The 72,089-nt window shown below is 38.0% G+C and overlaps 3 protein-coding genes across 3 annotated transcripts in view; 2 read left to right on the forward strand and 1 right to left on the reverse strand.

Moving 5' to 3' along the window:
• Nucleotides 1–756: 756 nt before the first annotated feature.
• LOC100009866 (probable maltase-glucoamylase 2) lies at nucleotides 757–35,100 on the forward strand. Its single transcript, XM_007504466.2, has 15 exons — nucleotides 757–971; nucleotides 1,055–1,153; nucleotides 2,258–2,371; nucleotides 4,565–4,646; nucleotides 5,101–5,218; nucleotides 10,817–10,988; nucleotides 11,565–11,681; nucleotides 13,715–13,869; nucleotides 13,993–14,077; nucleotides 14,702–14,758; nucleotides 15,294–15,418; nucleotides 16,168–16,256; nucleotides 18,401–18,450; nucleotides 20,788–20,961; nucleotides 32,249–35,100. The coding sequence occupies exons 1-15, from the start codon at nucleotides 867–869 to the stop codon at nucleotides 33,311–33,313; spliced, it is 2,607 nt and encodes an 868-aa protein (XP_007504528.2). The 5' UTR covers nucleotides 757–866; the 3' UTR covers nucleotides 33,314–35,100.
• Nucleotides 35,101–48,185: 13,085 nt separating this feature from the next.
• LOC103102954 (putative DBH-like monooxygenase protein 2) lies at nucleotides 48,186–59,959 on the forward strand. The gene is made up of 13 exons (XM_007505273.2): nucleotides 48,186–48,473; nucleotides 48,885–49,031; nucleotides 49,818–49,979; nucleotides 50,318–50,401; nucleotides 50,679–50,846; nucleotides 51,390–51,492; nucleotides 53,147–53,313; nucleotides 55,216–55,307; nucleotides 55,567–55,663; nucleotides 57,042–57,101; nucleotides 57,923–58,053; nucleotides 58,373–58,487; nucleotides 59,482–59,959. The coding sequence occupies exons 1-13, from the start codon at nucleotides 48,186–48,188 to the stop codon at nucleotides 59,716–59,718; spliced, it is 1,851 nt and encodes a 616-aa protein (XP_007505335.1). The 3' UTR covers nucleotides 59,719–59,959.
• Nucleotides 59,960–68,264: 8,305 nt separating this feature from the next.
• The window catches only part of LOC100009955 (putative DBH-like monooxygenase protein 2), a 14,022-nt gene continuing 10,197 nt past the window's right edge, over nucleotides 68,265–72,089 (reverse strand). Inside the window, exons 9-13 of the mRNA XM_001362549.4 lie at nucleotides 71,931–72,027; nucleotides 71,706–71,765; nucleotides 70,407–70,537; nucleotides 69,102–69,216; nucleotides 68,265–68,722 (exon numbers count right to left, since the gene is read on the reverse strand). Of these exons, the coding sequence (XP_001362586.1) occupies nucleotides 68,492–68,722; nucleotides 69,102–69,216; nucleotides 70,407–70,537; nucleotides 71,706–71,765; nucleotides 71,931–72,027 (634 nt within the window). The 3' untranslated portion in view covers nucleotides 68,265–68,491. The remainder of the gene's footprint in view (nucleotides 68,723–69,101; nucleotides 69,217–70,406; nucleotides 70,538–71,705; nucleotides 71,766–71,930; nucleotides 72,028–72,089) is intronic.

A 72,089-nucleotide genomic window follows, 5' to 3' on the forward strand; every position in this document is an offset into this window, starting at 1 on the left:
GGGAAGGAGGTCAATGGATTTGTTCCCCCTTTTGGGAAGTGCAAACATACATCTGTGCCAAATTCTGAATGTAGGATCATCACCAACTCCCTTATTTTAAAGATGATGACACTACATCAGTGCAGTGAAATTATTTGCCTAGGGTCACAGTGACAGATGCAGAATTTGAATCTTTGCCTTTTGACTCCCTTTCAACTGGACCACACCACTTCTCTTCTAGTTCTCCATAACCCCAGAAAAAAAGCCAGATCAAAAGTTGGAAGAAAAAAAGTCTTCGTGAGGTGTGAGTATAATAGGAGACAAGTCTTAGTTTCTTTCAGGTTAATAAGCTACCAGGTATATAGGGAAAACCAAGTCCCTGTGGAAGCTTCTAAGTATTACTTTCTGTCAGTTAGCTATTTTGGGGTGGCAAAATATCATTCAGTCCCTTAGTCCTGCGTCTAAGCCACCTACCCCTTGGTACTAAGTGGGGAGCTAAAGGGTAGGCATTTGATGAAAATGCTCTGTATGCATGTAGCAAGACATAGAAGACAGGATGCCAGACTTAGAGTCAAGGCTCCAATACCATTCAAATTAGCCATGTGATCCTGGACAGCTCATTATGTTCTTAGTTTCCTCATGAATAAAATGGGAGCATTAGACTTGTCAACTTTCAAAAGTTGCTTCTAGCTCTAGTTCCATGACCCTTAAAGCCTGAGAGAGAACAATTGTTTATGGCCAACATCCTGGGAAAAGCAAGGCCATTAGATACTCTCTGTCTTTGGTGATACTGAGCTCAGTCAAAATGTTGCTTATTGGCTCAATAACATTGTTGATGAACTTGTGAGTGTGTTTTTCAGGACGTCCAGTACTCTGACATAGACTACATGGAGGAGAAGAAGGACTTTACTTATGACAAAGAACATTTTAAAGGCCTTGACCAGTTTGCTGAAGAGTTGCATAGCAAGGGGCAGAGATATATCATTATCCTGGTATGGACATATATTTTTTCCTGCCATCTATTCCAAAGCTTTGAAGGGTCTCCCAGGCATAATTGAATTTCTGTGTTCATTAGAATCCTGGCATCTCTAAAAACATGTCCTATGGTCCCTATGAGAATGGAAGCAGAAAGAGAATCTGGGTTTCAGGAGCCACTGGACCTGTCATTGGGAAGGTAACAAACTTGTACAAAATGAGTGAATTGTCATGATGCTGGCCTGGAGGACAGGTTTTAGAGGGAAAAGAAGGCAATTATATTCTAGTGGTTGTTCACAAAATCCTCTATTAGTAAATATTTTGATACTGTGAACATCCATGGTTCCATATGGGCTGGATTGGGTGTTGCTATGCTTCTAGGGAAATGGGAAAGAGGATCTCTCTCAGTTACTTGAGACCAATGGTTTCAAATTTTCTCTTCTTGAGAAGGAAATCATTCAGTAAGCAAAACAAAACAAACAACAAAAAAAAGTATGACCACATATATAACACAACCTGTCTGCACTTTCTCATCAAATGATAATCTTGTCCATGTAGGACCATGACTCCTCTGCAGATGATCTACCCAATGGAGCCTTCTAGTTTTATAAATATTTGGGGGATCACATTTGGGACTACTGTGCTCTTTTTGTGTTTCTCACTGATTGGCCTAGTCCTTTTCTGATCAAATATTTCCTTATTAACATATTTTGTCAACTCATCATTGGTAAAATGATAGAAACAGAAAAATAGAATAAAAATATCGACACATTTTTCAATGTAGTCTTGATTTTTTTTACCTTTACTGACCTAAAATAGTTAAGTTTTGCTAGATTTGAAAAGGTTGTATATTCCCAAAGAAGCAAGGAATCATATTATTGTTTTATGTATTTTTGAAAGGTCAAGAGGTTAATAAATTCATTGATTACTTTTTCTTCTTATGTCATTTGGTTCCCATTCCATTTTCTTTAACTGTTGATTGTCTAAAGTAGTTCTTAACCTTTTCTTTTTGTGTCATGGTACCCTTGGCAGTCTGATAAATTCTGTGGATTCTTTCTCAGAATGATATTCTTAAATGCATGAAATGAAATACATGACATTATGAAGGAAATATGTTATAATAAAATTGTTATAAAATATTTGGGGGGAAGCAATTTTGTGCACCTTAGATTAAGAATCTTTGTCCTAAAGTTAATGTTCCATGCTTGGATCTCTGTAAAAAAGGGACTCTTAGTTTATACTTGAAATAAATTATAGGCTAGCTGCCATATTGATGATAATTTCTTTCTTTCTTGTTTTCTAGGTGTGGCCAGGACCCTCTGTTTTCCCTGATTACACTAATCCAGAGGGCACTCAGTGGTGGATTGATGAGTTGGTGAAGTTTCATGAAGAACTGAATTTTGATGGAATCTGGATGGTGAGTCAATTTACCAAAATCTGAATTCTTTTAGGAATGGAATGATATTTTGAATTTTAAGAAGTACTTAGATTTCTTTTGGTGCCATGGCTCAATAGAAAGACTCATCAATCACTCTATTATGATGGGATCACTAAATAGAGTGATTGGTGAGTTATGTACTCGTGGTTCATTTACTTAAAAGATGAGTTCAGCTGGAGCCATTTTTTTAAAGAATGCTTCAAAAATTGAATTCAAATTCGATCTCTAGATTGATTATCTGGGTTATCTTGAGTGAGTTGTTAGGCCTCCATATCCTTACCTGGAAGTTAAGACTGGGTGGACTGAGATGATCTGAAATATTCCCTTCAGTTCTAGTAGTCTATGACTCACAGATTGTGGCTGTTGTTTGATTATTTCAATTGTGCCTAGGGTCTAACTCTTCATGACCCCATTTAAGGTTTTCTTGGCAGAGATATCGGAGTGATTTAACATTTCTTCTTCATCTAATTTTAAAGCTGAGGAAACTGATGCAAATAAAGTTAAGTGATTTGTTCAGAGTCACACAACTAGTAAATGGATCTCTGAAGCTTGGCTTTGAATTCAGGTCTTCTTGACTCCAGACACAGGCACTTTATACACTGTGTCACCTTGATGCCTCTATACTGGTACTTACTAGCACATATAATAACATCAAAAGTATCCTTTTAAAGTGACAAAACCTAGGAAAGATGACTTAGTGAAGATATGAAATATCTTTTCTAATGCTGTTCTACTTTCAAAAGAAATTGCAAAAAAAAGGATTTTTCCAAGTTATTTTGAGACCAATGGTGTATGATTTTCTCTTCCCAAGATAGGAAATCATTAAGAGAAAAAAAATTATATGAAACACTGGGATATTTGTCTCCTTGTCTCTTTTTAGGTTCTAAAAAATACTTTAGGTAAAACTAATACAGCTATAATGTGAACTTTAATATTTCTCAAAGTATATTATTTGTATTATAAGGAGGGTTAATTTGTAACAGAGGGGTTAAGACTTTCAGTATAGAGAGGGGGAAAGAGTGGAAAACCCCCCTTATCAAAAGGCGAGGTTCAGGGGAGACAGCTGATGTTTAAGGTTGGTTCAGAGAGAGGAGAGGGAGTTTGAAGATTTTCCCCCTTCTGCCTTCCCTCCTTAGCTAAAGCTACTCTTCCCAATTCACTCATGTCCCTCTTGTCCCCTCCCCCCACTACTTGAGACCAAAGGGTCTCCCCTTGATCTGTCCACTCACACTCCACTTGGGGAAAATTTTAATGTCAACTCAATCAAGGTAATACAAAGGAATAACTAGCATGGAAAGAATGGGAATGGGAAGCGGGGAAAAAGGGGTCCCTGTCTCTATCTAAACCCTTTCCCCTCTCTCCTTGAGTTTGGGGGAACTCAGGCCTTGGCAACCTAAGCCCCCTGAGAGAAAGTCAGGTTGACTCACCCCTGGGCAACAGGAACTGAAGTAAAGTCTGCTCAGGTTTATCTTCAGAAAGTCCCTTAAATTGGGAAATGTTGGGGGGAAGGATTTCCAGTCACCAGAAGGAAAAGTGGGTAACCCTCAGGAGAAAGTTTTTTTTTCTTTTACTCTCTCCCTTTGACTTCTCAAGACTGAGCAACTGAGAGAGCAACTCATCTAACAGCCAGAGTCTTCTCCTCCTCAAGATTCCAATCCCTTGGGACCCCTCCCCCATTGAGGATAATCAGTTTCACATACTTTTCAACTCGGCACTTTTTCTTTAGTGCCAGCCTCTGTCACATATTAAAAATTAACACATTAATAAAATAGGTTTAAAATAATAGATTGCCAAAGAGATATTAATGGTAGTCTAGCCTCATTTTTCCATTAGGCAGATGAGGAAACTGAGGCAAAAAGATATCAAATGACTTATCTAAGGCTAGGTATTTAGTTTGCTGTTGAACTAGGTTACTTCTCTTTGTTCAATAAGCCAGCATAGCCTAACCTAGAAAATTTTTTGTTTTGCTTTTTAAAATACACTTTGTAAACAAATTGCTCCTATGTTTCCCTTTTCAGGATCTTTTTGAGGAGGGACTACATGATTTTCGTAGTAACTTAAAAAAACCAAAGCCATGATGAAGTTTTTCAACTCTTAGGTTAATGATCATTCCACCACAGCACAGTGGTTTTCCATAAAAATCATCTTCTTTTCTGTTTTGTGTCCTTGAAGGATATGAATGAAGTAGCTGACTTTTTAAATAATGAATCACTGTGTGAACACAATGAATTGAACTACCCACGATTCGTCCCCAGTAAGTGCTACCATTATTTCTGTCAATGTGAAAAATACCAAAAGAAAAGAAAACATACTGACAATTTTAGTGTGATGGAATTTGAGTACAATGTTCCATGGATGACCAGGGCTTTCCTTGGGAGGGCTCTCCTTCCCTTCACTAGGTCTCTGCATATAATATATAAGTATATGAACAATTCAACATTTACTTTCATAACTGTCCTGTTTGTGATTCTTTTTTTTAACTTACTTTTGAATTTTGAATAGCGAATTCTATGCATAAAAATGCCCCTGATTCATATTTTTTTGTTTTGTTTCTTTGCATCATTTAATCCCACTATCACTGACACTTTGCTGACAACAAATTCAGGTCAAAAACAGGAAAAGTAGATATTAGACATTGTGTTGTGGAAGAGAATTGATGTAGGAAGATTATGTCTTGGAAGTTAAGTTATTGACATCTTCCCCTACAGAAATCCTGGATAGAAAACTGTTTGCACAGACTCTCTGCATGGATACAGAGCAGCACTGGGGTCTGCATTATGATGTCCACAGTTTATATGGCTACTCTATGGCAATTGCAACAGCAAAGTAAGTACTTTCTGTCCCTCTTGTCCCATCCTCCATCCTCACTTGAGGAAAGATACCTTTCTTTTCTTTTCTTTCTTTTTTTTTAATAATTTTTATCTTGAATTTAAAAAAGTTTTACTACAAATAGGACTTAAAGAATGACACATGAAACCACAATTCTCATTTCATATCAATTGCTTTTAAAAAAACAGTAAGAGGGGGCAGCTGAGTGACTTGGTGGATTGAGAGCCAGACCTGTGGATGGGAGGTCCTAATTTCAAATGTGGCCTCAGATAGCCCTTAGCTGTGTGACCCTGGGCAAGTCACTTAACCCCCATTGCCTAGTCTTTATGAGTCTTCTGCCTTGAAACTAATACACAGTATTGATTCTAAGGTGGAAGATAAGCATTAAAACATACACACACATACACAAAACAAATAAGAAAGTCACTGTTACTTTCAAAACTATCCAACTTTCTTTTGAAATTTCCCCCTTTTGCCAATACTATTATTACCTCCTGCTCCAAACTACCATCCCCTTCCATTTAAAAACAGAAAAAAAAGTCCCTATAATAAAAGTTCTCATGAATGAACATGGTAAAGCAGAAAAAAAAATTCCTACAGTGGCCAATTCTAAAAATGTATGTCTATCTCTGTATCTTCTTTCTTGTTAGAAAATAGTTAACAAGCTTCATCATAAGGTCTGATGTTGACAAAATTGTTTTACTTTATGATGTTGTTGTCCTCATATATATTGTTCTCCAGGTTCTGTTCACTTCTCTCGGTATCATTCTTACTACCTAGTATTCTCTGAAATCACCTTTTTCCTCATTTCTTATGGAGCAGTAACATTTTTTAAATTTTATTTTATTTTATTCCCAATTATATATACACATTTTTGAACATTTTGCAAAGAATATTGAGTCTTGAATTCTCTCCTTCCCCCACTCCTACATCAATGCATCCCCTTTTGAGATGGTAGGCAATCTCATATAGATTTTACATGTGCAATCATGGAAAACATTTCCCCACATTAATCCTTTTGTGGAAGGAAACTCGAATAAAAAAATTAAGAAAGTCGAAAAATTTAACTTTGGTTTATCAGTTCTTTTTCTCTGGAAGCAAATAGCATCTCTTATCACCAATCCTTTGAGAAAGTCTTGGAACATTGTGTTACTGAGAATAGCTAAGTGAATCACAGTTGTTGATTGTACAAAATTCGTGTCCTTTGTGTATAATGTTCTCCTGGTTGGAGCAGTAATATTTTGTAAATTTGTATCTCACAATTTGTTCGGTTAGTCCTCCATCTAGAAGTATTTCCTAAGTTTCCAGTGTTTTTCTTTTTCTTGGTATCTTTTACTCTCCTTCCAGTTCATGAAATTTCCTTTGCTTGCAACTATTCCTCTCCAGTAGTATCCTGCCTTAGTACCTCTTTCTCTATCCTCATCTATTTCCTTGTTAAATTTGACACATTTCTACAATAAACTCTTTGTGTATATATGGGCATGTGTTTGTATTCAATCCTTCTTATTTGTTTCAGATAAGAGTAAGACTAACCAAAAGTCCTCTCCTCCCCTACCACTTCCCCAAGGTTGTCTACTATTCTCTCAGTGCACTTAGCATAGTCCTCCTGCTTTCTATAATAGATAGTCCTTTGACAATCCCTTTTCTTTTCCTCTTAAAACCCTTAGAAAAGAATCAAGCTATTTCCATGTCTCTGTTTTTCTTTACAAACTTTTTTTAATAGCCTTGAAAGACATTAAATTTCTGAAGGAATATAGTTTCTTCTCCCTTCATCAGAATGTTAGCATTTCATCCTCATACAGTCCCTTCCAACTGGATAAATATATTTACTTATTTATCTGGGGTTTTTTTGTGTATTGTGTTTTTATTTTGAAATTCTTACTCTTTTGTGGTCTTTTTTACCTGGAATGCTTGAAAGGCCTTTCTTTCCTAAAGGGTTGATTTTTTCCCCTGTAGGATTTTACTCAGCTTGTCAAGGTAAATTATTCGTAGTTGTAAGCCTATATCTTTTGCCTTTTGGAATATTATATTTCAGAATATGCTCTAGTTTCTAGTAGAAACTGCCAGGTCTTGAGTCATCCTGCCTGAGATTACTTGGTACATAAACTTCTTATTTTTGGATGGCCTGGGTAATTTTTTCTTATACCTGAAAACCCTAGATTATGGTTATGATTTTTCTGAAGTTTTCCTTTTAAGGTTTCTTTCTCTTATTCTTTTCCTTTTGAGGTTTTTTCTCTTTCTCTTTTCCTTTTGAGGTTTTTTCTCTTTTTCTTTTCCTTTTGAAGTTTCTTTCTCTTTCTCTTTTCCTTTTGAGGTTTTTTCTCTTTTTCTTTTCCTTTTGAAGTTTCTTTCTCTTTCTCTTTTCCTTTTGAGGTTTTTTCTCTTTTTCTTCCTTTTGAGATTTCTTTCTCTTTTTCTTTTCCTTTTGAGGTTTCTCTTTTTCTTTTCCTTTTGAGGTTTCTTTCTCTTTTCATTTTGCCTTCTTGTTCTAACATGCCTGTTTTTTTTTTTAACTCTTACCTTTTCTAAGACAAAAAAGCAGCAAAAGCTAAGCAATTATTGATGAGTTTGGGTAATAATAATAATAATAGTATCTAAACTTTAGACTTTCAAAGTTGTTATTAAATAATTAAATAAAACACTTTATAAATCATAAAGACTTATGTAAACAAGTCTTATACCTAGAGAGGCAGAATGAGATAATGGATTGTGAGACTACCTTCTGATACATTCTAAGTTTGTGACACAAGGCAAATGACTTAACTTTTCAGGACTGTATAATTGCGGACTTACAATGTTAAAGGGATTTCCTTTTCTAGGTTGATAGTGTTGGGAAAAAAGGAGACATGGGAGAGAAAATCTAGGGCAGAGAAGAGACAAAAGAAATAATGAAATTAGAAAGATAGTAAGATTTCTCTGGGATCTAAGAAACAGGATTGAAATGGGCCACATCAGGGCTATCTGGGGTAAGTGGAAAAAAAATGAACTATGGATTGAAGTGTAAGGAGATGGGGAAAGAAGCTTTCAGAGCAATTTTTACCCCATCTATACCAAGTGGAGCCATGTGTTTGTTGTAGGGGGATTGTCTAATTAATTTACTTAAATTTACATAAATATGTTTGCATCCATTTGAAAACCTCATAAAAATAATAATAATAGTAAATATAATAGTAAAAATAGATTCCTATAGAAAGACTTGAAATGCATAAAGGATACCAGTTTCATCTAGTCTAACTCCTGCTCAAAGGGGAACCTCATCTAAAATATTCACCCATAAACAATTATAGATAACTCATTTTCTACCTTGGTGGCCCTTTTCCTTACTGGCCATCTCCACCTTTTGCTTCTATACATTTCCTATGTTTTTGCCCTAGTCTCCATTCTTGGGCCATGCAGTAAAAAGCCCAATGTGTTTCCATATAAGAGTCCTTCAGATAGCTAAAAACAGCACTCACATGTCCCTAAGCAGATGATTTCAATTTCTAGTCATTCTCCTTTGGATGCGTTCACTGACTTTCCTAAAATGCAATAGTCTGATGCCTCAGAAAAGTCTATTGCTAAGAGCCCCCAGCCTTTGGGTAATTTAAGAATTAAAATGGTTGAGGTCATAAATTGTAGTAATTAAAATAGTGGGTGAGTAAATGTGTGACTGCAAAGATATGTTTTCACTACAGTGTCTTGTTTTAAATCAAATATAAGGTGGTCGCCAGGGAAATATTCCCAATTATGAATATACCCAAGTCAACTGGGTTTTATAGAGAATTTAATTAATAATACAATGAGGAATTAAAGAAAGAGAGAAAGAGAGAAAAAGAGGGAATAATGAGAAAGGGATAGCCCTGGCCAGTCCTGGCTAACCCAGGCCTAAGCTCTTTGAGAAAAGATCAGTCAGTCCTTAATCACTCACCACAAGATCTGTCCAAGCAAGGATTCTAGTGACACCAGGCCAGCTCCATCTCAGCTGACTTCACCAGCTCAATGCCTTTCTGAAATGTCCCCGAGAGAGTCTCGAGAGAGACCCTTCAAGGCAGCCTTTCTCAGCTGACTGTTTTTGAGGGAGACCCAAGAGAGACAGTCTCCTCGGAGGAAGTTCCAGCCAGAGACTGTCCCAAGAGCTTGTTTCCAGAGCTCTCTCCCAACAACCTCCTTAGAGACTGTTTTTCTCAACAGCCTCCTTAGAGACTGTGTCTTCAGAGCCTCCTCCTTAGAGCACTCTCCTTCTAACAGCCTTCTTAGAGACTGTCTAGAGACTGTCTTTCAACAGACTGTCCTTTTCTTATATAGGAGGTTTTCTCCTATGTCACCTCCCCTAAGTTCTTACATCTACCAATCACAGTAGACGTTTTCCAAAGGACAGCCCATTCTGAATTCACACCTGAGTAAACTAATCCTTTTAGTAATCCACACCTGAGTAGGCTAGAATCTCTGTGTAAGTTTTTTCCTCTTTGCTCCTTGTAAGTTCACAAGTTGCCTGACCTTTATAGGTACTTAGCACCCTTTTGTATTAATTCTAAAAATAGGCATGGCTTAAGTATTAAGTATTGTTAAGCAAGGAGTTTTTTTCCCCTAAAGCAGGCTTAAGTACGGGGTGGGGTAGAGGTCTTCACATTTTTGATCTAAGTAGAGTTCTCACTATCCAAATGGGGAATGGTCCCAATAGGGAATTGTCCCAATGGAGAATTCCCCAATGGGGAATTTTTTAATATTCACAAGTCTGAGAAATTTCAAGATTCACAGTAAGAGTAGCAAAGGCTTGGGATTTGTTATATGGTCATAGAGGTATCAATCAATAAAAAAATTGCTCATTAAGTGTTTCTTGTTTACTAGGTACTATGGACACAAAGATAAAAAATAAGTTGTTCCTGTAACTACAGGGATTTATATTTTTGTGGGCAGATAACATATTCAATATAAGTACACACAAAATATACAAAATAAATGCAGGATAATTTATGAAGGGTAGATGAGTACATTAAAAAGAAAGAGTAGGAGCAACAGTGAGTCTGGAGAGAAATCTGGGTTTCTGAGCTTATGGGGTCTCTAGTTCAACCTGATTTATTCCAATAGACTGGTGCAGAAACATTACCATATTCATTTATTCAGGGGTTGTTAAGATAAACCACAGTGACCTCTTAATACTTAATCACTTCTCATTCTTTGTGACCCCATTTTGGATTTTCTTGGCAGATATTGTAGTAGTTTGCCATTTCCTTCTCTGGCTCATTTTAAACACGAGGAAACTGAGACAAACAGAGTTAAGTGACTTGTTCAGTCACAAAACTAGTAAATGTATGAAACTGGATTTGAACTCAAGTTTTTTTCTGACTCAAGGCTTGGTGCTCAGTTCCCACAATCCTCAGCTTCACTGCCCCTGATATTTACACTCAAATAAATGTAGACATATTTGCTCATATATTTGTTCTGGGGAAACATTTGGACATTCCTGCAACTTCTTCACACTCTTGGGTAACCTAGATCCAGCTTTCTTCAAACCAAGAGAGTATAAGATAGGTAGCCCTTTTGTTTCCTCCCACCCATAGTAAGAGAATTCTGGATTCATGACTCTTCATTTACCTAGATGCCTTTCTTTTCCAGAGCCATGGAGAACATCTTTCCTAAAAAGAGAAGCTTCATCTTGACTAGATCAACCTTTGCTGGGTCAGGCAAGTTTGCAGCTCATTGGCTAGGGGATAATGAAGCTTCTTGGAATGACCTCCAATGGTCCATCCCTGGCATTCTTGAGTTCAACCTTTTTGGTATCCCCATGGTAAGGCCTAATATCCTACTAGAAAATCATCCCAGAAGGGGATTCTCTCTGTTTCTTAACATCCATAATTGATAATTCTGGAAATATCTTATTCACAAAGAAATGACTCATCATAAATTTGGCCTGATGGAGAAAAAAAAATCATACCCTCCTGCTCAGCCATCTTTTAAAGCTAGGATGTTCTAGCACCCTAGAACTAGGATGCTATATTTGTAGTTCTAGGAAGGGAAAGAGACTGCTAGAGTAAGAAGTATTAATATTCAAAAATCTCCATCAGGAAGACCTTGGGAAGAGAAGAAAGGGTTAAGAAGGGAGAATTGAGATTTGAAGCTGAAAATGCATTTTTTTAAGGAAAGATGATCTCCATTTCATTATTATTCCTCTTCTCCCTGCATAGTAGTTCTTACTTTTGCTTATGTATTATTTCCTATATCATCACAACATGGAAGAGTGACTAGAAAACTAAAAGCTTTGAAAAAGAAAGGATGGTGTTCTTTTCTCACCAGGATCTTTCCTTGAAATTGTCCCCATAATGGGAACAGAAACAAAGACACTAGGCAATATGTCTTTTTCCAGGTGGGTGCAAATATTTGTGGATTTGCATTGAATACCTCAGAGGAGCTGTGTAGGAGGTGGATGCAGCTGGGAGCCTTTTATCCATTGTCCAGAAATCATAATGGCCCAGGTTTAATGGTAAGACTACCACATGGAAATGGCATCTTTGGCTCTCAAAGGAAGATTGTCAGGAAGTATTTTAATTGATGGAGTTTTGAATGACAGGGTCCTGACATTTGGTTCAACTTCCCAGTCCCTATAGGAAGAAAAGAAAGAAAGGGATATAACAAAGAGGTTTTAGATTGACTTACTTGACTTCTGGAAAGTCACCAACTAAAGTTTAAGGGCACTAATCATAGTGTCTCTAGTTCTGCTATTATAGGTGCCACCAGCTTAGACCCTAATTGATGGGTTAGCTTCTACAATCTCTTGCTTCTGGACAAAACAAAGGGGATCACTTCTAGGCATTAGACACTGATGATGGGAGTGGGGCATATAGCATAGAACAGTAAATCTTAGAAGATCTACCTGAAGGATATATTAAGGCTAGTGACATATCACAATTTCCTTATTTTCCATATTCTACCTGCCAATCCCTTCCACTACTTCTTCCCTCCTCCCTCCCTCCCTCCTTTCCTCCCTCCCTCTCTCCCTCCCTCCCTTCCTTCCTTCCTTCCTTCCTTCCTTCCTTCCTTCCTTCCTTCCTCCTTTCCTCCTTTCCTCCTTTCCTCCTTTCCTCCCTCCCTTCCTCCCTCCCTTCCTTCCTTCCTTCCTTCCTTCCTTCCTTCCTTCCTTCCTTCCTTCCTTCCTTCCTTCTTTCCTCCTTTCCTCTTTTCCTCCTTTCCTCCTTTCCTCCCTCCCTCCCTCCCTCCCTCCCTCCCTTCCTTCCTCCCTTCCTTCCTTCCTTCCTTCCTTCCTTCCTTCCTTCCTTCCTTCCTTCCTTCCTTCCTTCCTTCCTTCCTTCCTTCCTTTCTCCCTCCCCCTTTCCTTCTTTTCTTTCTTTCTTTCTCCAATCTGTGTCTTTTTTCACAGACCATCCCTGTACCTGTGATGCACACAGCCTTGACTTCTGCCTCTTAAAATCTTTGCTTTCCTTCAGCTCAACCTTTATCCTCTACATGGTGCCTATATGCATTATTTCTTACTTCCCCCTACTCCCAAGAGGTAATTTCTTCTCACCTAATAATTCTTGTTTTCATTTTGAAGAAGTACTTACAGAGCTACATTTTGTCTCCTCCATTAAAATGTACTAAAGTCCTCAAAGGCAGAGAATTTTTCATATTTGTTTTTCTATTCCCACTGCTTATAACAGTGCATGGCACTTAGTACTTAAAAATATTTCATTGATTAAATACTGGAAGATACAAAAATGAAAAATGGCACATTTCTTGCCCTCATAGAGTTTATGATTTCACTAAAGGGAAGAGGTGGTGATGGAAGAGATATTATTCATAAACAAATAACTATGATACAAAAAAAGAGGGGGAAAGGGCAGATCCAGGAAGACTCTAGGAATACAGGAAGAGGGAAAGATGACTTTTAGTGGATGGACTTTCTTTTTGGTATTTAACCATTAGCCCTCCTATGGTCAAGGTTGCCATGAAGGAGGGAAGTCTTTGGGAATGGAAAAGAGGGAGTAGGTCTTATGCTCTTTAATTTAATCCAAAGTAAAGGTGCAGGAGGGAAAAGTGAGAGTTAGCTCTCACAAGAAGAGTAATCAAAATAGTCATTCAGTCTCAATTAAGGCAAAACTAGCTCTCTAGAACCCAGGGCATTAGGGAATTTAGAATCTCTTTCTATAGAAGTATTACTATTCTTATATAAACAACAAATAAGTAAGCCTCGACTATTTCAGTGAGACGTACATATATATTTGATGTTCTTGAGATAGAAGAGAGTAAATAAAAGTGATTGCTACTATTGGGAAAGCTCACAATCTGAAAAGAAAGATAAATTCAATAAAGAATCAACAAAAATAAAAAAAAACTGCACATTCTACAGAAGAACACTGAGGAAAAAGTGGATGAACCAGGTATTTTGTTTTTAGGAAATAGAAAATGATAATGCTCTAATTCAGGAAGAATCTTTGAACTTGATTGGGCCTTAAATTATATTTTATTTGGTTTTGCAATCATTCTGTGTTTTTTCTCCTCCCACCTCCAATCCCCCAGGACCAAGATCCTGCTGCATTTGGAAGAAATTCTGTTCTTTTGAATTCTGCCATACACTACCTGAATATCCGCTACAATCTTCTGCCCTACCTCTACACCCTCTTTTTTAGAGCTCATTTCCGGGGGGACACAGTGGCCCGACCTCTTGTTCATGAGTAAGTTCTCTAGACTCTGATTATTGCCTTCCAAATCACAACTTTCACTTCTGATCTAACTAGAAGATGATCTGGGGTTGATTCCAATTGAAGGCCAAATCATATTTGTTTCCATAATTTCAGATTCTACCAAGATTCTGAAACATGGAAAATACATCAGCAGTTCCTCTGGGGGTCTGGCCTGCTCATCACACCTGTGCTGTATTCAGTAAGTTGATTTGCATGCTCTGTGACATCAAAGGTACAGAAAAGGTGCCATACTGGCCCACAGCCTGCTTACCCTGTCATGATGAATCTCAGTAGATAATGAGTACTATGGACATGATATTAGAGATTTTGAACACCACTATGGACTGATGATAATGGGATCCCCTGTGTGCATGGAGGACATGAAGAGTCCCTTGCTGTCTTCCAGCTCTAATCTCTGATAAATCTCTCATTCTAGGATACATGACTATGGTAAGAAGTGGTAGCAAAGAATGCTGAAAGTGGATGGTGCATAGTGAATGGAGAGACCAAATCTCATTATAAGATGCAAAAGCATGATTCCCCCCCTCCCCCCCATGCCTAATGGGGAGAGTAGGGATAGGAGTGGGTAAGGGTGGATGTAGAAATCCAGCCTATGATGAAAAGGGTCCTGCAGAAGATCCACATGCATATTTGGAATAAGTGTGGCAACTTACATAATGCCACACATCACTTTCAGTCACACTGAGATGCCAGTCAGCTGGCATCTTTGCCTGAGGACTCTTTCTTATAGCCCTGAGCCTAATATATCAGCCTGGAGTAAGCAATATGGATGTTAGATGTCATTTTTCTCCTCTTGTCCTAGGGTGTGGACAGAATAATGGCATACATTCCTGATGCCATCTGGTATGGCTATGAGACAGTAAGTATAGACAGCTCCTGACTGCTTCAGTATATTACCCTGCCATGTGGGCTGTGTCTAGGGAGGGAGGAAATGAGGATATACCTCTGTTATACATTACATTTACATTCCAGGATCTGAGGGGATTGGGAGAGTTTGAGATTATTGTTTTTTTCTTTAAAAAATGCTCATATATTTAATTACATTGATCATTATTATTCCTTTTTCAATTAGTTATTTCTTTTTTTGAATCTATTTTAACTTTATTTTGAAAATGATCTGGAAAGCAGAATCATTTTCATATAAATAGTTTTTATAACTAACCTTACTAAAATATCAGAGTCATGGAGGGGGGCCAGAGAGATGAATGAATTCTACAATCCATTTCAGATCTAATGTTTCATGATACTGTTTCTATAGTCTGTTATTTAAAACAAGAGAGATTCAATCAAACCAATTCTATAAGTCTGTGATTCTGAGAAGCTATTTACTACTAACTATTTGCTGGAATGGTATGATAGAATTTAAGTCCAACTGTTGTCTCCTTATTATTTAGAAGGTAGCTATCCCACAGAGAAAGCAATGGATGCAGATGCTACTTCCTGGAGACAAGATAGGACTTCACCTTCGAGGGGGTTACATCTTTCCGACACAGGTGCCAGCTGAGACCACAGAAGCCAGGTATTATCTGAAGCTTAAGAGCCCAATGTTGTGATTTGTTTTGTTTTCAGAGAACATTGGTCAGTTAAGATATCATAGAAAAGAGTTTGTAATTAAGGGTATGTGAAAACAGCAAAAGGAAGACCCACACTAATATTTCTGTTACTTAAAATTTTCATCTGAAATGTGTATCAACAAAACCAACCACATTCATTTTTCCAGGAAAAGTCAATTTATATGTGGCACAATAGTTCTTATTCAGAGGGGGCCAAATCTTTCTCCATCCCAAACTGTATTTTAGAATTCATTCATTTTCAGGTTTTGAAATTAGAATTTCACCACATATACCATGCTGAATGGTATATAGTGGAATTAGTACTGAATTAGGAATCAGAATATCTGGTCACTTAACACCCAGGTCTTGCTTGCATTTGGCATATAGAGGCTATGTGACCATGGGTAAGTTCTACCATTTTGTAGCCATGAGACTTGGTTTCCTGGTCCATTAAATTGTTTTCATCTAAAATGTATATCTACAAGGACAAGTAAAACCCAGTGGAATTGTGTGTCGGGGTAGGGGGAGGGGAGGGAGTGAAAGAATATGATTCTTGTAACCAAGGAATAATGCTCTAAATTGACTAAATAAAAATTTCTAAAATAAAATAAAATGGGTATCTATTGTGTTTTTAAAGGGACTCTCGAGTGTCTGCTTCTGGTGCCCTTATTCTGTATCTTTCTAAGTGTAAGCCTAATTATTTCTATTCTCATAGCCGTAAAAATCCCCTGGTTTTCATCATTGCCCTAGATGACAAGAAAGAAGCAAAGGGAGAGCTGTTTTGGGATGACGGTGAAACAAGAGGTACATTTATATCTAATGACTTAGATGTCATCCCCTACCATATTCCTTCATAATAATTTGGGCAGGAATGCTGCAGAAAACAGAAAACTGCTATAGAATATAATAACCTAATATAGGTTATTATATTTCATGGCACCATCCTTATTAATGACATTTTTAATAGCTTCCATGACTCTGTTTTCAAATTAACTTCATGGTATAGGGCCACATTAGCAAAATGTAGTGTTATAATTCATTAGGATAGAGACCAGTAGCTCACCTAGTTGTTACAAAAGCTTGACTAAATTTCTATCTATAAATTTTTTTTTACTTAGTAAATATAATGCCAGTCTAGTTACCAAGAGAGCAAGCTTTACTCTAATTTATTATTGGTAAAGATTGTCCTTTAGAGGCACAATGGATAGATAAATGGCTTTGGACACCTCTGACATCAGCTGGCTATGTGTCCCATGGCCAGTTGCTTACCCTTTCAGTGACCCAAACAACTTTCTAGGTTTATAAGTTGAAGAGAAGGTGATAACATTTTTTTTGGAGGGATCATACTCACCAGGAGTTCTCTGTTTTTAATGAAATCATAGGTCCCATATGGAAAAAAAAAAATCCATTTTAGTGCTACTCAGTGCCTTTTAGTGATGAGCTATGAAAAAATGCTCTTTGGATTTCCCTAAAAGAAAGAGTGCTTACATGATTATATTTGTATATTTATCCATAAGATTTCACATACCTCTCTCATAAACCAATGGTCTTTGATAATAGCAGAATCCTAGGCAAAAGCAGTATAGTAACTTCATTCATTCTAAAAGTATATCTACTGAGTAACTATCATAGTCAAGATGATGTTCTTTGGTCTGTATCAGATATGAAGAGATTTGAGGAGAATATCCTTGTAGGACACATAAGCTGGCTACATAAACAATTAAACCAGATGCCCCTTCAATTATAAATTTTATCCAGTCCTTAAATTAATAAAATCACTAATCTGGTGTGCAAATTGCCTTATATAAATATGACTCTTCCCCTTCTATTAAATATTTTTATGAATTATAAGATGATATCTTAATGAAAATTTAGTATCTTTGCTATCACTAAAAGAAGTATGTAAAAGTACATACAAGAAATGTGAAAAATGGCTGACCCAGAGTTTGAGGAATGAAATGAATTGATTCAGGTTTAAAAGAAATCAGATTTTTATCAAATTAAAAATTGTGATAAAAATAGAAAATGTAATTCTGGTCTCTGTTGGAATTATGTATTCTGGTTGATTTTGAATTATGTTTTCACTTTGGTGCTGCTTAATGTGAATGAAGGGGCAGGTCAAAAGTAGTGGCTTTTCCTAAACTTTTCTACAAAAATTAAAGCTGAAGCTCTAATATATCAGGAAGTAGTCAAGAGGTGAAAATTCCCATCTATCATTTTATCTATATAACACTAAAATGGACAGTGTGACCAGTCCCCTCTCCCCTAACATTCCCAATTGGTGAAATTATGGACTGGTCTAAATGTCATTACGTTTATTAATTTTAATTAGTTATCTTCCTCGAGGGCTGTCAGTATCCTAGACTCATTGTTAGAGGCTTCTGATTAAAAAAAAAATAATCTGGGACTATACACACCTTCTCACTCTGGATGCCCAGTCAAGAAGCCCTTTCTTCCTCTTGGGACTCAGTTTTATGCTCTTAGTGACCTTATATTTCTTTGTAAAGCCCCTTATTGAAGGACTCCAACCTTGCTCTGGGCAAGAGGTGGGTCTTCTGGATACCAGGCTATCACACTTACGCCTCTTGTGTCTTTTTCCTGACCTGGGTACTTAGTATAAGAGGTTGGTTCCATTTCTTCTATTCAGAGATTTCCCCTGAAGGGAGAAATTTCTCCTTGCATGTTCTCATCGACTGATCCCTCTCCAGAGTGGGTCTCTTTAGCTCATCCGTAGATCCTCTTTTCCTCTGATAAAGGGGAGTATTCTTTGTTTCACAGCCTCGGATCCCCCTAATAAAGACAAGTTTTTCTTTTGCAGTGATAACCCTTTTGTGGTGATTCCATACTTTACTCACAGGCTTTTACTCTGATGTAGGTATGTGTGTATGCACATATGTATGTGTGCATATATGTATACATATATACATATAATTTTTTCTTTATTGCAGATATTTATGAAGAAAAACTTTATTTTTTGGCAGATTTTAATGTGACTCAGGTAAGGTACCTTGTAGAGTTTTTCAAGTATTTTTTTCTCAGACAGAAACCGCCAGTCAGACAGACAGACAGACAGAGACAGAGAGATAGAGACAGAGACAGAGATATAGAGACAGAGAGAGTCAGAGAGACAGAAAGAGACAGAGACAGAAAGAGAAAGTGGGACCACTGTCTGGAGACACCTCTTGGAAGCAGTGTCCTCAGTGGGGGGAAGAGAGAGAGAGAGAGAGAGAGAGAGAGAGAGAGAGAGAGAGAGAGAGAGAGAGAGAGAGAAACAGACAGATGGAGACAGAGAGATAGAAACAGAGACAGAGAGACAGAGACAGAGACAGAGAGACAGAGACAGAAAGAGAAAGTGGGACCACTGTCTGGAGACACCTCTTGGAAGCAGTGTCCTCAGTGGGGGGAAGGGGGGAAGAGAGAGAGAGAGAGAGAGAGAGAGAGAGAGAGAGAGAGAGAGAGAGAGAGAGAGTGAGAGAGAAACAGACAGATGGAGACAGAGAGATAGAAACAGAGACAGAGAGACAGAGACAGAGAGACAGAGACAGAAAGAGAAAGTGGGACCACTGTCTGGAGAGACCTCTCAGAAGCAGTGGTCATTGATGCTCAAATTTACTCAGAATTTCTAGGAATTCAACATAATACCTTCTCCTCTTTCCCACCACCTGTGTGTGACATAATGCTTTTGTATGTTACAGTTTTTGATCTTGTTCTATCCTCCTTAGGTTTTCCCAATGCTTCCAAGCCTACAGGAACATTCCTTAAGTTTGCAGGTTCTCAGTTGTGTCTAAACTTAGACCTGTCCAAGCTTTTTCAGGCTGAAACATTTAGGACACGTAGTCAAGACTATAACTTGTACATTTTAAGATTTCTCTCATGGGAATTGGGACACCCAAAATCTTTCCCAAAGGGCCCAAAAGAAGGAGGGAGGGCATCTCTTAGCCACATTAGAAAAGAGTATATTAAAGGCCTATATTTATGTATTAATATATATGTGAAGCTGCTTGGAGAAAGGGATTTCTCTACACTTCATAAGGAGAGATTGATATCTCCCTAATGAAGGGCAGCTAACTTTCACTAATTTTTGATAGGAAGTTGCCAGTCTATGATTACTAATACTAATCAATGTATACTGGGGAATAATGCACAATTTCATTCCATACACTAGGAAATAACTTTGTGATTTCTTTAGGGTGAGGAAATTTAGTACTGATGCAAATCAGTTTTGTTTTTTTTTTTTTCACTGCAATTTACAGATGTAAAGCTACCCAGAGCACTGTAGCAACTAAGTGGTATAGTGGCTAGAGTGCCTGGCCCAGACTAAGGAAGACCCGAGTTCAGATCTAGTCTTATTAGTAGTGAGTTGGATTATTCTTTCACATGGTTGTGGTGTGACATAGGAGTACTAGGTGGTTCAGTAAATAAAGGATTAGATTTGGAGTCAGGAAGACCTGACTTCAAATGCTGCCTCAGATACTAGCTGTGTGACCCTGGGCAAATCATTTAACCTCTGTGAGCTTCTGTTTACTTATCTATAAAGTGGGGATAATAGTAACATCTACTTCATAGGGTTATTGTGAGGGTCAATTGTAAAGTACTATAATAACACTATGTATTATACGTATATCTCTTTATCTCTTAACTTCCCTCTAGGATTTTTTAAGAAACCCTTACTTTCCATCTTGGAATCAATACTGTGTATTGATTCCAAGGCAGAAGAGTAGTAAGGGCTAGTCAATGGGGGTCAAGTGACTTGCCCAGGGTCACACAGCTGGGAAAGATCTGAGGTCAAATTTGAACCTAGGACTTCCCATCTCTAGGACTGGCTCTTAACCCCCTGAGCTACCCAGCTGCCCTCTCCCCTCTAGATTATAAACCTTATGAGGACAGAGAGAGTGTCTTGTCTGAAATTTTGAGCTGTGCTTACTAGACACTTAGTAAATACTTGTTGAATATTCAATTAACAGAGGGGAAAGAAAGAGAATAAGCATTTATATGGAACCTAGTATATATCAGACACTGGGGTAAATGCTTTGCAAATTTTATTTCGTTTGATCCTCAGAATAATGAAGTGAAGTTGGTTCTGTTATTATTTGGGTAAATTGAGGCTGACAGATTAAGTGACTTGCCTAGCGCTACATTGCTAGTAAGTGATTGAGGCAGGATTTAAACTCAGATCTTCCTGGTCTAGGTGTTTTATTCACAGAGCAACCTCACTGCCTCCTATTTAACCTAGTCTAAGAAAGAAGTAAGGAATGGATTTGTTTTAAGACAATCTGTCCATAGCAAAACCGAGAAGAGTCAAATGATTTATGAATTTTCTCTTTTTCTCTCATAGGATACCTTGAAAATCCATATTGTGCACAATAAATACCTAAATGAAATGAATCCTCTGAAAGTTGGGAAAATTGAAATTTGGGGAATAGATCATGGCATCATAGATCATGTCAACATTACTTATGACAATGGGACTTCTGTGAAAACCAAGTTCATCAGTGACCCAGAAAATCAGGTAAATATTTCTCCAGAGACACATTTTTTTAAACTTTCTTTTTTTTCTTTGATCATTTCCATGCTTTATTCATTAAAAAGACATAGATCATTTTCTTTTCCTCCCCCCCACCCCCCGTAGCCGACGCGTGATTCCACTGGGTATCACATGTGTTCTTGATTCGACCCATTGCCATGTTGTTAATATTTGCATTAGAGTGTTCGTTTAGAGTCTCTCCCCTGTCATGTACCCTCAACCGCTGTAGTCAGGCAGTTGCTTTTCCTTGGTGTTTCTACTCCCACAGTTTGTCCTCTGCTTATGGATAGTGTTTTTTCTCCTAGATCCCTGCAGATTGCCACTAATGGAGAAGTCCATCACCTTCGATTGTACCACAGTGTATTAGTCTCTGTGTACAGTGTTCTCCTGGTTCTGCTCCTCTCACTCTGCATCACTTCCTGGAGGTCGTTCCAGTCTCCATGGAATTCCTCCACTTTATTATTCCTTTTTGCACAATAATATTCCATCACCAACATATACCACAATTTGTTCAGCCATTCCCCAATTGATGGGCATCACCTCTTTTTCCAATTTTTGGCCACCACAAAGAGTGCAGCTATGAATATTTTTGTACAAGTCTTTTTGTCCATTATCTCTTTGGGGTATAAACCCAGCAGTGCTATGGCTGGATCAAAGGGTAGACATTCTTTTATCACCCTTTGTGCATAGTTCCAAATTGCCCTCCAGAATGGTTGGATCAGTTCACAACTCCATCAGCAATGAATTAATGTCCCTACTTTGCCACATCCCCTCCAGCATTCATTACTTTCCATAGCTGTCATGTTAGCCAATCTGCTAGGTGTGAGGTGATACCTCAGAGTTGTTTTGATTTGCATCTCTCTGATTGTAAGAGATGTAGAGCACTTTTTCATGTGCTTATTAATAGTTTTGATTTCTTTATCTGAAAACTGCCTATCCATGTCCCTTGCCCATTTATCAATTGGGGAATGGCTTGATTTTTTGTACAATTGATTTAGCTCTTTATAAATTTGAGTAATTAAACCTTTGTCAGAGGTTTTTATGAAGATTTTCCCCCAATTTGTTGTTTTCCTTCTGATTTTAGTTACATTGGTTTTGTTTGTACAAAAGCTTTTTAATTTGATGTAGTCGAAATTATTTATTTTACATTTTGTGATTCTTTCTATGTCTTGCTTGGTTTTAAAGTCTTTCCCCTCCCAAAGGTCTGACATGTATACTATTCTGTGTTTACCCAATTTACTTATGGTTTCCTTCTTTATGTTTAAGTCTTTCACCCATTTTGAATTTATCTTGGTGTATGGTGTGAGGTGTTGATCAATTCCTAATCTCTCCCACACTGTCTTCCAGTTTTCCCAGCAGTTTTTATCGAATAGTGGATTTTTGTCCCAAAAGCTGGGATCTTTGGGTTTATCGTATACTGTCTTGCTGAGGTCACTTGCCCCCAGTCTATTCCACTGATCCTCCTTTCTGTCTTTTAGCCAGTACCAGATTGTTTTGATGACTGCTGCTTTGTAATATAGTTTGAGTTCTGGGACTGCAAGGCCTCCCTCATTTGTATTTTTTTTCCATTATTTCCCTGGATATCCTTGATCTTTTGTTATTCCAAGTGAACTTTGTTATGATTTTTTCTAAATCAGTAAAGAGATTTTTTGGGAGTTCCATGGGTATGGCACTAAATAGATAAATAAGTTTGGGTAGGATGGTCATTTTTATTATATTGGCTCGTCCTATCCATGAGCAGTTAATGTTTTTCCAATTGCTCAAGTCTAGTTTTAGTTGTGTGGAGAGTGTTTTGTAGTTATGTTCATATAGTTCCTGTGTTTGTCTTGGGAGATAGATTCCTAGGTATTTTATTTTGTCTAAGGTGATTTTGAATGGGATTTCTCTTTCTAGTTCTTGCTGCTGAGCTGTGTTGGAGATATATAGAAAAGCTGATGATTTATGTGGGTTTATTTTGTATCCTGCAACTTTGCTAAAGTTGTTGATTATTTCAATTAGCTTTTTGGTTGAATCTCTAGGATTCTTTAAGTAGATCATCATGTCATCTGCAAAGAGTGATAACTTGGTCTCCTCCTTGCCTATTTTGATGCCTTCAATTTCTTTTTCTTCTCTAATTGCTACTGCTAGTGTTTCTAGTACAATGTCAAATAATAGAGGTGATAATGGGCATCCTTGTTTCACTCCTGATCTTATTGGGAATGCATCTAGTTTATCCCCATTGCAGATGATATTAGTTGATGGTTTTAGATATATACTGTTTATTATTTTTAGGAATGACCCTTCTATTCCTATGCTTTCTAGTGTTTTTAATAGGAATGGGTGTTGTATTTTATCAAATGCTTTTTCTGCGTCTATTGAGATAATCATGTGGTTCTTGCTGGTTTGCTTGTTGATGTGGTCAATTATGTAGATGGTTTTCCTAATGTTGAACCAGCCCTGCATCCCTGGTATAAATCCTACTTGATCATGGTGGATGACCCTTCTGATCACTTGCTGGAGTCTTTTAGCTAGTATCCTATTTAAGATTTTTGCATTTATATTCATTAGGGAGATTGGTCTATAGTTTTCTTTCTCTGTTTTTGACCTGCCTGGTTTTGGAATCAGTACCATGTTTGTGTCATAAAAGGAGTTTGGTAGAACTCCCAGAGACACATTTTTTACCATCCTATAATAACTGTGTCATTGCACTATTTTTTCTTATAGTTATTTGTAAGTATTTTTATACATTGCTTTACATAGTAGATGTACTTTGAAAAAAATTCAATTTCATGTAGAAACAATTTTTAACTTTTTAAAAAATTTTGAACTAAGTTCTCCCCCTCCCTCCAAACCTTCTCCCTTCTTGTGAGAGCAAGTCATCTGATATATATTTTACATGTGATATAAATGTAATGTAATAATATAAGACATTTTCCTATGTTAGTCATTTTGTGAAAGAGAACTTTAAAAAATGAAGAAAGAAAGTGAAATATAGTATGTTTCAGTATGTTTTCAGACTTTATCAGTTATTTCCCTGGAGGCAGATGGCATTTTTCATCTTAGACCTTGGGGATTGTCTTGGATCACCATTTTGTTAAGTATAGCTATGCAATTCATAATTGTTCATCATGCAATATTGCTATTAATGTATAAAATGTTGTTATGCACACTTCACTTTGTATCAGTTGATGTAGGTCTTTCCAGATTTTCCTGAAATCATCTTTTTCATCATTTCTGATGGCACAATAGTAGTCCATTATAATCATGTGCTACAATTTGTTTAGCCATTCTCCAATTAATGGATATCCCTTCAATTTCCAATTCTTTGCTCTAAGAGCTGCTCTATTTTTGTACAAACAGTTCAGTAGATGCACTCTTGAAAAGTTGTGAAGACCAAATTCATATATGTAGAATCACATTTTACAGTGATTTTCTATGAATTGTTTATCAGTCACATCATTCTTCATTGGACTATTTTTTGTTGTTGTTTTTTTTCGGAACTAGAGAAAATCTCTAATTTATAAATGACATACTTAGGAATAGTGGATTTTCTGGGAGTGGGAGCAAGGGAGGAGGGAAAAGAAGTGTTGGTAAAGCCCCCCTCACATATGAGCTGGTGGTTCAGGAAATTTCACTTCAGAGTCCTTGTCTATCAAGTGGATATTAGATGTTTCTGATTCAATGCAGCTAATGATTGACCCAGAAGATCATCTCTTATGCAACTATAGAGAGATATCCTCTTTAGAAGAGATAGCATAGCTTACTGGTAAAAGGGAAATTTTGGAGTAAGGATATTTCATTCAAGTCCTCCCTTTGTTATACTAGCTAAGGGACTATGGAACAAATTGCTACATTCAGTGATCCAGGCAGCAACTTTCTTTTTTTTTTTTTTAATATATTTTATTTGATCATTTCCAAGCATTATTCGTTAAAGACATAGATCATTTTCTTTTCCTCCCCCCCACCCCCCATAGCCGACGCGTAAGTCCACTGGGCATTAGATGTTTTCTTGATTTGAACCCATTGCTTTGTTGATAGTATTTGCATTAGAGTGTTCATTTAAAGTCTATCCTCTGTCATGTCCCCTCAACCTCTGTATTCAGGCAGTTGCTTTTTCTCGGTGTTTCCACTCCCATAGTTTATCCTTTGCTTATGAATGGTGTTTTTTTTCTCCTGGATCCCTGAAAGTTGTTCAGGGACATTACACCGCCCCTAATGGAGAAGTCCATTACGTTCGATGATACCACAGTGTATTAGTCTCTGTGTACAATGTTCTCCTGGTTCTGCTCCTCTCGCTCTGCATCACTTCCTGGAGGTTGTTCCAGTCTCCATGGAACTTCTCCACTTTATTATTCCTTTGAGCACAATAGTATTCCATCACCAACATATACCACAGTTTGTTCAGCCATTCCCCAATTGATGGGCATCCCCTCGTTTTCCAGTTTTGGGCCACCACAAAGAGCGCAGCTATGAATATTTTTGTACAAGTCTTTGTGTCCATTATCTCTTTGGGATACAGACCCAGCAGTGCTATGGCTGGGTCAAAGGGTAGATATTCTTTTGTCACCCTTTGGGCATAGTTCCAAATTGCCCTCCAGAATGGTTGGATCAGTTCACAACTCCACCAGCAATGAATTAATGTCCCTACTTTGCCACATCCCCTCCAGCATTCATCACCCTCCTTTGCTGTCATGTTAGCCAATCTGCCAGGTGTGAGGTGATACCTCAGAGCTGCCTTGACCTGCATCTCTCCGACCACAAGAGATGTAGAACACTTCTTCATGTGCTTGTCAATAGTTTTGATTTCTTTATCTGAGAACTGCCTATCCATCTCCCCCGCCCATTCATCAATTGGAGAATGGCTTGATTCCCTGTACAATTGACCTAGCTCATTATAAATATGAGTAATTAAACCTTTGTCAGAGGTTTCCATGAAGATTCTTTCCCAATTTGCTGTTTCCCCTCTGACCTTAGTTACATTGGTTTTGCCTGTGCAAAAGCTTCCTAGTTTGATGTAGTCAAAATTATTTATTTTACATTTTGTGATTCTTTCTATATCTTGCTTGGTTCTAAAGCCCTTCCCCTCCCAAAGGTCCGACATGTATACCACTCCGTGTTTACCCAATTTACTTATGGTTTCCTTCCTTATGTTCAAGTCACTCACCCATTCCGAATCCATCCCGGTGTAGGGCGTGAGGCGTTGATCCATTCCTAGTCTCTCCCACACTGTCCTCCAACCCTCCCAGCAGTTTTTATCGAATAGTGGATTTTTGTCCCAAAAGCTGGGACCCCTGGGTTTATCGTACACTGTCCCGCTGAGGTCGCTTTCCCCCAGTCCACTCCACCGATCCTCCCCTCTGTCTCCCAGCCAGCACCAAATTGCTTCGATGACTGCTGCTTTGTAATATAGTTTGAGGTCTGGGACTGCAAGGCCCCCATCATATGTGTTTTTTTTCATTATTTCCCTGGATATCCTTGATCTTTTGTTCTTCCAAATGAACTTTGCCATGGTTCTTTCCAAATCAGTGAAGAAGTATTTTGGTAGTTCAATGGGTATGGCACTAAATAGATAAATAAGTTTGGGTAGGATGGTCATTTTTATTATATTGGCTCGTCCTATCCATGAGCAGCCAATGTTTTTCCAATTGTTCAAGTCTAGTTTTAGTTGTGTGGCGAGTGTTTTGTAGTTGTGTTCATATAGTTCCTGTGTTTGTCTTGGGAGATAGATTCCTAGGTATTTTATTTTGTCTAAGGTGATTTTGAATGGGATTTCTCTTTCTAGTTCTTGCTGCTGAGCTGTGTTGGAGATATATAGAAAAGCTGATGATTTATGTGGGTTTATTTTGTATCCTGCAACTTTGCTAAAGTTGTTGATTATTTCAATTAGCTTTTTGGTTGAATCTCTAGGATTCTCCAAGTAGACCATCATGTCATCCGCAAAGAGTGATAACTTGGTCTCCTCCTTGCCTATTCTGATGCCCTCAATTTCTTTATCTTCTCTAATTGCTACTGCCAGTGTTTCTAGTACAATGTCAAATAGTAGAGGTGATAATGGGCATCCTTGTTTCACTCCTGATCTTATTGGGAATGCATCTAGTTTATCCCCATTGCAGATGATATTAGCTGTTGGTTTTAGATATATACTGTTTATTATTTTTAGGAATGACCCTTCTATTCCTATGCTTTCCAGTGTTTTTAATAGGAATGGGTGTTGTATTTTATCAAAGGCTTTTTCTGCATCTATTGAGATAATCATGTGGTTCCTGCTAGTTTGCTTGTTGATGTGGTCAATTATGTGGATGGTTTTCCTAATGTTGAACCAGCCCTGCATCCCTGGTATGAATCCTACTTGATCATGGTGAATGATCCTTCTGATCACTTGCTGGAGTCCCTTTGCTAGTATCCTATTTAAAATTTTTGCATCTATATTCATTAGGGAGATTGGTCTACAGTTCTCTTTCTCTGTTTTTGACCTGCCTGGTTTTGGAATCAGTACCATGTTTGTGTCGTAAGAGGAGTTTGGTAGAACTCCCTCTCCGCTTATCATGTCAAATAGTTTGTATAGTATTGGGGTTAATTGTTCTCTGAATGTTTGATAGGATTCACAGGCGAATCCATCAGGCCCTGGGGATTTTCTCCCAGGAAGTTCCTTGATGGCTTGATGGATTTCAATTTCTGATATGGGATCATTTAAGAATTCTATTTCCTCTTCTGTTAGTCTAGGCAGTTTGTATTTTTGTATATATTCATCCATTTCTCCTAAATTGGTGTATTTATTGCCATATAATTGGGCAAAGTAATTTCCAATGATTGCCCCAATTTCCTCCCCACTGGAGGTGCTGTCCCCCCTTTCATCTTTAATGCTGTGAATTTGCTTTTCTTCCTTCCTTTTTTTAATTAGATTGACCAGTACCTTGTCTATTTTGTCTGTTTTCCCAAAGTACCAGCTTCTCGTCTTATCTATTAAATCAATAGTTCTATCACTTTCGATTCCATCAATTTCTCCCTTCAGGCAGCAACTTTCTAAAAATATAAACTACAGAGGAATTGTTGATTTGTATCAATGGAGAAGTTTCCACAATGGGAATTCCTCACAAGTCCGCACCCTGCTTCTAGATCTACCTCCCATATCAGGCAAAACAAAAGGAAACAAATTCTCTATATGAGCGGTAGTGTGGAAATGGTACTTAATTTAAGATTTAGAAAATTAGATGTGAATCATTGCCAGCTATGTGATTGGTCAAGTAATTTGATTCATTGAACCTCCTTTCCCTCACTTATACAATGGAAATGAGATGTATGGGTTTTCAAGAAGGACTAGCACCTCTGGTTTTAGATATTGCTGAGCCCTTTTCAGGGTTGTTTATCCATCTTTGGTGTTCATCTGGTACAGAACTCTCGCCAGTGGCTCCAATAAGTTCTTACGGGACCAACTCAAGTGAAGAATCTTGGCAGATGGGTTAAATCAGGTTAAGGGTATTCAATGGGCCACAAATCTTGTGGTCAGTTAGGGGAGTATCTACTCTGAGCATGTAGAAAACTTTCCTTGGTAGAATGGGAGAGTGAGAATGCTTTGTTCCAGTGTCCATAAGGGCAGCTGAAACAGAGCTTAGAACTTGGTGAGATATCAAAGATGCCAAGGTTAACCACTGCATCATTGACCACCTCAGGACTGGCAAATTGTCCTGCTTTTGTCTTGCCATGGGACTTGGATGGTTCTGGAAGACAGGGAGAGGCTGATGACTTTGTACAGCTCACCTTTACTTAAATCCAATTCATGCACAAGTCAAGACATCATCCCATCATGTCATTGATCCTTTTTAAAAATGAAGGACAAACAATAGCAGCAAGAATGAAGATAATATTTTTCTATTATTTACCTCATAAAATTGTGAGGAAACCATATTATAAAGCTTACAGGGCTATATAAAAAAATAAAATATATAAAAAATAAGTCCTTATCTTGTCAAGGACAGTTGCAAAAAGGTACTTTCTCTTATTCTAATGTAGAGTTATCAAGTTACTAGTTCTTAAGGACATCTAAATTAGCTTTCAATCAATGTAATTTATTAAGCTCCTACCAAGTGTCAGTCACTGTTCTAAGGAAACAAAAAGAAGCAAAAGATAAGCCTTGTCCTCAAGAAACTCTTCCATCCACTCTACCTTTACAGGGACCATCCTCTACAAAAGGTAGTCACCATTCTTCTTGCTATATGAGGATAAATGTATCCTTTGTTCTAAGTTGAAACCAAGAATACATTTGGCTGAGGGAGAAATGGTACAAAGGGCATAGATGAAATAGGTATAACCATAGGTACCATAAGATGTTTGTTGAATTGATTTTGTTAAATAATGTAAATAATTGAAATTCTATTCATGTTTATATTCACATTCATTGAAGACTAAATAGACTTTTATGGCAATGGCATTAGGACATAGCCATTCCTCATTACATTATTTTTCATGTCAAGAAAGAAAAAAAAATTCTAAATTCTAAACATCTGACTCATAGATGAACTTTTGAAGTACAACCTAGTTGGGGAACTGCCTATTTACTGCAAGGCCTAGAGGTTACTCTATGCATGGATCTCTACTTCAAATATAACCTCCATCACTATAGTCACATTGAAGGTTTTTCTTCCCCTAATACCATCCTCACTCTCTATCCTAATCCCTATCTCTAGCTCATTGAATTTTAGTTTCCCTAATGAGTTTTTTTGGTCCCCAAAAGTTTGAGAACTCCTTGCTATTGTGGGTCTTAAAAAATATTGTGTCTGGGGGACTTCATTTCCCAGCATTCTTTACTCCTCCCGAGGTCCCCTTGTTTTGCTTCCCTGTCTTGTGTCCTGACATGGTTTTGTTTATAAATTTTGCTGAAACCCATGTTATGGGGGTTTTGGGGCTTTTGCTTTGGCTTGAGCTCAGCAAGTGTGGGTCTCTGTCTCTTTTCTCTGCATCCTAGGCTGAAGGAACCCCTTTCTCTCTCACTTTGTTGTTATTAAAATCCTATAAATTTAAATACTTAGAGTATTCATTCATTTTTAGTGTTACACAATAGAAAGATCATTCTTTAAAATAATACTTTACTCACTAACTTAGAAAAATAATCAATCCAAACTCTTTCCTTTTTTACTATTTATTTAGATATTATCTTCTTACAAATAGGGACTCGTTTAACTGCTACACTCATTGTATTTGCTTCTTTAGTGCCTAGTACAGTATCTAGATCTAGTAAACATTAATAAATACTTAATAAGTATTTGTTGATTGATCCTACAATTTTCTGAAAGTCATGTATTTTTTATTAAAATTTATCTTTAAAATGATTTAAAAATATTTTTGAAGACCAAAATCTAATGAAATAAATCCCATTCCATGTGATTCTTACCATCGTACCTTAAAATATATATATATGTATATATATATATATATATATATCAGTATCGTGCAGTATTTGTTTTTTGTAATCCATCCTACATTACATATGAACTCAATTCTGTTCCTGACCCATTTCTTCCCTCACCTTCTAACTCAGTCACAAATTATTATGTGTCTATAGTCTATCTTCAGTTGTTAGCCTCTAAATCTGAAAGATGTATCAGTGGAATTCTTGTTGGCTGATCAAGTCTCCATTATGGACACACCTGAGAGAGTAACTGTTAAGAAAGGGCAATGAGAGTTTAGAGTCTGATCTGGACAAGAAGACAATACCCGGGTTCTAGCATTAGTTTTTTATTTTGTTGGCCACCTACTTTTCCTTAATTCAATCTCCTTCCTTGGCTTCTTTGACATTGCTCTTTCCTGGTTCAGTGCTAGTCAACAATTAAGTTTATTGTTATTATGATTCTGTGGCAGTCATTATGCTAAGTGATGAGGATCCAAAGAAAGGTAAAAAACACTCTCTTCTCTCAAGGTGTGCATAATCTAGTGTGGCAGATAAAACACAAATATCTATCTCCAAGTAAGATATAAATGCAGTAAACTGGGAATAACCTCAGAGGGCTAAGAAATGCTTCATTCATTCATTTATTTATTTATTTGTTTGTTTGTTTGTTTTGCAGAAGGTAAGACTTTATCTGAGATTTAAATGAAGCCAGAGGGAGAAATTAGAAGAGAAAAAATTTCAATTATAAAAAAGTAGCCAGTAAAAAATCTCAGAATCAGGCGACAGAGGGTTGTGTGAGAAACAGCAAGTAGGCAAATGTCATTGGATAACAGAATATGCAGAAAGCAGTAAAGTTTTAAGAAAGGTAAATAGGGTTCAGGCTATGAAGAGCTTTAAAAGATATATAGAGGACTAAAGTTGAATCCTAGAGGTAAAAGGGAATGAGTGGAATTTACTGTCTGTATGTATTTATGTGTGCACACATGCACAATGTGCAAAATATTGTTAGATATGTGTCAGATCACTTGGACATCTGAGGGAGTGATTTTGCAGGTTACGACTGAGAATTAGATCTGTAAGTGTTAAAATTAATGGTTTGGCTAAATACATGAAAATTATAAATCTATTATTTACAAAAGAGGTAGATAAAGTGAAAGCAGAGAAATACAAAAGGGTAGAGAAGACATTAACCTATCTAACTAAATATTGTTCCAGTGGTTGCCTCAGCCAGGACTTGTTAACCTTTAACTAGAATTAAACTATCTCCAGAAGACAGGAAGGGAAAACCAGCTATCCACTCATCCAAGTTCCCTCCAAGATGCAGGTCAAGATGATGCCTGGAGCTGAAGGTGACTCCTGAGGCTGACTTTCTTCTTTGAAGCTGACTTCCTTCTTGGAGTGACTCTCTTCTTGGAGTCCACTCTCTTTAACCTCAGAAATTTAGGGCCTTTTATAGTGGCTTCTTGTCTCCTTCCCTCTTCTCAGGGGTCAATCACAGCAGCTAAATTGTCTAACACTGCATGGGGGGTTCACAGTTTCTGAGGGTGTGAACTCTTACAAGTTGGTTTCTGAGAGTGTGAACTCTCTTGTGAATTTATAAAGGGAAGCTTCTGACTATTTGAGTTAGAAAAAAGGGTGGTGCTCTCTAAGAATCTTGCTGGCTTCTCACCTAGCACTAGGTAGGGTGTGAATTCACTAAGTGGTTTGCGAGCTCATCTACCTAGTTCAGGCTTATGTTGATTCAAAGTGTTAACTCTAAGTAGGCAAAGAGAATAAAGGATTCCCTTTTCACAAGTGTAAATACAAAGAGAACAAAGAATTTCCTTTTACAGTCTGACTTCTCTTTGCTGTATTAGAAATTATTAAAAAAAAAAGATATTGACAACATTTTCTTTCTTTTTCTTGTAGATACTAACCATTCTGTTGACTGACAAGATGATCAGCCTGGAAAAACTAACTCAGGTTACTTGGATGGGTTATGATAGTGTGACTACTACTACTCCAGTTACCCCTACTGGTACAACAGGCATTTTCACAACAAGTAATTCTTCTACCACTCATTCCACGACGGAAGTGAATCCAAACATTACTACCAACACTGCCTCTTCTACTAGTGCTATGGCTTTTACTGTTGTTACTGATACAAATCCAAACACCTTTCCAATAAGCTTATCATCCAGCACCAATGCAATTACTCATTCTACTACAGAAACCACAATTCTTGACACTATTACTACTACTAATACGAGCTTTGGTGATGCTAATACTAGTACCACTCTTCCTCCTCCAAACACCTTTCCAAAAAGTACATCATCTACCACCAATGCAATTACTCATTCTACTACAGAAACCACAACTCTTGACACTATTACTACTACTAATACGAGCTTTGGTGATGCTAATACTAGTACCACTCTTCCTCCTCCAAACACCTTTCCAAAAAGTACATCATCTACCACCAATGCAATTACTCATTCTACTACAGAAACCACAACTCTTGACACTATTACTACTACTAATACGAGCTTTGGTGATGCTAATACTAGTACCACTCTTCCTCCTCCAAACACCTTTCCAAAAAGTATATCATCTACCACCAATGCAATTACTCATTCTACTACAAACACCACAATTCTAGACACCACTACTACTAGCACTGTTCTCCCTACTAGTCTAATTACTATGACCAGTACTAGTAATGGTACTTCTACCACTACTAATACTAGCTTTGGTGATACTAATATTAGTACCACTCCTCCTCCTCCAAGCACCTTTCCAATAAGTATATCATCTACCACCAATGAAATTACTCATTCCACTACAAACACCACAATTTTAGATACTACTAGTATTAATACAAGTCCTGTTCCCTCCTCTAGTCTAGTCACTTTGAACAGTATTAGTACTACTAGCAGCAACAGTACTAATAGTACTAGTACTGATGATACTAATACTAATTTTTCTAAAGTATAGTACATCTACTCCAAGTGCTTTTCCAATAAGTATTTCATCTAACACTGATATAATTATTCAGTATACTACAGATAAAATTCTAGACACCACAAATACTAGTACTAGTGCTGTTCTCCCTACCAGTCTAGTTACTATGAACAGTACTATTAGTAGTACTCCTAATACTTCTAATACTAGTACTGGTGACACTAATACTAGTACTTCTATTACTCCAAGTACCTTTCTAATAACTATTTCATCTACCACTGATATAATTACTGACAATGCTACCGAAACAATTCTAGACATCACTTCTACTAGTACTAGTGCTATTCTTCCTTCTAGTCCAGTTATTATGAACAGTACTAGTATTGATACTACTAGTAGTAATAGTGCCAAGGATTCTAATACTGATTATTCTAATGTTACTAGTATAACTACCTCAATACCTTTCCAATAAGTATTTTATACACCACTGATAGAATTACTCATTACAGTAGAGACACAATTTTAGACACCACTACTATTAGTGTTAGTGCTGTTACCCCTATTAGTCTAGTTACTAAAAACAGTAATAGTCTTACTACTGCTAGTACTACTAATGCTAGTACTAATGATATTAACTAGTATTCCTACTACTCCAAGCTATCCAATAAATATTTCATCCACCACTGGTAGAATTACTCGTTACAGTACTGACACAATTCTAGACACCACTATCATTAGTACTAATGTTATTTCCCCTTCTAGTCCAGTTACTATAAACAATTCTAATACTAGTTATACTAGTAGTAATAGTACTACTACTACTGGTTATTCTAGTGCTAATAGTATTACTGCCCCAAATACTTTTCCAACAAGTATTTCCTCTTCTACTGAAAATATTGCTTACTACAGTATAGCCAAAATTCCAAACACTATTATTACTAGTACCCATGCTATTTTTTCCTCCTAGTGCTGCTGCTGCTACTAACACTAGTACTGCTACTGCCCCAAGCATCTTTTCAATAAGTATTTCTTCTATATCTGATGTAATTACTTATTCCACTAGAGTCACAGTTCCTAACACCATTACTACTAGTGTCAGGGCTGCTTCTACTAGTCCAGTTACAATCAGTAGTACTAATATTAGCACTAGCACCAGTAATACTAGTAGTGCTAGCAATACTAGTACTAGTAGTCATATTACTACTCTAATCACTTTTCTAACAAATATTTTATTTACCATTAAAAATGCTACTTTACATTTCATTACTACAATGACAACAATGACTATGAAGGGGACTAATTCTGGTATTCTAGTTATCATCAATAGCATTACTTCAAATTCCACTATTGATACTCTAAATACCACTTATATGTATATTTCTGTTATAATACCATTACAGATAGCACAATTCTTCATGTCACACAAAATCCTGGAATCATGGGCTCAACTAAAAAACAATACAGTAACAAATATGGAGGCTACTGTAAAACCAACTACGATAAATTTGACTAATGTTATAGCTTTAGACACCATAGATTCAATTTCCACAAGTTATACTATAGATTCTATAAATGTTACAACTAATATTGCAGACATGCCCACATCTTAATTGACACCACCGATATCACCATTACAAATACAGGCATGCCTCAGAGGTATTGAAGGTTTGGTTCCAGAACCACCGCAATATCACAATGAAGTGAGTCACATGAATTGTTTTGGTTTGTCAGTGTATATAGAAGTTATGTTTACATTATACTGTAGACTATTAAGAATGCAATTGTATAAAGTCTAAAAAAATGTACATACTTTAATTAAAAATATTCTATTACTAAAAAATGCTACTCCTTATTTGAGCCTTCATTAAATTGTACTCTTTTTGCTGGTGGAGGGTCTTGCCTTGGTTTTGATGGCTCCTAACTGATCAGGGTGTTGATGAGGGCTGGGGTGGCTGAGGCAATTTTTAAAAATAAGGAAACAATGAAGTTTGCCACATTGGTGTGGTAAACTCTTCACTTGAACACTTCAATGGCATTGTTAGATTATTAACTGAACTAACTTCAATACCATGGTATCTCAGAGAATAGGGATGCCTGGGAAGGGAGGGGGGGAGGCAGAAAGGAGAAAGGGAGGAAGGGGGGGAGAGAGAGAGACATGAGGAAAGGCTTGTTGTTGGAGCAGCCAGAACACACAACACATTCATTGATTAAGCTCTCTATCTTATGTGAGTGAAGTTCATGGTGTCCCAAAACACTAACAATAGTAACATCAAAGATCATGGATCACTGATATCCATAAAAATAAATAATAATAATGAAAACGTTTCAGATATTGTAAGGATTGCCAAAATGTGACAGAGAAATATTTGTGAGCATAGCCTGTTGGAAAAATGCACTGATGGATTTTCTCAATGCAGGGTTGTCACAAATCTTCAATTATGTAACAAGCAAACAAACAAAACACAGTATCTTCCAAGCACAGCTTGTAGTATAATGACTGCTATAGTCACTACTCGAATAGTAGTGCTTGTAGCAGCCATTGAAAGTATTTGTGGGGAGTGGGAAGGGGGATAGCTTGGTGGAACAGTGGAATGAGAGCCAGAGCTACAGAAGAGAGATCCTGGGTTCAAATTTGACTTTAGACATTTCCTAGCTATGTGACCCTGCACAAGTCATTTAACCCTCATTGCCTAGCCCTTACCACTCTTCAGCCTTAGAACCAATACACAGATTCTAAGAGTTAAGATAAGAGTTAAAAATAAAAGAGACTACAGGCACTCTAAATATTGCTACTATAAATATGACTGATTCCTACCACAAATATCGATCATAAGAACATAGGATCCTTGGTCTTGAGCTGGAGGTACTTCACCTATTTCAACCACCTAGTCCAACACCCTTATTTTTTAGATGAGGAAATTGAGACCCAGGAAGGTTAATTGATTTATTCAAATTCATGCAGGCAATAAACATCAAGGGTAGGATTTGAGCTGTCAACATGGAAATCTAGAGATCCCCAGTTTATTTAGTTTAAGTATAGAAACCCCAGGTTTTGACCTTGTCACAGGAGAGTTTCCCCCTGAGGGAAGGTCCCTCTTCACCAGACAGTGAACTTCCTGGTAGTTTGGGTGGGAACAGCTAATCCCATCCAATATTGAACATCCCTTTTGTCCCAATGGTTTCTTCCCCCTAGGCTAAAGTCCATGACCAAGGTGACCCAGCCCTAGGCTGAGTCTTTCCCTTTTGTGTCCATTGTAGGGCCCCAGCCCCTCACTATTATTCCTGTCCGGAACTCTTCATTTTCCTTTCTTACCATTGTAAAGTCAATCAACTGTCCCTCTAATCCTAAAGCCCCCAGGTCATCTAGAGTGGTATATAGGTTCTCTAAGTTCTTTTGTTCCTCGGAGTCCATCCTGAGTCGGTGGCACTCCCAGGGGCTGGTGACCAGAGCGTCTTGACTCCGGTGCAGTCTTGGAAATCAGCTCTGTTGTCGTAGTAGCAGCGCTAACCCCTTTTCCCTTGATTAAAGAGTGATTTTGACTATTTAATAGTTCTGTGTTTTTTCCTAGTTGACAGAGCTTAGGACAATTAATCATCAACAGGTATTTATTAAACTCCTACTATGGATATGCCAGAGAGAGAGAGAGAGAGAGAGAGAGAGAGAGAGAGAGAGAGTTATTTGTAACAGTAGGAGGGGTCATTGACTTAGACCTTAAAATTTCTCCCCTCAAGTCTCTTCCCTATCTACTCAATGATCCCTGAAATCTCCTTAGGGAGCACAAACCCAGCTATTATGTAAATAGAGATAAAACTTGGAATGGAAATCCTCTTAAGGAAGGGAAACATCGTCTTAAATCCACCCTAGAGTGTAAATCAGTAGTGTCATGATATCATACACTTTCTCAGTCATTAGTTTTTGATAGGGGATGTGCCATGTTTGCTTGAATTAGATAAAGGCATTTATTTACAGACCAAGGGATGGAGGGATGGATGGAGGGAGGGAAGGAGGGAGAAAGAGGCAGAGAGAAAAAGAGAGAGAGAGAGAGAGAGAGAGAGAGAGAGAGAGAGAGAGAGAGAGAGAGAGAGAGAGAGAGAGAGAGAGAGAGAGAGAGAGAGAGAGAGAATGAGAGCACCCAGTGATGAAAAGAAAAAAAATTAGGCCAATTTAAACAGGCTTGGGAAAGGTCACAGGATCATAGGTTTAGAGATGAAAGATATGTTAGAGGACATCTAATCTAACCCTCCTCATTTTACAGATGAAGAAATTGAAGCTCAGAAAGATTAAGTGATTTATCCAAGGTGACACAGATAGTTAAAGATAGTTAAGTGACAAAGCTAGGATTTGTACAAGTGAAGAAACTCTATTGCCCAAGATCAAAAGACTCAAGATTTGAATTCAAATTCTTTGATTATAGCTACAGTGTGTTTTCCATTACACCATCTTGTCTTCTTATGCTATTTTGAATTTAGAAAGAAGACTCTAAAGGGCTTAAGGAGGGCCAGAAACATAACTTTAATAATTTACTTCTTTGGGGGAAAAGGTAGGAGAAAAGGGAAAATAATAACAATATGGATCACCAGGCATCTGGACTAAACGTTTTGGCAGTTAGAAGATCTAATCATAGGAAGCAGGTTCTAGATTGCTTGATGTTGCATCTTAGAGTTTAGGGGTTAATATCTTTATTGAAGAATGGGAAGATTGAAATCATACCATGTGGGAGAAGTGTCTTAGAAGGCAGGTATTTGAGTTTTATCTCTGATCCCTCCTTAATCCCAGGCAGAGATGCTAATCATAGTGCTTCCTAGTCTCCCTTCTCCTCCCCTTGCAATATTTACTACCTTCCTTCTCTGACTTTACTGCTTGTCAAGGTCACAACTGTCTAAGACTACTACTATTTCTTCCCTTCTTGGTCCTAATATCTTCCTTGTCTTTGGGATTCTGCCTTCCTCATCAAAACTGCTGACTTCCCAAGGGCAAGGGCTTTGGTTTTCTCATTAGATAGGAAATGCCTTTAGGGTAGGATAGGATAGGGTCCAATTCCTCCTTCCTCTGAATATCTTGCTATTCAAGAGAATCCTCAGAATCCCAATTCTGGAAGTGAGTATCTCTTTAGGTCAAGTCCTTAACTTTTTTCTGTCTCATAGACCTCTTTGGTAGTCTGTCCCCTTTGCAGAATAATGTTTTTAAATACATAAAGTAAAACCCATGGGATTAAAAAGGAAATAAATTATAGTGAAATACAATGGGATTTGCTAGTCTTCCCTGTGTTATACTTTATACATTCAGTTACTCCTTCCAATCCAACATGTGGAACTTTGGAGAACCCATTTCTAGCCTTACATGACTAATAAAAGTTATTCTAATTGACTGCAAGGGATTTGGAAGGTCTGATGACTCAGGTAGTACTGAGTTTAGGCTAAGTTAGTATACAAAAGGGACAAAACTGATCTCTGAGTTTCTTTCTGCGAGCTGATAGGTGGGAAGTAGGACAGCTGCCCTTCTACTGGGCTGCTATGCATCTGTCTCTGATTCTCTTAGGTTTATTCTTTCTTGATTTTAGGTAAACAAGTATTCTGAGAAGAGCTCAAGTGACCAGAGGATCAATCAAAGGTCCTACTGACAAGTGGAGTTGGTATCCCAGTCTGCCAGAGATGTATTGGCCAACAATGGAGATGCTATTTTCTTTTCTTTTTTCTTTTTTTCTTAAAATATTTTATTTTATCATTTCCAAGCATTATTCATTAGAGACAAAGATCATTTTTTCCTCCCCTCCCCCAACCTCTCCCATAGCCGACGCATGATTCCACTGGGTATCACATGTGTTCTTGATTCGAACCCATTTCCATGTTGTTAGTATTTGCATTAGAGTGTTCATTTAGAGTCTCTCCTCAGACATGTCCCCTCAACCACTGTAGTCAAGCAGTTACTTTCCTCGGTGTTTTTACTCCCACAGTTTGTCCTCTGCTTGTGGATAGTGTTTTTCTCCTAGATCCCTGCAAATTGTTCAGGGACATTGCATTGCCACTAATGGAGAAGTCCACTAGGTTCGATTGTAACACAGTGTCTCAGTCTCTGTGTATAATGTTCTCCTGGTTCTGCTCCTTTCACTCTGCATCACTTCCTGGAGGTCGTTCCAGTCTCCATGGAATTCCTCCAGTTCATTATTCCTTTGAGCACAATAGTATTCCATCACCAACATATACCACAATTTGCTCAGCCATTCCCCAATTGATGGGCATCCCCTCGTTTTCCAATTTTTGGCCACCACAAAGAGTGCAGCTATGAATATTCTTGTACAAGTCTTTTTCCTTATTATCTCTTTGGGGTACAAACCCAGCAGTGCTATGGCTGAATCAAAGGGCAGATAGTCTTTTATCACCCTTTGGCCATAGTTCCAAATTGCCCTCCAGAATGGTTGGATCAATTCACCACCCCACCAGCAATGAATTAGTGTCCCTATTTTGCTGCATCCCCTCAAGCATTCATTACTTTCCTCTGCTGTCATGTTAGCCAATCTGCTAGGTGTGAGGTGATACCTCAGAGTTGTTTTGATTTGAATCTCTCTGATTATAAGAGATGTAGAGCACTTTTTCATGTGCTTATTAATAGTTTTGATTTCTTTATCTGAAAACTGCCTGTTCATGTCCCTTGCCCATTTATCAATTGGGGAATGGCTTGATTTTTTGTACAATTAATTTAGCTCTTTGTAAATTTGAGTAATGAAACCTTTGTCAGAGGTTTCTATGAAGATTTTTTCCCAATTTGTTGTTTCCCTTCTGATTTTAGTTACATTGGTTTTGTTTGTACAAAAGCTTTTTAGTTTGATGTAGTCAAAATTATTTATTTTAAATTTTGTGATTCTTTCTATGTCTTGCTTGGTTTTAAAGCCTTTCCCTTCCCAAAGGTCTGACATGTATACTATTCTGTGTTTACCCAATTTACTTATGGTTTCCTTCTTTATGTTGAAGTCACTCACCCATTTTGAATTTATCTTGGTGTAGGGTGCGAGGTGTTGATCTATTCCTAGTCTCTCCCACACTGTCTTCCAATTTTCCCAGCAGTTTTTATCGAATAGTGGATTTTTGTCCCAAAAGCTGGGATCTTTGGGTTTATCATATATTGTCTTGCTGAGGTCTCTTGCCCCCAGTCTATTCCACTGATCCTCCTTTCTGTCTTTTAGTCAGTACCTAATTGTTTTGATGACTGCTGCTTTGTAATATAGTTTGAGATCTGGGACTGCAAGGCCCGCTTCCTTTGTATTTTTTTTTTCATTATTTCCCTGGATATCCTTGATCCTTTGTTATTCCAAATGAACTTTGTTATGTTTTTTTTCTAAATCAGTAAAGAAATTTTTTTTTTTAGTTCAATGGGTATGGCACTAAATAGATAAATAAGTTTGGGTAGGATGTTCATTTTTATTATATTGGCTCATCCTACCCATGAGCAGCTAATATTTTTCCAATTGCTCAAGTCTAGTTTTAGTTGTGTGGGGAGTGTTTTGTAGTTGTGTTCATATAGTTCCTGTGTTTGTCTCGGGAGATAGATTCCTAGGTATTTTATTTTGTCTTAGGTGATTTTGAATGGGATTTCTCTTTCTAGTTTTTGTTGCTGAGCTGTGTTGGAATTATATAGAAATGCTGATGACTTATTCAGGTTTATTTTGTATCCTGCAACTTTGCTAAAGTTGTTGATTATTTCAATTAGCTTTTTGGTTGAATCTCTAGGATTCTTTAAGTAGACCATCATGTCATCTGCGAAGAGCGATAACTTGGTCTCCTCCTTGCCTATTTTGATGCCTTCAATTTCTTTTTCTTCTCTAATTTCTACTGCTAGTGTTTCTAGTACAATGTCAAATAGTAGAGGTGATAATGGGCATCCTTGTTTCACTCCTGATCTTATTGGGAATGAATCTAGTTTATCCCTATTGCAGATGATATTAGCTGATGGTTTTAGATATATACTGTTTATTATTTTTAGGAACGACCCTTCTATGCCTTTGATTTCTAGTGTTTTTAATAGGAATGGATGTTGTATTTTATCAAAGGCTTTTTCTGTGTCTATTGAAATAATCATGTGATTTTTGTTGGTTTGCTTGTTGATATGGTCAATTATGTGGATGGTTTTCCTAATATTGAACCAGCCCTTCATCCCTGGTATAAATCCTACTTGATCATGTTGGATGACCCTTCTGATCACTTGCTGGAGTCTTTTATCCTTTTATCCTTTTTATCCTATTTAAGATTTTTGCATCTATATTCATTAGGGAGATTGGTCTATAGTTTTCTTTCTCTATTTTTGGCCTGCCTGGTTTTGGAATCAGTATCATGCTTGTGTCATAAAAGGAGTTTGGTAGAACTCCCTCTTTGCTTATTATGTCAAATAGTTTGTATAGTGTTGGGATTAACTGTTCTTTGAATGTTTGATAGAATTCACTTGTGAATCTGTCGGGCCCTGGGGATTTTTTCTTAGGAAGTTCTTTGATGGCCTTTTGGATTTCATTTTCTGATATGGGATTATTTAAGAATTCTATTCTTCTTCTGTTAGTCTAGGCAGTTTGTATTTTTGTATATATTTGTCCATATCGCCTAGATCGGTATATTTATTGCCATATACTTGGGCAAAGTAATTTTTAATGATTGCCTTAATTTCCTCTTCATTGGAGGTGATGTCCCCCTTTTCATCTTTGATGCTGTTAATTTGCTTTACTTCTTTCCTTTTTTTAATTAGATTGACCAGTACTTTGTCTATTTTGTTTGTTTTTTCAAAGTACCAGCTTCTAGTCTTATTTATTAAATCAATAGTTCTATCACTTTGTATTTTATTAATTTCTCCCTTAATTTTTAGGATCTCTAGTTTGGTTTTCTTCTGGGGGTTTTTAGTTTGTTTGCTTTTGAGTTTTTTTATTTGCATTTTCAATTCATTGATCTCTGTTCTCCCTAGTTTGTTAATATATGCACTCAGGGATATGAATTTACCTCTGATTACTGCTTTGGCTGCATCCCAAAAGGTTTGAAAGGATGTCTCACCATTGTCATTTTCCTCGAAATTGTTTCTATGATTTCTTCTCTAACTAAATGATTTTGGAGGATCATATTGTTTAATTTCCAATTATTTTTTGATTTGGTTTTCCATGTACCATTACTGATCATTATTTTTATTGCCTTGTGATCTGAAAAGGCTGCATTTATTATTTCTGCTTTTCTGCATTTGTATGCCATGTTTCTGTGACCTAGTGTATGGTCAATCTTTGTGAATGTCCCGTGTGGTGCTGAAAAGAAGGTGTATTCCTTTTTGTCCCTATTTATTTTTCTCCATATGTATATTAACTCTAATTTTTCTAAGATTTCATTCACTTCTTTTACCTCTTTCTTATTTATTTTTTATTTGATTTATCTAGATTTGATAATGGTTGGTTCAAGTCTCCCACTAATATGGTTTTACTGTCTATTTCTTCCTTCAATTTTCCTAGTTTCTCCATTAGAAATTTGGGTGCTATATTATTTGGTGCATACATGTTGATTAGTGATATTTCCTCATTATATAAAGTCCCTTTTAACAGAATATAATTACCTTCCTTATCCCTTTTAATCAGGTCTATTTATACTTTGGCTTTATCAGATATCATGATTGCAACTCCAGACTTCTTCCTATTTGTTGAGGCCCAGAAGGTCTTACTCCATCCTTTAATTCTGACCTTGTGGGTGTCTACCCGCCTCATGTGTGTTTCTTGAAGACAACATATGGCAGGGTTTTGGATTCTAATCCATTCTGCTATTTGTCTACATTTTATGGGTGAGTTCATCCCATTCATGTTCAAAGTTATGATTGTCACTTGTGAACTCCCTGGCATTTTGATATCCTTCCCTAATTCTAACCTTTCTTCTTTAGCTCTAACTTTTTAATCCAGTGATTTACTTTAAGTCAGTCCCACTTGTCCCCTCCCTTAATATGTTTCCCTTTCTAGCCCCTCCCTTTTATTTCCTCCCCCTCCCCCCTCTCCTTCCCTCCCTTTTTCTATTCCCTCCCCCCCTCTGCCCCTTGGTTTTCCTTTCTCCCTACCCTTGTTGGGTAAGATAGAATTCAAGATCCCAATGGATCTGGATGTTCTTCCCTCTCAGAGTTGATTTCTCTGAGAGTAAGGTTTAAGTAAGAACTCTCTTCCTCTCCTTCTTATAGGAGTTTTCTTCCCCTCCCTTTCCTGTGTGAATCTTTGTGTGAGAAAGATTATTCTATTTGGTTTTTCTTTTCCCCCTATTTACACATTACATTTCCCCCACATATTAATATATATTGATTGATATAAATGTAGTTCTTATAGAAGAGAGTTTGTATAAAAGAAAAAAATAACATTTTTCTCCTTTTCCCTTTCCTTCATATTTACCTTTTCAGGTATTCCATGCTCTTTGTTTTTCGATATTGAACTTTCCGCAGAGCTCTGGTCTTTTCTTTGCAAAAACTAGGAAATCTTCTATTTTGTTGAATGCCCATACTTTTCCTTGGAAGTATATAGTCAGTTTTGATGGATAGTTGATTCTTGGTTGAAGACCAAGCTCTCTTGCCTTTCTGAAAATCATGTTCCATGCCTTATGATCATTCAGAGTGGAACTTGCAAGGTCTTTTGTGACCGTGATTGGCATTCCTTTATATCTAAATTGTCTTTTTCTGGTTTCTTGTAAGATTTTTTCTTTTGCTTGAAAGCTTCGGAATTTGGCAATTACATTCCTAGGAGTTGTCTTTTGGGGATTTAGTGTAGAGGGTGTTCTGTGAGCTCTTTCAATGCCTGTATTGCCCCCTTGTTCTAGAATCTCTGGGCAATTTTCTTTGTTTATATTTTGTATTATGATGTCGAGTTTGCTGTTTATTTCTGGCTCTTCTGGTAGTCCAATTATTCTCAAATTGTCTCTTCTTCCTCTATTTTCCAGGTCTATGACCTTTTCAGTAAGGTATTTTATGTTCTCTTCTAATTTCTTGGTCTTTTGGCTTTGCCTTATTAATTCTTGCTCTTTTGCAAGATCATTGTCTTCCAGTTGCCTGATTCTGACCTTTAAAGCCTGGTTTTCCTTTTCAGTTTGGTCAAACAGGTTTTGTAGTTGTGTGAATTCCTTTTGCATTATTTCCCACTTTTCCTGCCAGAAGGCTTCCATCTTTTTGATAATTTCCAATTCAAATTCTTCAAGAGTTTGTGGAGAGTTTCCATTTCCTTTGGAGGGTTTCGGAGAATTTGCTTGTGTTTCCTCTTCTATCTCCTCTGTATTTTTGTATTTTTGCTCCATAAAATGTGTCCAAAGTCTCCCCCTTCTTCTTGTTTTTCTTGGTGTTTTGAGGCTTTTGTACTTCTGTACTGTTTTTCATCTCTATCTGAGTGGGGAGGACTAGCTCTTCTTTTATCTGTCTGATGTTCAGAGGCTTTAGCCCCAGGCAAATTGTCCATTCTCCTCAGCTGTTCTGTCTTCCTGGGGGTTTGCTGGTGTTTCGGGTGTTACTGATCTCAGTTCTCTCTCGATGCTTCTCAGCTTCCTTACTTCCACACTCTGGGCCTGGCTCAGCACTGTCCACAAGGTATTTCAGTGCCTTTGCTGGCCCTGAGTTTACTGTTCTTTCAGAAGTCCCTGCACTCTGTGGGGGGGAGGGACCGTGGCTTCCAGGAGCTCCGAGGGCTCCTGATAGGATTAAGTTCAGCTGGGTTGGACTGAGTGTGCCCTGAAGCAGGGACCTTCTGGGAGACTCAGTGTGAAGGATCCAGCCAGGCAGCTACAGGCTCCCCCCCCCCACCCCCCCAGTCTCTCTCTGTTTCCCAGCCATCTGTGTTGTGTGCTGGATCAGGTTTTTTTCAAGATGCTACCTTCCGAATAGCTGGCCCTGAGTTCCTTTTGCTGGCCCTGAGGTTCCTTCTGCTGCCTTGGGCCCAGAGCTCTGGGTTGGGGGGAATGGGTCTTGGGACCTTCCTTCTGCCTACCCCTTGATCCGAATGATCTAGGGTTCTGGATTTTGGGGGGCCGTACCTTTTGATCCAGGTCCAGGAGGAGGGGTCCTGGGGTCTATTCTGTTGTTTGTTTTGAATTTCGGTGCCCTAGGAGCATACAGTTTGTGATCGGTAAGGAAGGGTTTTTGGAGATCTGAACTTTAGCTCTGTCTAAGCCGCCATCTTGACTGGAAGTTGGAGATGCTATTTTCAGAGAGAGGTGAAAGGGTGGTTTCCTAGCTGTAGAATAGCTTCAGGGGTCATGATCATTCATGATAGAGAGAGGTACTGGCTAGGGATTCTAGAAAGGCCAAAATTCTAGGGGTTCATCATAGAATTATGAGAAGTTTCATGAAGATTACATAAGGAATAAAAGGACTTCAGGAGCCAGAAGGTTCTTCTCAGTCATAAGGGTTCTCTACATGTGTACTATTGTAAAATTTAAAATTAAATCTCAATAAAAAATATTATATTTTAGGAGGTTTGTTAAAGATCATTAGAAATCAAGGAATAAAGAGGATACAAAATAAAATCCACATGCCCATGGCTAGATAGTAATTTTCAAAATCCCCACTCACCACCATCACTGCTGGCTGCATACCAAAGGAAGAGCAAAAGCCTCAATTCCCACTGACTTTATCCTCTGTCTACAGGAAGTATGTAATGACAGTAAGTCAATGGGCTCTCAGGAAATGTAGTTCTTTTTTTAGGGTAACAGATTTTCACTTATACAATATGCTTTATATTTTAAGATTAAATTTACTCTATAAGGAACTTTGGGGTATAGTGGAGAGAGTATACACCAATGGGTGTGGGAATGGCATGTTTGCCACCACTGATCTTAATATACCTTTGGAGGAATTTTTTTTTCTTAAAACTAGTCAAGTTCTATTAGTTGATTGATAATGGAGAGCATTCCAGATAGGGGTTTGTGATCACCAGGCCCTTAAGGTGATCCCTGGCACCAGGAGGGGAACAAGAGTTGGAGTGGTGACTCTGTCTATCAGTGTAAGCAAGGCAGTTGGTAGAGTGAACTCCAATGAGGTAACTCATATCTATACATATAACCATTTATCTATCGAAATCCATGTAACATTTATATGTGTGACACACAATCAACAGGGATTTGATAATGTCATATGCCATTACATATTGTATATACTATTGTCATAATTGATTACATATTATCATATACTCATATATTATAATTAATAGTTCGTGTGTCACCTACACCAATTAGAATGTATGTTCCTTGAGGACAGGAAAAACATCCTTAAGAAAATTTATATTTTCCTTTGAATAGACATGCACACAAAACAAGGATGAGTTAAGCAATGTGGTCTGTCTATTTCAGAAGTGATATCTGAAGCTATGTCCTCTTGACTCTGAGGCTGGCTCTCTGTCCATTACTCCACATTGTCTCTCTAGGGGTATAGACAATCATAATAAGATATTAGAAGTAAAAGGGAGCAGAGACTAATCTATTACAAACTTATGTTCAGCATAGAGATTTTAGACTCCTTTTAGATATACATGAAATATGGTCATGTTGGCTCTGCCCAAACACTTCCAGTAATGGAGAGCTCACTACTTTTTAAGGTGTATTATTTTGCTAGTGGACAGCTCTAGTGCTGTCTAGGGAATTATTTACTATTGAGCTGAAATTTGCCTCTCTGTAGCTTTTACTCTTGAATCTTAGCTCCTTCTGGCACCCTACAATATCTTAGAAAAGTTGAAAGGGACTTCAGAGGCCACCTTGGTTGACCAATTTGTACTTGAAGATGATTAGAAGAAATTGAACCCTCTTCCACACCAGTCCTTTCAATATCTGATGATTGGCTCTCCTCCTTTGGTGTCTACTTGATACTTGGCTCTCACTTGTGGCTCCAAGAAGCTGTAGCATGCCCAGATACCACACCATGGTGAAATTGTCTTGGCAGAGAAGGCTAAAGCAGGTTGAGGGTAACTGACAGTCCTCAAACCCTTTCTTGTTTTAGGGGGATGAATACCCTCAAGATTTCCCCTGGTGGAATGGGTGAATGTGAACAATTCATTCTAATGACCATAAAGTAGGCTCTACAGAGCACTTAGAGTCTGGTCATATAATGAAAATGGCCAGGTCATCCACTACCTCTCAGACCATTGCCAGTCATCTGATTCTTCTCTTGCCACTTGGCTTCAATGACTGGAAGAGAGGGTGAAGCTGACAACTTTGTGCAACTCTGCCTTACTTAAGTCCAATTTAAATATGAGTCAAGACATCATCCTATAACGTCATTCATCGTCTTCAAAATGAAGGACTAACAACAATATTTGATGACAAATATCATTCCTTAAGGCTACTGGCTCCTGGGCTAAATATACGATTTCTTTAACTACACTTTATATCTCATGGTTTATTGTAAGGATTAAATGGAGGAGAGTAGGATGGTGTGTAAATGAGTAGAGATAAGAAGAGTATCCCTTGGGACAGACCAGCTTGAGTTAGAGTCAAAGGTCATAGATTTGAATCCTATTTCTGCTACCTTTGAGATCTTGGATAAATTGCTTTCCCTTGAAGGAAATTCAAAGGACTCATAATGATGACTCAGGCAATGCTGAGCTGGAACTAAATTCCCATATAAAAGGGATGATGCTGATCTCTCTTCTACCTCTTGGCAGTGAATGAAGCAGGTTTGCTGTGTGCTGCCAAATGGGAAGTAAGGCAGCTGGGCCTCAGATTCTTCATCTACAAAATGAGGAGGTTGGATTAGATTATCTCTACTATCCCTTCTAGTCTAAATCCCCATGATCCTGTCCTGTTCAGATTAAAGATATGGCAGTTTTCGTGCCCTTTTTGTGTCTGCCGCCACTCAGCTACATGATGATTATCTCTGGTCCTTTCAAAAGGAAACTCTACTAACACCTAGAGCGAATGACAGATGCTTCAATCTCTAGGAGACATGGCCACTGCCTTTTCCCCCAGGCTATTCATGTTCTTGGTCTTGGCTACCCCTGCTTTCAGTGTCACTCCTGGCCCTACAGCCCCACTGCGCTTCTCCAGATTTTTGGATCCCTCCAATGTTATGTACCTACGGTGGGACTTTGACATTAAGACTGAAATTATTACCTTTGAATTACAGGTGCGGACAGCTGGCTGGGTAGGTCTCGGCATCACTAATCGGTACACCAATGTTGGGGCTGACCTAGTAATTGGGGGCATTCTGCCTGATGGCAACATATACTTTTCTGTGAGTATAAAGATGTTCCAAGGTCTCTAGCCTCCAAATCCAGGGCTCTTTCAATAATTCCATATGGATTCTCCCCTCCCCCCACCCCTCTCCCTCTCTTCCCTCTTCTTGTGTGTATATTTGTGTGTGACCCTCTGTGGGATATGCTTTGAGATTTTCCCTTTTACTATCTGACTCTCACTCTCTCCTAGGCTTTCTTCTTTGATCTTTTCTCATACTATCTCTCTTCCTTGAGAGAGGATTAAGAGTCTAACCTCCATGTCTTCTCCTAGTGTCACTATAAAAGACAAAATCCTGGGTGGGCTGGATGGATCATGAGTCTGACATTGGATGGAGCTGCTTACGTTCTTAAGCTGAACCCCCTCTTCTGTCACCCCTCTTTCTACCTCTCCCTGGATGTCCCTACCACAGGACCAGCATGTACTAGATGATGACACCTTGGAAGAGGATGGGAGTCAGGATGCCAAGTTGCTATCTCTGACTCAGGATGCTGTCTATACCACCATGCGTTTCTCCCGGCCCTTCCGCTCCTGTGACCTCCATGACCAGGATATTACAGTAATGGAGAGGAAGAATAGAGAGGGAGAAGGGGTGGGGGAGGCTTAATGCACACTTATCCAATTATTCTACCCCAGCCCATTCCACAGTCTACCAATCCCAAATTGGGGACATCAGGGAGACTTCTGTGGAGTATGGGTTCAAACAATTCCCTGAACCTGGGGCATCTGCTGAGTGTGTTTGGGTGAGTGTGTTTATGGACTTGTTACATGTTTGTGAATAAGTGATTGCAAATCAATAGCTGTGCAAGTCTATATGGGGATGTGGTGTATAAATGAATGCGACTATACATGCCTTATGGTTTTGTGTATTTACATTTATGCTTGTTGTGTATGCACGTGTGTATATGAGTGTGACTGTCACTGTGTATATGAGTGTGACTGTATATGTACATTGGGGTGGGTAGATAATTACATGTATAGTTCTGTATGACTGGGAATATAAGTACCTTTGGATATGATATATGTTTGAGTGAGTGTGTATATAGGTTTGTATTATATAAAGGTGAATGTACATGTATGTACATATAGGTTTTTCCACATGTGTGCGTGATTAGGTACATGAGTTCATTTATAGGCAAAGTGAAATTTTGTGTAGATTTTTATATGTATATATGAGTAAGTATATGAGTGTATACATGTGTGTTGTGTGTGTGAGAGAGACAGACAGCCAGAGAGACAGACAGAGACAGAGACAGAGACAGAGAAAGAGACAAAGAGAGAGAGAAGATGTGCTGATTTCTGAAGAAAAATTAATTTGACTCATCTTGATTTCTTCTACTCCTAGGATGACACTGTCCGGATCCTGGCAGCCTATGGGTTGAATGACATAGTACAGCTAGAAAGGGATAAGACCTTTGTCAAGTCTATCTTCTTGCTGCAGATGATTCATCTTGATGATCTAAAGGCCCCAGAAATCTCCTACATATATGACTTGGAGATTACTGATGTGAGACCCCTCCCCACTTCCCTCTACCCCAGAACTACAATTCCTTCCTTCATCATTAGCTCTCTGCACCTCATAAGACCTCTTTCCTAGTATCTAAACATAAGTAGGTATGAAGGCATATGGGGAGGAAGGTCAGACATTGCAATCCAGGGGATTTTCTCTGGCCTTAAGAGACTCAGGTAGAGATGAGGGGGCACAGAGAAGCTGGTTATTCTTCATCCTCAGATCCCTTACACTTTTTTATCCTATTCTCATAGGAAAATTCATTAATTCCTGTTGTGTACTGCTTCCCAAACTTAGTAAAGGGCTAAGCTGCCATCTCTGTTTCCTCCACACAGTTTCTCATCCCAGAAGATGATACAACCTATGTCTGTACCTTTCTTCCTCTGCCTATCGTTAACAAGAAACATCACATCTACAAGGTGGGACTGAAGATAAGACTGTGGGCAGGAAAGGGGCAGTTTGGGCTCCAAGTTATGTGAAGAGACAGTGCCTAAGAAAATGTATCTATTTGGAGACAAAGAGATTCGGTGGGAACTCTTCTCACTTCAGAGGTTTGAGAGATGGGATGAGAAACAGTTCTACATGGAAAGAAATAGCCCCTTTATTTTAATTTCTTTGTGGCTTGGCTTGGAAATGTTGCAGAGAGAAGAGTTCACATAAGCCACCTAATTCTTCTTCTTTCCTCACTGTTTCTAGTTTGAGGGGAAACTGACCCCCAGAAATGAGACGATGGTGCACCACATCCTGGTTTATGCTTGTGGTAATGCCAGTTCCCTCCCCACGGGCATGAGTGATTGCTACGGTGGTGACCCTGCCTTCTCCCTTTGCTCCCAGGTCATCATAGGCTGGGCTGTTGGGGGCAATGTGAGTCCATGAACAGGGCAGAGAATAAACAGTCATGGGAGGTTGTTAGTTTAGAAACTGGAGAGTCATGGGTAAGAAAGCTGGAATTGAAGAAGAAAGGTACTAAAAGACTAATGGGTTGACAGATTGGTAGCTGAGGACCTTTGGATTGGGAGGAACAAATGGATAAGAGCTGACATGTAGAGATATAAGACCTCGTGGGAGTGCATTAGAAGGTGGGGTAATTCAGGTTGTCACACTAGTAGATGAAGGATTGGAGAGAATGGACGCCCAAAGGATCAACAAAACAGACTAGATAACCAGTCAAACTATTAAGTTTTGAGGACTGCCTTTATAGTGAATGTTGAATAACTATTCCCTAGCTTGTTCCATATGTCCATGTATCTATTTGGGGCTTAAAGACCTGGACAGTCTCTACTGGATAAGGTCAGAACTTTGAGAGAGTACATACTGAATCATATTTACTATGAGCACCTCTGGAATGAAAACCAAAGACTCACTTGGCATTTTTCTTCTCTCTATAACCACTGCCCTACCTTAAAGATTTACCAGTTGCCAGATGAAGTGGGTTACTCCTTGGGGACTCCTCTAGACCCTCAGTGGATCCGGCTGGAGGTTCACTATAGCAACTTCAATGGTCTGACAGGTAAGAGGATAGAATTGATTGAATGTGTGAAGAAAAATCATAATCAGGGGTTTTATGTAGTTCTGGAGAAAGGTGGAGAAATGGATCATAGCTATAAATAGACGTTAGAATCTGAAGAGACCTTTGGGTATATCTTGTCTCATCCTCATATGTAGATGAGGAAACTAAGACCTACAGAAGAAATGGCTTGTAGTTAGTAGTAGCCAAAATTCAAACTGTGACCCTCTGTCTCAAATTCCAATTTTTATTTTTTAAAATTTCATATATAGGTGTTTTTTTTTTTATCTTTAGAAGAGATAGAGTGTCAACTTTACCCCAACTGAAGGGTCCTTGCTTTTACAGTTGGTAATGTCTGTTATTAACCACCTCCAGCTTGGCTTAGTTGAATGACATCTGTGGGAGAGAGTATAAAGAATGCTGGAAATAGAAGTTAGAAGACTTGAGTTATATGCTCAGATGTCACTACTTGTGTGTCCTTGGGCATGTCATTTCCTCTATCTAGGCCTAAAATTCTTCATCTGTAACAATGAAGGCAGTTAGATCAAATAATTCTTAAGGACTCTTTCAAGGTTCTAAAGGTCTTACCTCTTTCTAAATATCTCCTCAATAATTCCATCAGCCATATAGCACTCAGCCAGTAGTTTAATGTACCAATCAGTTTGAAGGTGAGGTGAGCATTCTAAAGAAATAAACAAACTATATCCAGATAGACTAATTATAGGTACATAATATGGTTCCAGAATCCAGTTTCACTCAAGCCAAGCAGAAATCTAATTAGAATGGGGCAAATTGGGATTTGCCCAAGTTGCCAGAAAATACAACATATATACTTCTTGGAATGGTTAAGAACAACTAGTTATTAATGAGCTTAGGATCATAATTAGAAAAAAAACAATGTTAAAGAGTAAGATGCCAAATCATTGTTTAAAACATATTTTCAAGCCACGAGAGGAACTAATCCCCCTCCTCCTCCAATGAGTTTATTTTAATATTGTAGTATTGTGTTATGATAAACTATAAAGTTGATGTGGGAGTTATTTTTTGGTATGCCTTGCTTCAACTTAAAAGCCTAAGAGATCATTGGAAAAAGAAATCCTTACCTTCCATCTTAGAATCAATACTGTGTATTAGTTTCAAGGCAAGGGTGAGGCAATGGGAGTTAAGTCACTTGCTCAGGGTCACACATCTAGGACCAGAATGTGTCTGAGTTCATATTTTTAGCCCAGGGTCTTTTGTGTCCAGGCCTTGTTCTCTAGTCACTGAACCACCTAGATGCCCCCAAGAGGCCATTTTTTAAAGGGATTTCCTTTGGCCTAGGACTTATCATCTAATTCTCTTTCTAGCTCACTATATTTTTTCTCATTCTGGATTCTATTGTTAATTCTACTCTGCTTTTATTTCTGGTCAAAATTATAGGATTCTTTCTCTAAATGGCCTCATTATTAGGAATGAAAGCAACTAATTTTTCTATCTCTTTATCTTAATTGCCTCTTATTCTGGCCTAGGTATATGTCTTCAGCTCCAGTCCTACTTAGTTATAGAGAGTAGAAGTTCTATTAAAAAGATGGAGGAAGTCTCATGCATTGAAGGCTGGGATTCTGTCTTGGTCTGCTTTTCAAGTCTCCTGTCACCCAATCACTTCTGTCCCCCATAGGTGTCTATGACTCTTCTGGCATCCGTCTCTATTACACCCCAGAGCTTCGACGTTATGATGTTGGTGTTCTCCAGCTAGGCTTTTTTACTTTCCCCATACACTTCATTCCCCCAGGAGCTCAGAGCTTTAGCTCCTTTGGTCTCTGCAAAACTGGCCAATTTGAAGAGGTGAGTTTAGGGGATTCTCCTTGTCTGTTGATCTTCTGTTTATGCCATGATTGGGGAGTGACCTAATGCCACTGTGTGATCCCCACTGACTAAAATGGAGAGGAACGATACATTAGAATAACCAAACAAGAACTCTGGTTTATCCATCATAATAATCTGTTGCAAATTGAGACCTCAAGAAGATAATTATTATGCTTTCTGACGTCAACCTTTAGTGGAAAGAATATTGGATTCAGAGTCAGAAGACCTAAATTCAAGTGTGAATTCAGTCCCTGTGTATCTCGGCAAGAGACCTTGGAACCCCACTTTCTCTTTTGAAAGGTGGGTTTGATGATACAAAACCCATCAACATTGAGATGATGTAAAACATTTGGTAAATTGTAGGACACTATATTTTAAATCCTAGCTACCAGTGTTATGGCCCAGCTTCCCTCAGGCTTGCCATTCTGTAGCTGTTCAAACTTCCATGCCATATATTTATACTGAGTGTTAGCATTACTGTTTGGGATGATGAGTTCTCCGAATTCATTGCCAAGACATTAAACAGCATTTCCTTTGTTGTCACATCCTACATCCTCAGGAATAATGTCTGATCTCTGTCAGTCTATCATAGGTATTCAATTAATGCTCACTGATGAGTAGATTGATTGTCCTAGGACATAGAGAGTTATTCTCCAAGCCAGGAAAACCTTAAGTTCATTACTGAATGGAAGTGGAAAGTTGGGAGTATGCATGTAACTCTTGAGGTGACATCATCAAGAAGATGACAAGCATCATTATGGCCTCAGAGTCAAGAATGTCTGGAATATATTGATTACTTGACCTTAGGCAAGTTGCTTAACCCCTAAGTCCTCTAGGCAACTGTGTCAGACCAAGATTTCTTAATCTGACAATAGGTGGATAGATTTCAGGAAGTCTGTGGGACATCTTCATTTCAATCTAATTGGCTTCTTTTGTAATCTTGTGTATTTTATTTTATGCATTTTAAAAGGACTAGAGGCTTAAAAAGAGTTACCTAGATTTCACTAGGCTGCCCAAAGGGACCACAGCACACACCCAAGACATTAAGAACCAGAGAAGGTGCTGACCAGCACTAGTAGAAGTTTTCTTGTCTGAGACAACTGCATGACCATGACGTTACAGGTTCAGTCCTTATCCCTAACTCTAAATTCACTTCCATTATTTACTTCAGAGACATACCCCATGGTGTTCTGAGATTTCTGAATTTAGTGAGCAAATCCACATTTCTAATTTTTTTTTTAAATCCTTACCTTCCATCTTGGAATCAATACTGTGTATTGGTTCCAAGGCATAAGAGTGGAAAGGGCTAGATAATGGGGGTTAAGTGACTTGCCCAGGGTCACACAGCTGGGAAGTGTCTGAGGTCAGATTTGAACCTAGGACCTCCTGTCTCAAGGTCTGGCTCTCAATCTACTAAGCCACCCAGCTGCTCCCCCAGATCTCTAATTTTGAAAGCTGAGAGGGGGCATGATTTTCACAATCTTCAATGAAAATAAACCTCCAACCTTCCAACTACCATGTTTTCTTTGTTTTCTCTCTGGATGGTATTGTTGGGCTTCTCTCTAGGGAAGAGCAGGAAAGGGCAATGAAGTCCAGGGAAATAGGGAGGAGTTGCAAAGGTCATGGTTGGAGGAGGCCAGTCAGTTTGTGAGTAAGCATTTCTCATGTGCTTATGGAGTGCTAGGCACGGGGTAACAAAGAAGAGCCAACAATTTCTATTGTCAGAGAGCTCACATTCTAATGTGGAAGATGGTATAGAGGGAATACTGAGGTCCAAATGGGATGTAGACAGAGTAGTAATGCAAAGGTCATCTTCAAGGGGGATGTCACTAGGATAGGAAAAGATCCTCTCAATGACCCTCACCCTCCCCTGCGTCTCAGATGAATGGGCAGCCAATTCCTGACCTACAGGTCCAGAGCTACATGCTTCACACCCATTTGTCAGGGAGAAGACTCAAGGCTGTGCAGTACAGGTAAGAAAGGGTGAGGTGGGAGCATATCCATTCAGGTTTCTGAGGAGAGAGTTTACCAACTATCCCACCCCATTTTCTCTGCTGAAAAGCTATTATCATTTCTTCTCATCCCTTCTCCTTGCACCCTTTCTTGGTTTTCCCCCTTTTGTTAATCTTCCTCCTACCCCTTTTGCTGAATATTGTGTGGAAAGAGAGAAAATGGAAAAAAAAATTAGTTCCTGCCCAGGAATATTCGCAGAGTGACATAACTCTTCTCCAGGAATGGCTCCCAGCTGCGGATAATCTGCAAGGATGATGCCTATGACTTCAACCTGCAAGAGGTCCGAGACGTGAGGGAGGAGACAGTGATCAAGATGGTGGGTTCCTCCAGAACATTTCATCAACAAATGGTTATTAAGCACATTCAGATGTATGTACGTACATACACACATACATGAACATTTTGTGTAGATATGTGTACAAAGAAAGTGTGTGTATATACGTACAGCTATACTGCACTAGGTTCTGGGAATGCAAAGACAAAAGTCAAATGCTTCTTGCTCTCAAGAAGATTATACTCTATCAGGAAAGACTTGGATATATATATATATATTTTTTTTAATAAAAACATATATCTCCACATATATACATATGTACATATATGCATACTCACATACACTTGTGTGTGTGTGTGTGGTAGGTTGGAGACACCTAGATGGCTCAGAGGTTAAAGTGCTGGGCCTGGACTCAAGAAGACCTGAGTACAAATCTGGTTTCAGATATATATTAGCTATGTGACCCTGGGCAAGTCACTGACTTAATCTGCTGGAGAAGGCATTGGCAAACCACTTCAGTATCTTTGCCAAGAAAACCTTATGAACAGCATAGTTCATTGGGTCATGAAGAGACATACTTGACTGAACAACAACTATATATATGTATATATATATTTATTTATAAATATTTATTAAATATTTACATATATTTATGAAATATATATAGGTATTTATAAATATTTACAAAAGAGACATTGTATAGTAAATAGAAAGCTAGCTTTGGAGACAGAAAGACCTGAAGATGTCTTGCTTCAGACACATACTGATTGTGTGACCTTGGGGAAATCATTTAATTTGAATGCTCTATTTTTCTTTAATAGAAATTAAGAAAGTATCTGTCTATATTGATAGGAGTTTCGTTGTCTGGAAGTTTTATATATCAAAGAAATTGCAGATTCATATACTCTCTCTGTCTCTTTCTGTGTCTGTGTCTGTCTGTCTCTCTCTCTCTCTTTCTGTCTTTCTGTGTCTGTGTCTGTCTGTCTCTCCTATGTGTATTCATTCATTCATTCATTCATTCAGTCATTCTTCTATTTTCATTGTGATGGGGGAGAGAGCATTTACAGCTGGGGGAAACAGGAAAGACAATGAAGAAGGTAGGACTTAAGATTTGAACTTGAGTTTTGGAGGAAATTAGAGATTCTAAGAGGCAGAAATAAGGAGGTAATGCATTCTGGATATGGGGAATCATTGGAGCAGCCATCACACACACACACACACACACACACACACTTTTTGTGAGTATACCCAGGATGCCCCCAAACTGGGTTCCAATGAACTCATGACTTCTTCATAGTTTCATTTCTCTGGGGCTTGATGTGACTGTGTTCTTGGGTGTAGATAGTGGACAACATGAGCCTCACAGTCCCTTCTAACCCCAGGATTCTTAGATCTGATACCTATGCTCTGCTTTGGTTAGGGAGACGAGCTGTTGGTGGAGTGTGACTACCAGACCCTGGACCGTACCACGCTCACTTTTGTAAGTGTTTTGGCTTCTGTATCATCTTTCCCATAATCCCTCCTCTCACCTGTTACATGAACCCCTGTGGGATTAATAGTCATTCTAGAGAAACTCAGCTTCTGTGTCAAAATGAGACAGATTTCAGCTCAGTATATTACATAGAAATCGAAGACAATGAGAACGACAACAACTAAAAGGGCCTGGAGTCAAGAAAATGCTAGTTTAAATTTGGTCTCAGTCACATACAAGCTCTGACACACGGGTTAAGTCACTTAACCTCTTTCTGCTTCAGTTTCCTCAACTGTAAAGTGGGGATAATAATAACATCTACCTTACAGGATTATTGAGAGACTCAACGGAATAATATTTGTATAGTGCTTAACACAATGCCTGGAAGATAGCAAGGTTCTTAACAAATGTTTATTCCCTTTTTCCTTCCATAGGAAGGTCATTTCAATATCAGAATGAAGTTAATGAAATCAGAAGCCAAATCTGCTTTGTAAGGGGTGGGACTCATAATGTATTTTAAAGGTTAATAAGCCTGATATTTGAATTATATGATGAGTTTAGATGATCTTTTACATTATTCCCCAGCTCTGTCATGGATACTTGGGAGCTGAATATATCTTTTCTATTCACATGATGATGTGAATGAATCAAGCTAGATGGCCAGACCTTGACTCAACACAGGGATGAACCCAAAGTTGTTATTAAAGATTGTGTTATTATGTGATAGTATAGTCTTGAGAACCTGACATCCTAGGAGTTAATGGGTCACTGTCCTCATCTTGCAGAGAAAATGGAAACTCTTCTATTTCCTTCTCTCTTTTCCTCTCTAGGGTGGCCCTAGCACCATGAATGAAATGTGCTTGATCTTCCTTTTCTACTATCCCCGAAACAACATTTCCAGCTGCATGGGCATGCCAAATATTGTTGATGTTGTCCGGGAGTTGGGTCAAGAGGCTTCAGAGTGAGTTGGGGGCAGCCTCAGATCTATTCAATGGAGAGTAGGAAGAAGATGGCAGCATTGGGAGGAAGGGGGGAGCAAGGCATTATTCCTTTTGGTAGCCTTTTCCTTTTCTCTTATGTTCTCTGTATTCTTCCTCTATTTTTCTTACAAATATTTTCTACCCCTTATTTATTTTTCATTCAACTAAATGTCTTTCCTCTTCCTTTCCCCTTTTTCAACACCTCTCTTTTCTTTCTCCCTCTCTCTCCCCCACCTCTTTCCCTCCCTATTACTTTTCCCTCTGATTTTTTTCTTCCTCTGTCCTGTTCCATTCTCACAGTACCATGGAAGCAATGGTGTTGTTGAATGATATTGAATGGAACAATGAGAGTATCCAGAAGGCAGAAGAGGCCTGTAGAGATTCAGAACAGCTGGTGATTATAAAGAGTGTAGATGTAAGTGGCTCTCGTTCTCTCTGTCTCTGTCTCTCTTTCTTTCTCTCTCTAGGGGTCAGTAAGGATGGAGGTTGATGGAGCTGACCACATTGGATTTTGGAGAGGAGCAGAGTCCCAGAATGGGAAAGAGCCATAGGCTCCACTACTAATCCATATTGCAATCCACAACATTTCTTAAATGTGATTTTTTTTTTCTGGGAGTTATAGGAGGATTTGAGAGGATATCATAAACCTTATCCTTATGGATGTCCTACTCTTCTTGAACATTATGTCCACCCTGCCCAACCTGATTCTTCCTTCCTTTCAAATGGATATGATTATCTACTCTAGAATTTGGGTCAAACTTTGGATGGAAGGTGGAATGGGGAAGTGGTATCATAGGAATCCATACAGCAGGGGCAGGGGGTGATTATTAGCCAGGAAACATGTGGCATTAGCATGAGTGATCTGAAACTTTATCCTTCCCCTAAAAAAAATTATATGCCATATGGATTATTTTTTACAACTTCTTTCTTCCTGAAGAGAATGAATTGTCACTGTCCACAGAGAGTATGGTCCCTTCTAGCTTATAGATGATGATTTTTTATTCAAGATGAATTGATAGGAGATGAAGAGTGGAATGGAAGAAAGGTGGGTAGGGGAGCAATATAATACAGTGCAACATCAAAACCTCTAGTGAAATATATAATATTGAGGATTAATATAGACCTTTTAAGGTTTGCAAAGTGCTTCACATGACCTCATGTGGTTCTCACAACAATCCTGTCAGAGAGGTGCTTATCATCACTTTCCAGATAAGGAGATTTAGGTTTATGGTGCCTAGGACAGGCTCATACAATGAGTAAGCATTTGAAGTAGGATTTGAACTCATGTTTTGCTAAGACTAACATTCTCCACTTTACCACCTACCTATATATGACTGTCAAGGCTAGTAAATAAAAATGGGCATATTAAGGAAGGGGATGCTGAAACCCTTTCCACCCTTGGTTCTCAGGAAGTGGTGAGAAATGAGACTGGCAGGATTCCCACCATCACACCTACACCTAGGGGATCTTGCCTGGAATCCTCAGGAGGCAAAGTAGAGTCCGAGGACAAGCTGAGCTTCCGAACTATCTCCAGAGCTCCTTCAGGCTCTAGCCCCTTGAGCCCCAGTTACCAGTCCCTGTCTTCCATACTTCTGGTAATAATGATTTTGTTTGGGATCCTCTCTGCTTTCCCTGGTGAGATCTGAGCTCCAGGGTCCCAACCTGCCCCTCCCTATCCATTCTTGTGACTGTCTGTTAGGCCATCCAAAATCTGTCCAGTGTCTAGACCTCTGATCCATTACCTCTCTTTACAAAAGCTTTTAGATATTCTTTCAACTGAGTAATTTTTAAAGTTTATTTTACTATTCTTGATAGTCTGTCACCTATGAAGCAATTCTATTTTCTGAGAGAATCCACTGATATTTTAATTTTTCCCCACTAACATTTCTAAACTACGGAATTTAATAATAATAATTGTTATTTTTTATATAGTATATTGTGGTCCATCACAAATTCCATGTGTCCAAAATGGAACTTATATTCTCTCTTCCTTCCTCCTTCCTCCAAATTACCCTATTTTTATTCAAGGGGTTATCATCTGCCTTCCTGTTTATTAGCCTTAGATACATCCTTAATTCTCCCTCTATTCCTCTCTTCTCTCTCCCTCTCTCTCTATCAACAATTTTAGTTTGTTTATTCTTTTTTTATCTCATATGTAATTAATTGCCAACTTTTGTCAATCGTAGCTTTACAACCACTTTTATATACAATTCCTTTTCTCTAACCATATACCTATTACACACAGAGACACAGAGCAATCCCTCATCTCCTACTTGGACTATAGCAGTAGTCTCCAACTTTCTCACTCCACTTCCATTCTCTCCTATCTCCAAGCCAATTTCTTTCTACTTGCCAAGTTCATATCCCTGAAACACATCGCAGATCATGAAATTTCCCTACTCAGAAATCTATGATTCTCTATTATCTCTAGAAGAGAAACAAACTCTGTAGACGCCACAGTCTGGCTCCCACAAACCTTTCTATTCTTACTTCTGTAACTTGGGATTCCAGCCCAATTGGACAAGGCTCTCCACACTGATAGAGAATGATCACTCCATGCTCCATGACTCTTTGAGAACTGTGTTGAGAAGAGCTTGGGAGAGGGGAAATGCTACTTCTTTTGGTTTCTGGCTTCAATAAGGGACACATTAAGGTTTCAGATTTTCTTCAGGTAGAGGTGCTTGGAGGGAGAGAAAGACCCTGGAAAGAAACTGACATGTAGGTACATTTTATGTAACTTACTTCTGGATATTCTCCATTCCAGTTAAATCAGTCTACCAGTTTTCTATACATCTGCATTTTTTACCACCATGCTCAGTCTATGACTCATGTCTGTGATACATTGCTTCTTATCTTCCCTTTTTAAGAATGTCTTTCTTTCAAAGTACAACTTGAATGCCAACTGAGGTCTTTCTTCATAACTCTTGTTAATGCTCTCAGTTTCCTGACTTTACTATACTGTGTATGCTTTGTATTTACTTCTCTGGGTAGATGCTGTGTGCTTCAAGAAGAAAGTAAACTTAAGGTCTATGAGAGTGGTGTTGTGCTTTGGACACAGTATGTACTTAATAAATGTTAATTGAATCAACTTGAAAAGTTCTCCCATCTGTTTTCATTACCTCTGGCCTGTAGCCCCTCACTCTTCCAGCTGGTTCTCTGCCCTAACCTTATTCACTTACTTTGAAAGATGCAGGACAAGATCCAGATGTTTTTCCAGAAGGAGAACTGGACAACATTCACTATTGAGAGAGAACTCAAAGATTTTTGGGTTTTAGTTACCCATTGACAACCTAGTTTGGTGAATGACTTAAATGATATTGGGAATCTCGGGGGGGGGGGGGAGGAGACTTGTGTTTCTAGCCTCATTCTATAAAGTGACTCATCATTGTATATTTACCTAAAGAATTTCATCTACTCAAAAAATTGCATTTTAACCAGAATATACACATACATACTCATATATCTATATTTGTGAATACATACATTATAAATTATACATATATGTAAAATATATATTATAATGCATATTTTCCACAGAATTCATTTATCAATCTTGAAATGAGTTTAAATAGACAAATTTTCTTATTTAAATAATAAACTCTCAATAAACAATCTTTTTTCCAGTTGCACCCAGTGTTTTTGCAGAACTTAACTACATATTCAGACTCAAAAATTTTATGATTAAATGCAGAAAAGCAGAAATATTAAATGGATCATTTTCAGATCATAATGCAATAAGATATATATTTAAGGAGGGACTGTAAAATCATAGAATAAAAATTAATTGGAGACTAAATAGCTTAATCTTAAATAATGAGTAGATTATTAAAGAACCAATAATAGAATCAATAAATAATTGTATTGAAGAAAATTTTAATAATGAGGCAAAATTCCAAAACTTATGTGATATAGCAAAATCAGTAATTTGAGCAAAATTTTTAACTCTAAATGTTTATATCAATAAAATAGAGAAACAACAGATCATTGAATTAGGTATATAATTTTAAAAATTAGAAAAAGAAGAAATTAAAAATCCCCAATTAAATTGAAAATCCTAAAACATAACGATGAGATGAGCAAAATTGAATGTAAGAAAATGTTTGAATTATTAAATAAAAGTAAGAGTTGGTTTAATGAAAAAACCAACAAAATAGATCAACCATTGACTTATATGATATATAGAGAAAGAAAAAAACAAATCATTTCCATCAAAAATGAAAAGGGCGAATATATCACTAAAAAAGATAAAAGCAAAACACTTTTTAGGAGTAATATTGCTAACTAGATGCCAACACATTTAATAGCTTAAATGAAAAACTTAAAAATTTAAGTGAAATGGCAAATTTTGGAAGGAATATGGAAAAATTGGGACACATACATTTTGGTGGAACTGTGACTTGATTCAACCATTTTGAAAAATAATATGGAATTATATTCCGAAGAGTTACAAAACTGTATACTTTTTGACCCAGTAATACCACTATTATGTTTATCTACTAAGGTTACCAACAAGGAAAAAGGAAAAAACAAATATATATATGTTCTAAAATATTTATAGCTGTTCTTTTCATGGTGGCAAAGATCTAGAAACTGAAGAGATGTTCATCAGATGTAAAATGGCTGAACACATTGTGATATATAATTGTGATGGGATACTATTGTGACATAAGAAATGACAAACAAAATGATCACAATTATTAAGCACCTACTATATCCCAGACAGTGTACTAAACACTGAGAATTCAAAGAAAGTAAAAACAAACAAACACAGTTGAATAATGTAAAAGTCAACATGCAAACGATTAGGTGCATACACAATGTGCACAGGATAAAAAGGAGATAATCTTAGAGGAAAGTTACTAAGAAAAAAGGAAGACTGGAAAATCTTCCTATAGAGGGTGAGTTTTTAGCTAAAACTCAAAGGAAGCCAGGAAACAGAGATGAGGAGGGAAAGAATTCTAGGCATGGGAACAGTCCTTGAAAATGAATACACTAAGGGAATAAGAATATGAATAAAAATTAAGAATAGAAAGGAGACCAGAGTCACTGCAATATAGAGTAAGAAAAGTATAAGAAGAATGTGAAAGTAGGAAGGGATCAGAATAGGTGGTAAACAGAGGATTTTATATTTGATTCTAGGAGTCATCTGGAGCCACTGGAGGTAACTGAATAGGGGAGTGACCAAAATCACCTTATTTTAGGAAAATCAGTTAGACAATTGAATGGGAAGGACGGATTGGAGTAGAGAGAAACTTGTGGCAGGGAAGACCAGTTAGAAGGATATTGTAGTACCCCAGACATAAGGTAATAAGGTCCTACACCAGGGTAATAAGATATTAGGTAATAGTGTCATAGGAAAGAAAGAGTCATAAATAAGGGGTAAATAGAATTGACTGATTTTTGAAATATGTTGAATATGAAATATAAGAGAGGTAGAAGTTCAGAATGACTCCTAGGTTCAGAACTTCAGTGTTTGAAATGGTAGTGCCTTCAACAGTTATAAGAAAGTTAGGAAAAGAGGGAGACTTTGTGTGTAGAAAATAAGTTCAGTGTTGGACATGTGCGGTTTTATATATCTATCAAATATTCAGTTCAGATGTCTACTAGGTAATTGGAGCTGCTAGGCTGGAGGTCAGGAATGAGGTTAGGCTGAATAACTAGATATGAAAATCATTGGCATAGAAATGATCATTGAACTGATAGGAACTGAGGGAAAAGAGATGAGGTTGCAGGACAGACTAAGGGAGCCATTTATATTTAGCCAGTGGACTTGGATGAAGATTCAGGAAAGGAGAAAGAGAAGGAAGACAGGAAGGAGGAGAAATTGGGGAGAGTAGTATCCCCCAAATCTAGAGACATAAATATCAAGGGAATGAAGGTGACTGACACTACTGAAGTCCTCAGACAGATCAAAAAGAATGACGATTAAGAAAAGACCACTAGATGTGGTAGTCAAGAGATCATCTTTTACTTTGAAGAGAGCTTCTTTTAGTTGAATGAGAAGGTCAGAAACCAGATGTCAGAGTCAAGAAGTAATAAGGATAGTGAAGGTACTGATTGAAAATGGCTTTCTCAAGGAGTGTAGCCAGGAAAGGAGAGATTTAGGATGTTAACTTACAGGGATGGTCAGATCAAGTGAGGATTTTTTGAGGATTGGGAGACATCAGCATATTTGTAGTCTGTGAGGAATGAATGGACAGGGAGAGATTGAAGATAAGAGAATGAAGAAGAGTGAAGAGGCAATCTGCTTGAGATGTGGAATGCAATCGAGGGCACAGGTCCTTAGCAAGGAATCAATGGTACAGGTCCTTAGCAAGGAGAAGAGCCATTTTTTAAATGTGAGACAAGGTAAAAAAAGATAATCATGGCAGAAGACATCAGAGAGAGATGGAACATGAGGTGGGAAAAAGATACGGATGAATAAATAAATTATTAATAAGTGAATGAATGACATAGCTTGGCTTTAAGTGATTCTACATGATTCAGATTATTTAAGCTACCTGAGTGTTTCCAAAAGCAGCTTCCTGACACCTTGTATAAACTCAGCCTTGGAATCAACAGCACTGGCTTATGAATGTATATGTAGGTATAAATATAGAAGAGGCTATAGAGCCCCCATCATATGAGTCCTTGATTTGTGGAATGAGTTCAGTTTTTTCAATGAAATATGAGACAAAGTTTTTAGTGGAAAGACTGAGTAGATGCATATTTGTGTGTGTGTGTGTGTGTGTGTGTGTGTGTGTGTGTGTGTGTGTGAATGGAGGCAGGGTGAATTAAGAAGCCTTTCTGTCCACTTGATGTAATTACAAGATGTAATTTAACCAAGTAAATGAGACTTAAAAGTATTTCTTTTTCTCTTTACTATCGGTAAACAGAGAAACATATACATGATAATTTATGGGAGGAGAGAGCACTCACATAAGGTAGATTAAGAAAAGGATTCCCATAAGAGGTGGCATATGGACTAGGGCTTGAAAGAAACTCATAGTTTTAGGGCAGAAGTGAGACAAAGTGCATTCCAGGCAAGGTTGAGGGAGTCTTGTTCAAAGCCACAAAGGTGAGTCATAGCAGGCATTAAGTTCAGGGAGAAATGAAGAGATCAGCTTGGTTGTCCTACTTCAACAAGTTCTTTTGAGGATCAAATAAAATGAACATATGTTGGGCTTCAACCAGAACCCCATTGTTCAAGATACACGAGCCATTTTATAGAAGACATGACAGATAATACAAGCTATCAATTTGTAGTACTCAAAGACCTAGATTTGCTTGATTAATAAAAAATTCTGACTTGTCTGTTCTATTCTTAGGCTACCCATGAAATCCTTCTCATCCCCCAAGGCCCTGAAAAATAAAAACAAAACCTCAAATTACTTTGCAACAGATTTAATAAAAACAACCCAGGTTCAAGTTGTAGCTTCATTCCTCACAGCCTTGTGTCATCAAGGAATCCTTCCATTCTTACTTGCCCTGCTTATTGAAGGGCTTATAAAATGTTTGTTGAATGAATTATCATGAATGCTTTTATCCTTTAGCTGTCATTATACCTACAGAAGGTAAGTTTGCCTGGAGGGCAGGTTTGCTGTTTGCTGTAATGTCTTTCTTTTTTTTTAAACTACAGCACACTGCAGATAGAGTATTTAAGAAATTCTTGTTGGATTGGAAGCAGTTAGAATGGCCAGAATGGTTGTGCTTGAAAGATATGAATCACACTTTCTATCTCTTCTGGGTTAATAAAAGATTCAAGGAGTTGAGATGAATGTAAAAATGGGTACCAGTTTAAGAGTTCAAAATAGGAGCAGTAGGTGGTTCAATGAATAAAAATCACGGTAAAGCGATGGAAGGTCCTGGGTTCAAAACTGACATCAGACACTTCCTAGCTGTATGATCCTGGGCAAGTCACTTAACCCAAATTGCCCAGCCTTTACTTCTCTTCTGTCTTGGAACTGATAATTAAGGGTTTATAAAAAAGAGTTCAGAACAAGGAAAGATCATAAAAATTGGGAATCCCAAATGAGAGCTGGGGAGATGATGTTTCTTTCAACTATACTCAACTCCATAAAATTTAGTTCTTTTTAATTTGGGCAACATAAATGCCTCCCCTGTGACTAGTGTTGACATGTTCAAATGACCAGAGGCAAGATCCATCCTATTCATTATGATTCAGTCACCCCTGAAACAGGATATAACTATATATTGATGAACATATTATATCCCCTTATTTCCATGTATCTCCAAGTCACCAACCCAATGCTTCAGAATTTTGTTGCTAAAAGAATGAGGACAGTGATTCAGGATTCCTGTAACCATAACTCTTGCCCAGACATTTGAAGACAATATAAGTAATAACAATACCACAGCTGCTTCTCAGAGGTAACCATTCTTTCTAGAGAAAACTAACAGAGACATACACTAAAGAATCCTGTTGCCATATGAATAAGGGTCTTTGAAATTCAGAGGCACTATCCAGGCATGGCGGTACTGAACAGACTGGTTTGGATTGTTTCAAAGTTAACATCTTAAAACACTTGACTTTAACAATTATTGGCATGAACCTTTGAGGATTCTATGATCTAAGAAGTCTCCATATTGTCCTATGATAAATTACATATAGATATATAGATCTTTCTTTTCTCTTTGTCTCCCAATGGCTCATATGTGGGGCATAATGGACCCAAGATTAAGAATGTCTTTCTTCCTGCCTAGATACCTGTGAATTAGGCAAAGATAACCGATGGCCTGATCTTAAAACATTAGTCTAAATTTGAATCTATGATATCATTATATGATAAGAATGATATGAATCTATGATAAAGTATTAAGGACTTTATAGTGTTGTTCTTTGATCTTGACTTTATATATGAGGATGTTACTATTTTAATTTTTCTGCATTTGTGATTACTCATAGTCTTTGTTAAATTAGATGCCTTCTTAATATCAGGGTGAACCATTCTTAAAATATTAATGTAGCAAGAGTAATGGGAGAGAATTCATCCTAGATCTTTGTGGGCTGTCTGTTCTGGACCCTTGTTAAAGAACATATGAGGCCAGTTGCTGCTGGGACTGTCCCCTTATATGTCATAGTGACTTAGCATTGTGATGAGGATGATTGGCAATTGAGTTGGAAAAAGCCAATCACTAAACAGCTATATAGAAAAAGGAGAAAGACCTTGACGTCCTCTTTCGCCCTTTAAATGGTTTTCTTGGAGACTGAAAAGTGTTACATTGAACCTGGGGGTGGAATATGACAGTGATTTTTTTTTCTCTTCTGATTCTCCCTGATTTAATTATCAATGATCCTTAACACAACTTCCAGTTATGAGGACATACCAGGGGACCTTATAATAATATCTTATTCTCCACATGTCCTATAAAAAGGAATCAGAGTATGAAGCCCACCGGAAGGGACCAGTGCACATGCTCAGGCCCATCATCTCTGTATGAGAACAACAATATCCCAGGATTTTTATTGAAAAATGCTAACAATAAAATTTCTTCCTCTAAGGATTTTTTTTAATCCTTACCTTCTGGCTTATTATCAATTTTGTATTGGTTCAAAGGCAGAAGAGCAGTGAGGGCTAGACAATTGGGATTAAGTGACTTGCGTAGAGTCACACAGCTAGAAATTGTCCATGGTCAGATTTGAACCTAGGACTTCCTCTTTCTAGGTCTGGCTCTTTTCCCACTGAGACACCTAACTCCCATTTTAAGGAATTCTTTAAGAAATAAAGTTATCAACTCAGAGAGCTCTGGGTTTCCTTATAGTGAGTACATAGGCAAGGAGGGTCTATAACTAAATGTTTTATTTTGAGTATCAGACAACTGGACCTCTTTTGGCCCATTTGGCACTTTGACTAATGGGAAGATAGAAATAGGGGCAGGAAAGTTACATTTTGTCCTCAAAGGAATTTCTCTTGAAGAAAATATCTAATCTAATCTAACTTTGCAAATTCTGTGTCTGGCCCATCCCAGAGATACAGCTTCTTCTCTCTCTTCCTTGCTCTCTTCTCCAGGGAAGTGCCATATAGACACAGCCAGACAAAAACAGGTTTCAGAGGAGAGAGGAAGAGGTGTTGAACAATTTTAATCCTTGTCCCCAAATTGCTGTGCTCCCCTTCTATGTCAACAAACATAGCTTCTCCATTTCACTCTCTGATCATAGAATTATTCAAGAAATGTCCAACTCCCAGCCAGTGAATCGCAAGGCTTTATTAGGCATAGCATCATCATTTCGAAACTTTTATTGGTTAAAAGCCAAGCTCAGGTTTTGGGAGGCTTGTTATTCCATGTGAAATTCAGGGGTGCAATGAGGTGAAGGCTTTTTGTGGGGGAAGGATGAAGGAGAAATTGTGTAGGGTCAGTGGGGACAGGATGAAGGTTTGTATGTATATGGCCCTAAGCAAAGGAGTCTCAAGATGGGCCTCAGATTGCACTTTGGAGGGAAATCAGAAGCCAAGAAAAGGTACCCTGTAGGAGTAAGAGAATAGTCAAGGAAAATGCAGAACTACAGCCAGATTGGATTGGAGGAGCAGCTCGGAATCCTGCAGGGGTCTTGTCCTGTGGCTCTACTTTGCCCCCTATGGACTCCAAGCAAGGACCACGGGGAGTAGGGATTATATCTGGAATGTGGCCTGTCTGATTCATCACCATCTCCTGGGGACAAAGAGGATAAATGATCTTGAGAGAGATAGAGGCTTGGAAAATGAGGAGGGGAAGAGCCTTTTCTTCTTGTGCCCATCTTTCCTTTTTACCTAGGAGATCTCAGCCAATCACTGACAGCCTAGCTAAAGATATGCTCCTCATTGAGAGAATTAGTTTCCCTTCCTTCTTCCCTCCACCAAGGTAGGCAGCAAAAAGCATCTTTGCTCCTTATCCTCCCCTTCCTCCCTTTTTTCTCAACTACCTTCCCTTTTTTTCCACCTTTAGCCTCCTATCATCCATTCTTTTTCATCTTACTCTTATTTTTCATTCTCATGGCCTCCTGTTCTACCCCAAGCATCAAGGGAGATAAAAGTCCAACTTGGTCACTTACATCAATGGTCTTTATTACCACCACCTGGTCAGCCTCTTTGCAGGCTTTCTCTGCCTTCTTGATGATTTCTGGGTTCCATTCAATATTATTCATGGCCATCATGCCCTCCATGGAGCTGCAAGAAGAATGTTGATGGAGAGAGGGAGGTGAATAATAAAAAGGGTGATTAGGAAGAATTGGAGAAAACATGAGGTGAAAGGAATAGAAATGGGCATTATTCATAGCCAGCACCAGTGATGAGAAAACCAGATGGCCACCTAGGGTGGAACACAGAGAGAAGCAACCCTGAGAGACAGAAATATCACTTTTAATAGAGGCACACAGTTTTAATGCCATGAAATGATATTATCTTTGACACATAAGTCCACTAATATATTGCTCCACCTATTGGAGCAATAAGTCAAGTCATATGTGTTAACATGAAGATGCTATGCCTAAGCATGGAACAGAGAAATTATTACTTTTGGCTGAGCTCCTGGCATTAATTTAGAGGTAAATGACATTTTAAACAGATGACAAAATAAGAATCCTTTCTTCCTAGCCCTACTCCCTTGCCCCTATTCCCCAAACAACTAATGTTTTGGGCAATAAACAAGATTTTTGGTTTCTAATGATGGGGAATTCCAGTGTGGGGAACTTCTTCCATATCTACAGCAGCATATGACTCAGTGGAGGAGACCTAGGAAATGACCAGAAGCATAGAGAGGTTTAATGATTTGGGTCACATAACTAGTTGGTAAGCATCAGAGATGGCATTTGTAACCAGTTTTCTCGATTCCAAAAGTGTCATTCTATTCACTATAGCCATAATGCTTCTTTTAGAAACTAATATTTATAGAAGTTGTGTGCGCATTCATTTATTGAGATGCAATGAAAAACCAAAGAAAGTTCAATAGGAAGAGGAAGAAGAGATCCAAAAACAGACAGATGCAGGGCTGGATACATAGGGAACTACTTGCATCTTAAGAAAACAAAGACTGATTAAGTCAAAATAATATATGAGAAGAATGTAGATTTATGAATAAATTATAAATAAGTACATATTTGTTATGTTGCTAATATACGAATTTGGGTTCCTACAGCCAATTATTCTCATCTGTTTTGTTGAGTAGCTCTTGCTAATAGACACATAAATGAAATCCTAGTCTAGTGATGAAATTGCCAGATACTGGTAAGAAGAGAGGGAGGAAGGAAGGGAAGCTAGGAGAATAGGGGAAGCTCCAAAAGGAGTTCTTTAGATATTTAACTCTTGGGGTGCTTCTTCTCCTCTTTTTCCTCTTGATCTTCTTTTCTAGGCATACTTACTCAGTTGCTTCTTCTCCAAGTTCATGAGCCACATGAATGATGTCTGGGTACCCCATGCAACTGGAGATGTTGTTTCGGGGATAGTAGAAGAGAAAGATGAGGCACATCTCATTAATGGTGCTTGGGCCACCCTGGAATAGGAGTGAGAAAGACAGAAATAGAAAGGACAGAGGCAGGCAGAGAAAGAAACATACAAAGCAGAGCTCTGATAAGATTTCAGTTTCTCTTGTTTCTTTTCTTTTCCCTTATTATTTCAACTCTAAATGTTATGGCAATGAACACTTCTTAGTATATAGTGGCTGTGACTTTCAGGAGCCATAATAATTGGACCAGTGGCCTGGCAAATCCAAGAATCACTGCTCCCAACCTCTGACACTAGGTACATTAAGGAGAAGATCCTTAAGGGAAAGGACACATGATGTAGGGGGCAGGATAATAGGGTTATTGGATTATGTAAAGTCTTCCAAGATCTTTGAGTGCAATCCCCTCATTTTGCTGATAATCTCAATTTAGACAGGGATAACTGAAGCAGTCAGAAAGTGGGGTGAAGGACTACTTATATTTAGTCCTATATATGGATATATTTGGATATACTATATATGAATATGGATATAGGACTGAATATGAGTATATATATAGACTTATATAAGTATATTTAAATCCATATATAACACATAATATATACATATATATGTGTATATGTACACACACACACACATATATATATTTATAGTTACAAGGGCAAGGTGACAAAGACTTTGTCCTATAGCACTGAAATTTAGAAGAGTTTTCTAAATGGAAACAACTAGACTTAGGATTTTTAGCAAGAATATCTAATTAAATTAGGAAGATACTAAAATCTAGAATTGTAGAGCTAGAAGAGACTATAGAGATTTTCTGGTCCAAACCCCACATTTAATAAATGAAGAAGCTAAGGGCAAAATAGGGTTAAATGACTTGCTCAAAGTCACACAAGTAGTATGTGGAAGACCCCAAATCCAAACTTGAGTCCTCTTACTCCCAGGATCCTTCCAATTGTGTTCTAGTATTTATAGTGGCTGTATTAGAGGTGAACTCTTCCCCTACTAAGTGCTGGCATCTCTAATAGTAGTCTTAAGGTATTCTAGGGTTTCAGCATCAACACTACTATCTTTCCACCCATGGGCAATATCCTAAGATTTCCCTTCCCCTTTGTCTCTTCAAGATTCCTCCCCCCATAGCAATTTGTCTAACTATCATGGTTAGTGATGCTCACCCTAGGTGCTCAGATTTCTAGTTACTGCTCTGGGAGGCACTTACAAAGGTGAGTGTGGTACGATCAAGGGTCTGGTAGTGACACTCCACCAACAATTCATCTCCCTGCTCAAAGTGAAATAAGATGGAAGAAAGTCAGACATGCAAAAAAAAAAAAACTATAAGAAATCCAAGAAAAGTCTTAGGGCTTGTTTAGTTTAGAATCATATATAACCTTAATTATACTTCTAGCATTTGACCCCCTCCCTTTCCCGCCCCCAAGGCTCCAACCATCTTGATTGTCACACGCTTATCCAAGTCTCTAGTCTCTTGTAGGTTGAAGTCATAGGCATCATCCTTGCAGATGGTCTTGATCTGCTTTCCATTCCTATTGGATGGGAATGTGGGGAAGGAAAGGAATGAGATAAAGAGATGAGAACAACACAAACA

Source organism: Monodelphis domestica, chromosome 5 (genome assembly GCF_027887165.1).
Source record: "Monodelphis domestica isolate mMonDom1 chromosome 5, mMonDom1.pri, whole genome shotgun sequence".
Lineage (NCBI taxonomy): Eukaryota > Metazoa > Chordata > Mammalia > Didelphimorphia > Didelphidae > Monodelphis > Monodelphis domestica.

Excerpts from the sequence above, each read along its gene's own strand:
- LOC100009866 (XM_007504466.2), top strand. The coding sequence starts at position 867 with ATGGAGGAGAAGAAGGACTTTACTTATGACAAAGAACATTTTAAAGGC. Across the intron at positions 5,219-10,816 it reads ATGGCAATTGCAACAGCAAA|AGCCATGGAGAACATCTTTC; the intron begins GTAAGTACTTTC and ends TTTCTTTTCCAG. Across the intron at positions 15,419-16,167 it reads GCTGAGACCACAGAAGCCAG|CCGTAAAAATCCCCTGGTTT; the intron begins GTATTATCTGAA and ends CTATTCTCATAG.
- LOC103102954 (XM_007505273.2), top strand. The coding sequence starts at position 48,186 with ATGGCCACTGCCTTTTCCCCCAGGCTATTCATGTTCTTGGTCTTGGCT. Across the intron at positions 49,032-49,817 it reads TCCATGACCAGGATATTACA|GATGACACTGTCCGGATCCT; the intron begins GTAATGGAGAGG and ends TTCTACTCCTAG. Across the intron at positions 49,980-50,317 it reads ATGACTTGGAGATTACTGAT|TTTCTCATCCCAGAAGATGA; the intron begins GTGAGACCCCTC and ends TCCTCCACACAG.